The sequence below is a fragment of the Oculina patagonica genome, chromosome 5 (genome assembly GCF_052425735.1).
Source record: "Oculina patagonica isolate OP01 chromosome 5, crgOcupat, whole genome shotgun sequence".
Lineage (NCBI taxonomy): Eukaryota > Metazoa > Cnidaria > Anthozoa > Scleractinia > Oculinidae > Oculina > Oculina patagonica.
In genome coordinates, this window is record NC_135762.1 from 2,521,585 (window position 1) to 2,585,233 (window position 63,649).

Below are 63,649 nucleotides of genomic sequence, written 5' to 3' on the forward strand. Positions count from 1 at the left end.
AGCAAACACGACAATTCTGATAATCATGGTAGAAAAACAGCAACACCAAAATAAACTAGCGGTCTTTTCTTTTCCATATACCTTTTTCAAAATGTAGTAAGTTCACCAAGAAGGATGTTAGAGAAAAGCGGTTTCACATTTTGCCGTTTTATCGTGTGCGTGATGAGCGAGTGTGACGCGACACGAGTAAACCCCGCCCAATAACAAATGTAAAAGTTCCTGTTTGTTCAAATAGGTGTTCAGTGCATTGTTAGCAGTCTATAGTATTATCACACCTTTCGCTGTTAACTGCCACACGTCTTCAAATACTCTTTAAAAAAGTATTCGGTCAGCTTGGAACTTTGTACTACGTATGATGTCGATGCAAGCTTGTTCAAGAATTGTTCGCGCATTTGGTGTCGCGAGTTCGCGACAGTTTCTTGGAAGGCATATTCCTCGTCGAGTTGGCGAGCGAAGCTTGTACCTCAAGCAAGATAAAAGAGCCAGCACGAAGGAAGAACTCGGGATGTTTATCTTTGGTCTCGGTGCTCTTTCAGCTGCTGCTGTTTGGGTAAGAAAGAATTAACACTCCGAACTTTTTCGCCTGCCTGATTTTGATAATTCGATAATTCGAGATATTAGTTTGTCTCATGAAATGCCAAAATGAAAGTGAAAGGGGGGGGTGGAGAAAACGGATGTTTGGGGCTACCTGTTGTCTAAAAAGTAACTTATTTTCTGGTTTACTAAAAAGTCAAACTTAAAACATACTTCTGTACATGGAAATACAGTTGAACTAGGCTTAGATGTTCAGGTGGAACTTGGACGTGATCCAATGCACGCATTTGTTTGTGTTCCAAAAATATCGATATTTGGTCAATGGACAACTTTTGTTCTCTTTTAATCGAAATATATTCGTTTTATACGTTGTCCCAAATTCTCAGTTTTTCGAAAAATTGTGTGTATTGAACAAGGAAGTAAATCGAGATACCTTGAGTTCGTATCCCGTGGTGAGAAACTGAGGCGCTTTGTTTTGCAGAACTTAATTTATGCAAAATCAAATACAGTGGCCATCGGATTGTTTTTCATAGTACTGAGAAGTCAAAGCGTGTCTGCTAAAATCACGTGCCTCGAAATTTGAAATCCATTAAATGACCTAGTATATAAAATTGGGAGTGGGGGCGACTCATTTATGAAAGGGATGTTGATGCTCATCCATAGGGGTGTAAAATAAGGATTTTTTTCTTACTTTAATTTGTGTGTACAGTGCAGAACGCCAATATCTTTACCCATTCCAGCGTACTGTGTCTAGACAAATCAGGCATGAGAAATGGTATCTGACAGGTCTCCTTTAGGGTTTTAATTAAAATTTTTTTCACGAGCATACCCATCCCTTTCTTATGCATAGACTGTCCACAGCCCTCTATTTTTTGTTTTTTTTTCCGTTTGTTCCGGGGGGGGGGAAGGGGGGAAAAAGGGCGCCGGGCGAAAATGGAAAAAGGAAGGGGGGGGGGGGTTTTTTTTTTTGGTTAAAAATGAGGGGGGGGGGAGTCTTATGCATGGAGTTCCCTCCCCAGGAAAACGTCCTCCTTTACCCTGGCTTGGCAAAAAAATGTGTTTATTGATGTCCTGTTTTGTTGTTATAATTGGGGACCATAGCAACAATGTCCAAACTAGGTTTCGAATTAGTGCCCCCTCCCGAAACTGTGTTGGATTCAGCTCTTTCCTAAATGAGGGCACCTTGTGAGAGTGAAAGTATGACTAGTCTTTCTTAAAGGGAGAGGAAAAAAGGCCGAAGGGGGGATGCAAAATATTTTGCCCCTTTGGGAAAAAATTCTTTTGAAAACAAAATGAATCTGTACTTTTTATTTGTTCCTTTCTCTGCAGGGATATAGCGAAGGAGCTTTCTCAATTAACATGACTCCTGCTGAAATGGCAAAGGTAAAACAAAGATGTTAGATACAAGCTAACTTAATAATATCTGGCTTGCATGTGTGTGTGTGTGTGTGTGTGTGGGGGGGGGGGGGTGAGGTCGGCATTTTTTTTCTATGGGGGAGGCTCTTTCCAAAGTTCAACCCTTGCCTTTTCAGAAGTTCCTGAAATGCCCTGGAGAGGGGGAGGGGGTGGGGGTAGGCTTTATAGATTGTGCTAGATAATTGGAGCAAAAGAAGTGGCCGCCACGGCAATTAGCAATTTTTAGCACTTTTGGAGCAAAATAATGAAAATAGTGACCACAGAAAAAATGATTAGTATTGTTCTGCATGCGGCGCAACAATTGTGATTGTTAAGCGGAGGCAACGGGAGATGCGAGAGCTGGCGTACGGCGAACGCCAACACAAATAAATTTACACAACAGTTTTAAAAAACATCATAATTTGTGCGTTATTGCGCACCCATGTATAGAATCACGCTTGTGAGCATATTCGGAAACAGAAGAATTTGGGACGGCATAATTTGCATAATTTGGCAAAATTGAGCACTGCTAGTAGCATAATAGCCACTTAGGAGCACAATCTATAAAAGCCTAGGTGGGGGTTTTTGGGGGCATGAAATCCCATTTCCTTGCCCAAAATTCAACCAACCCATTCCCCAGCCTCTTGTTTCCCAATTTTTCAATTTCCAGTCCCGGTTTGTGATTCCCAGTCCCAGTGACCCAAATATCATTTTCCCCATAAAAATTTGCCCAAATCACAATTCTCATTTTACCCCTTCAGGCCCCTCTTTTCATATGCCATTTTTTTGACAGAAAGGTCACCCTTTCATATACCTTCAAATAGAAAAGGTACCCCTTTCATATTTCTTGCAGAAGGGATACTGCATTTCTTTTCTTAATTTTTCACTTGAAAAACACCTTAAAATACTTCATTTTTTTTTTCACTATTACCTTCTGCATACTCTAACTCTTGAAATGAAAGAGGTACCCCTTTGTATTGCATTTGGGTGAAATTGGAAAATGTCAGCCTATAACCTTTTCAAGTTTGTCTCAGCTTGTATCAAAAATGTCATTTCTATTTGTTTGGAAATAATCCTTGCTTGTTATGTGGCCATAAGTTTCTCAGTGAAATTCTGTTGCGCCTTGAAGCCCTCTTAAACATGAAAATAATTCTGGGAGTTTTATTTCAGATGAAGGAGAGTGAGGAAGGATCCAATGAATGAATTTAAGAAGATGTCACGAAGATCACAGTTGCGTCAAAGATCATTTAGCTTGACTTTTAAAATTCCCTTTTTTAATTTGACTATTTGTAACTCAGCTAGTGACGCTATGTTATTAATATTTCTGAGTTACTTAAAGGATAATTGTACACAATATTATTGAAGGACAGCAGATCACTCTTTGTGCATAATTTAAAGGTGTTTACAGCCATAGATTAAAATAACATATATATGATACAATATGAACTACATTAAGTTGTTAGTGTGCAGGGGAAACAATTTTGAGTTGTATTGACTGGCTGATTTTACATTGTATACCGTATTTCAAAAGACTTGTCAATAAAATGGGCTAATGTTTAGCAGTTTACATGTAATTGTTTGAAAGATTATGTAAATGTTACTCAAGTGACCTAGGATATGTTGGGGAATACGAGGAGAAAGTGAAAGTGTTAAGAATTAATCCATTGGCACCTGTGCTGCCCATGGACAGCAGAGCCGGGGGACTGGGGGAGGGGCTTTAGCCCCCCCCCCCCCAGAATTTCTGAAAAAATAAAGGCTTAGTACTAAGAGAAGAGTTTTTAAGCCCCCACTTCAAGTCACGAGTCAGCCCCTCCCAGTTGGAAAAATGCTCCGCTGTCCCTGTGCCCATGACCACCCTTAACAAGTTGGCCTTTGTTCCACATCTGACGTCATCACCTTGGACCAAAAAATGCAACACTTAAGGCCGTATCAAACTTTTCCTGTTGTTATTGGTTTGGATTTTTTTAGACAATGAAGCTTTTGTTATCCCTCCTTTGGGAATTTTTCTGTTCGGCTTTGTGAACTTAGACTCGGGTTAAGTCGGATCCAGTCGGCAAATTTAATTTTCGATGATGACATTTTGTTTCCCCACTGGGAGCCTACTAGGGAAAACAGACAGACTAACAGGGGGAGAGTAAGTATATGTTGGTACGTCAAAGGTTTGAATAACTTATTGCCATGCGACGTGTTTTTTAGTTGTAATGACTTCGATTAGGACCCTTTGACACGCGCGCACTTCTGTCGGAAGGTTCTTCTGTCCATTCACGTGACAAAACGAGGAAACGTGTTTCCTCAAACATATTTTCATAGTGGCGGATCTAGGCGAGGGGCCCGGGGGGGGGGGGGGGGGCATCTTTTCTTCAGGTCAAACCAAGGCCTGTAGGGCTGAGAAAATTTTTTTCGAGAGCGGGCCCCCTCTTATTCTTGGAGTCTGGATGATCAGGCCCCCCACTTACAGCTACTTACCTGAAGGGCTGGATCCGCCACTGCTTTCGTAATTGTTTCCTCGTTCTGCCATGTTTCCATGTCGCGCGGAAACACATCCCCTTCTTATTCATCAACAATGCACTCGGGCGCATTTACCTTTCATTACATGAAATTTTCGCGACACGTTAATTTCGCGAAAAATTTTTGTAGGGGGTTTTTCGCGATTCCAAAAAAATTGCGAAATTTTTTGTTTTTGGAAAGTGACGCGAACAATAAGTGTCGCGAACATAACATGACGCGAAAATTAAGTGACTCACATTATGTCAATAATTAAGAAAAATAGGTTTAGTGCCACTGAAGGAAGGAATTATCAATCTAAATGGATGTTGTCGTCAATTGACTCAAGAAGAATAACTCACGCACGTACAAGCATAACCTACTTGTAGACATTAACTGCTCTGTTGTAGCTATTGCCGAGATTCAGTCCCACCCTTGCTTTTTTGTTAATTTTGACGTTATTTTTCCATTAATGAAGTCGTTTATATTTAATTCAAGGGCATGTAAAATAATATTGCCAAGGAAATGTAAATTGTGTCATGCTGCAAAAACGCGAAAATAAAGTGATTCAGAAAATACAAAATTTTCGCAAAATCGCGAAATTTAAGTGTCGCGAAATATGCGCACCTCAAAATCGCGAAATTAACGTGTCGCGAAAATTTCATGTAATAAGGTACATTTTCCTTTATAACAAAGCATGATCAAGGCTCGCCTTTCTCCATTCGACCATAAATTCCGGGATTTTCGAAAGGAACGGAAACTTTGTTGTTTTCAGGAAGAAATTTCTAAAACTGGATGATCCTCGCGTAGTTTTCCCTTTTTTCGGGAATTCGAAAATGTTTTCCCCATTGAAAATATTTGTTCGAATAGAAAACGCTTCAGCTTGCAACGGTTCGCTCGCGCAGGAAACAGCTTAGCACACGAGTACAGTGCTGTCCCGTTATGGGAACCGACAGCGCGCGCTTGAAAAAAAAAATGTTAAAATTGGCAAGTTAATTGTGCTGCTCTCTGAGATTCGACCAGAAGCAGATTGACAAGTGCGGAGTTTAGAATGTCTTCTTTTGCGTTGGTGATATTCCCGAGCGACACAAGTAACGTTAATTTTTGTCGTCTTTTGGCTTGCGCTTGCTACAGTTTGAATTTTACAGCAGTGCCTATGCCTGCGTTTTTGCTTGCGTCGCACGGAAATAAATAAATAAATAACAATAATAATAAATAATAATAAATAATTAACTTCTATTGCGCAATTGATAATTGCGATAATTGCGCAAGCAAGCAACGGTTCATCAGCAATTAAAGACCCACACAATGCCTCTGGCGACTTGTAGCAAGTTTTTGCGCCCTTCCTTGAGTCGGATCAGCCCAGTATTAAGGTCTCTACAGTTAAGCAGATGCAGACTTTTCAGCTCCCTTGAGAAGCGGCCGAATCTCGTTTCCAGTCGGTTGAAATCCAGACATGTATCGGATGGAAGTAGCTCACAGGCGAGCCCCGGTGAATGGCCCATAAGTGATAACGCATTGGTTGTCCTTGGTTTTAGTTTGCTTGGAAGTACTTTGTTCTTTGTAAGTATATCTGCTTATATGTTTGGAAATTGATTTCTCTGATAATTAAAACTCCTCCAGAAGGCTTGAAAAGCTCAAAGTTTACAAATTCTAACCGGTGTTGTTTTATTTTTTAAGTAACTAGAGCGTTTGAAGTAGCTAACAGAGCTAAGGCGCCGTGGTTCAGCGTGGTTTAATAAATTATGTCTATGTCTGTCTAGTGTTAAGGTGGTGCCAAACAAGCTGATACAGTTTTGCGGACACAAATATTTTCCCGTTTGCACGCACGCGCAAAATTTGTATCCGAGACACAAAAAATGTTTCTGATTTCTTTCAGAAACATTTTTATCCGCAACAATGTTTCCCCGTTTGTTCGCCCAATAAAACATCTCCATCAGCAACAATGTGTCCGAAGCAATGTATCTTTGTTTGCCACGGCCCCGGTTTTATTTGCCTTCTGCTAATGTCGTATGTTCCTTTCTTATCAATACTCTCTTTTTCTTCGTTGAGCTTCTTTGGACCCCTTCTCTACTGTTGTCCGCAATGCTAATATGGAATTTGGTGATTTCATTTAAGGCTGTGTATAGTGGACTTTTGGATCCCGAAGGTGTCCGATCTAAAATACCTGGAGGTTCTAGGAAACGAGCTGAGGTATTAAAATATCACTTCCGTAAACAAAATTGTGTTATATTTCAACATCCTCCTTCGATTGCACAGTTTATAGCAATACCGGTGTCTGTCATACCGGCTATCAAAAAAACTGAATCACGCTGTGCAACAGAACACAAAAATGAGAGTTAATGAAAACGAATATTAATACAATGTCTCAGTTTTACCTTGTTGCTGCCTAAAGGCAATGTTACACGGGACAACTTGCAACAACGATTTTTCGCGCAACACCGCGTCAACCTTTCGTGGTATATTAAATCGTACAAAATGTGGACATTTTCAGCACGAGACAAAGTCAGTGAGCGCAGCGTCGACTCGCACTGATTTCGCGTATCCGAGCAACGCGCGTCCAGGCCATGTGGAACAGAATTCTTGGAAGGTGTTGGGGTTATACTAGCCAACTTTCTAAATATTCGGGATCTTCCGTTGTGAGTTTTTGACTTGGGTTCAAAAACTTGCAACGTGTTGTCGAGTAAAATGTTGCGCAAAAAATCGTCCCCGGTACCATGTTACATGGTGTCAGTCGATTTCTCGCGCAACATTGATTAGTCGACTGATTAGTCTTTACCATTTTATAATTATAAAATTAATTAATTGTGGTTACAATCATTTTATTTTGATAATTGTTTTATTTATGTTTGCAGGAGGAGGAAGAATGCGACGACTGTGATTGAGAAAAGGAACATTTGACTTACTGTAAACTCTGTTAATATACTGTATGACAGCTTGCGTCTATTGTTCATTTTAGCAAATTATATACACAAAAACAAATATCTGTTACTGAATAAAGTTCACTGATTCAAACGAGCGTCTGGAATGTGCTGTGCTGCGGCCTGTTTTCAGCCTGAGCTCCAGCCCCGCGCCAACCCCGCGCCTCCTCCCGCGCGCTCTGGCGAATTACAAGTCACTTCACATCAGAATGTTTCAAAGAATAGTATTAAAGATCATTTCACTTTTGAATTGACGGGAATGTTAAGAAAATCGTTTGCTCGATAAAAAAGTAAAGAAAAACTCCCTGCTCCATGTTTCTTGAATGTGATTTGCTTGAAACCCGGCCCGTGACTTGACATGCGTTGGCCGCGTTCGATGTCTCTTGCGTGAAGGAAGACGGCGCAAATATAAAAAAACCCAACAGTCTTGTGCACCTATAAAGTGTGATCATCGAAGAGGAAAGTCTCTGAAACCTATGAATTCTCTGAAAATTGAGTAAATAAGGGGAGACGTTTAAAATTGCTAGCGTTGTGGAGGCCAAAACAGGCTCGATCGCTAATCACTGGACTTTCTGAGGCACTGTTGAAAATTCCCTACATGAAGGGTAACATTAGTCATCGCGACTAGGCATGAATAGATTGTGCCCGTAAATTCAGGAAAAGGCACAAAAAAAAGTTGCTCTATAGTTGTTTAAATATCAAAAAGTTGCCACCAAAATTTAGAAAAGTTGCTTGCTCTCTAGAGTCGTTTTGTTTTAGATAAATACTCAAAACGTGTTTGTGTGTTTGTTGCCATTTAAACATTTTCATTAAATATTCTTACAATCATTAAAAGAGGCCAAAAAGCCATTGTTATGCTGTGTGCTGCTCACTAGTATTTTTGGAAAAAAAATAAAAAAAAATAATAAAAAAAAATAAAAAAAATTAAAATTAAAAAATTAAAAAAAATCGGTTTGATAAAACCAGTTTTAATCAAATCCTTCGAAATGAAACGACCTTTTATGGTTTGGATCGATTTTATATCAATTTGTTGCTCAAAAGTTGCCATGGAAGGCAAAAGTTGCCCTAGGTTGCTGGTACTACCAAAAGTTGCTCAAAACGCTAAAAGTTGCTCAAAAGTTGCCGAGCACAATCTATTTACGCCTAATCGCGACTGCGGCGACTCGGAAAAAAACATTCTGTACAATTTTGCTTGTGAACGCTGTGAACGATCAAAAGTTTCGTTTCACAAACGCATAAACCACAAGCAGACCTAGCAGGCGCTTGTGTAGTTTTTGAGCGCACGTGGCGCGAGTCGGCCACGCGAGGGAAAAAGGTAGAAGGCTTTATTGTCTAATTTTTCCCTCGCGTGGCCGTCTCTCGTCTTTTGCGTTTCCAAATACTTGCGAAAAGCTACACAGGCGCCTGCTACGCAGGCTACTAGCTTTGAAAAAGGAAATTCCAGGCTTTAGGCAATAAGAAGGTAGTGAATAAAGAAAACACGCTCTTTGTGTAGCTTTTATGTTTTTTTTTCCTGAAGAATGAACTGATTGACTTGAACTTAGCCAAAACAAACAAACAAATTAATCGAAAATAAAAAAAAATAAGACGGAATCCGCCAGGACTTCGAGTATTATGGACAAAATTGTGTATGTACCAAACTTTATTCAAGCTTATTGTAAACTTCTTTGTTACTGTTTCAAATATCTCATCAAAAGAAATCATTTCTAACAGGGGCGGATCCAGGGTTTTTCAAAGGGGGGTGGCTGTTTATCAATATTTTTGTTTACTGTATTGTTCAATCCCCAGCTTTTCATGTGGTGGGCGTCTCAGGCTTTTAGGAAGTTCTTTAAAAGTGAAAGTGCTAATTTTTTGTTGGGAAAATTTTGAAAAGTTTTAGCCTCTTAGACGTGATTTCCGCGATTCTGAGAAACTTTATACAGCTGTCAATTAAGTTATTAAACCAATCTTTTTCTATGATAATTTGGCAAAATATTCTTTCCTCGGAGAAAAAGTCTAGTTCTTATGAAATGAACAGTGATTGAAATTTAAAGTTGACAGGCCACAAACTTACAGGAAAGAACAGATATGCGTTTTTTTTGCTCACCGACGTGCGTGGAAATTTTTAGCCCTTGGCAAAGCGGCCTGGGGACAACTTTGGCGGCTTTGCTTGCTTGCTCGTAAAACAGGCTGTCGAAAATCTTCTATTTTGGAAAAATGGCCGTCCTTAACTTTAAAAGGCAGCCTGACTATGAAAGGTGGATGAACATTGTCCTTATTTTCTATTTTAATATGTTTATTTTCATTTTTCTGGTAGATCAAGGGGGATGGCTAGCCACCCAATCCACCCCCCCTGGATCCGCCCCTGTCTAACGGCAACAAACATCGAAAACAAATTTAGAAGTTCGACTACACGTGAGATTTTACCTATAGTTTACATGGTTCTTATAAACTTAGCCTGCCAAATACATTCGATTTTTGTCCAACGTATCTTGATTTTCTGACAGATTCCGTCTTATGTGTTTCAGGTGTTTGCAAATCGGCGCGAAATTGGCGCGAAATATTTTCGTCTCCGTAAGCAGCGGTATTGCATCATTGGCGCACACTCAGTCGGGGAATGTCCTTTTCACATGTACTCTTCGATGTACGATGTCTCTGGCGACTTGTAGTAGATTTTTTCGGCCTTGCTTGAGTCGGATTAGACCAGCATTAAGTTCTTCAAGGTTGAGCGGAAGCAGACTGTTCAGCTCCCTTGAGAAACGATCAAATTTTGTCGCCAGCCGGCTATCAGCCAGACATGCATCAGGCGGTAGTAAAGACTTCACATCACTCTTGAGCGAAAACGTGTTGTTGGTGGCAGGCTTTGGTTTGCTTGGAGGTTCACTGGCTTATGTGAGTATCAGTTGGACGATTTATTTCTGCCTTTTCTCTTTCAAACTATAGTATCTGATCTTTAAGTTACCCAATTTAATATGCTCACTTTTTTAATGTTCTTCCGTGAAATGTTATGGGGGAGGGGTAGGAGGGTAGGGGTACGTGTACACCAAATCAATATGTATGCCTTTTTTAAAAATTTTCCTACTATACCCAAAAGTAAAACAGAAGACACCACCGTCCCTTGATCAAGGATAATTGTGAGAATTTATAATCTTAAACACAATATTTGTTGAGAAATCTACCAACATATAAACCAAATACCTATATTCATGCAAATAATTATATTAATTTGTTCACACCATAACTTCTTTGATTGTCTTGATAATTTTGTAGTGCTAATAAAGTAAAAATTATGCTATGTTTCTCCACCCAAAACTGCTTGCTATGATCTCAACTCTCATTTCCCAGACAATAATTAATTTATACTTGCAAATAACAGCCCAAGGCTGTTTAGCAGATTCTTTGGAAAAATCCCACTTACTTATTATGCCAAAATTCGGTAAATTCTAAGTACAAAAATTTGTCTTTATTACCCTCTGTTTTTTATCTATGTTTATCCTACATCACCAATATTGTGGCAGTGACTGTGAGTTTTCTATATTACATTGCTTAGTTGTATAAACTGGAGCTATATACAGAGTGGTATTGGCTGAACACTGTCAATATGATAATAGGATGTTTTATACGTGTAAAATATTTGATTTGTGGAGTTGTAAATATGAAAGAGAAGAATCACCTCTTATTATTTCATTTTTCCAGTTGAAGAGTTATGAAAAGGCTTAGTATGGAATAGTTTTGAATAAATTTTGTTGATCTGTTTAGTTGAAGCACTAAATAACTATATATTTAATTAACAACATCAATATACAAGAAAGTGAAATATTTGGTTATTTCATTCAGGGCGTATTAAGCGGCAGTTTAAGTCCCAATGGTGTTCCATCCTCAAAAACTGCAGTTTCCAAGGAAGAGGCCAAGGTACGTTGTGTGAAATTATAATACATTTCCCAACAGAGTCTTGAGTCTTACAATGTGAAAATTTGTACCAGACCGCTTGGAACAAAATCAAAAGGTTAATAGAAAACAAAGGATGGTGACCTTTTTCATAAAGGACCAATAATTATGTTGAAGAACACAAACAATAGTACTATGACAATTTGCTGCCAAGGAAAGGATCTGTTGAGTGTATGCAGAAAAGAGGAGTCAATAGTGTACAAAATTAATTCAAGTAAAACAGATTTCTATTCTATTCTATTCTATTCTATTCTATTCTATTCTATTCTATTCTATGCTATTCTATTCTACTCTATGCTATTCTATTCTATTCTATTCTATTCTATTCTATTCTTTTCTATTCTATTCTATTCTATTCTATTCTATTCTATTCTATTCTATTCTATGTTATTCTATTCTATTCTATGCTATTCTATTCTATGCTATTCTATTCTATTCTATGCTATTCTATTTTATTCTATTTTATGCTATTCTTTTCTAATCTATGCTATGCTATGCTATGCTATGCTATGCTATGCTATTCTATTCTATTTCTATTTGAGCACTATGTCTTTGTGATCACAGGATCCTTCTGTTGAGGAGAAATCTACAGAAGCTTCTTCGGCAGCGTCAACTGAGGGAGATACCTCTGCTGGTTCTACCCCAGAATCTAGCTCTGCGGGGGAAGAATCAAGTCAGGGTGCTACCACCCAAGAAGGTACAAGGTTTATAAATAGTAGTCCACACAAATAATCAATGTAACTATGTGTAATAAGAGCAACAAATACATTTATCAATACAACCTTCTGATCCATTTGTCTTGTTGTAAGGCCTGTTTGGTTGAAATAATAATTATTGTGTCCATAATGTTCGCTTTATAAACTATATACTATATACAAGGCTAAAAAGAGTTAAAATGGTAAAATTAATATGATAAAACCAAACGTTTTCGGCTGTTTGCCATCATCAGGGTTGAAAAGACCGTCCGCACGCATGCATTTATATCTTATGTAATTCCCGTTGGGAAAAGTTTACTGACATAAGAAATGACTTGTTTGTTCAAACTGGGGCGGAATTGTTGGATCATTAGACCCTCAACGATTCTACGCTTGTGGAATGTCTGTGCTGAAGAGAGAACACGCCAGGTGAAAGAATGCGATGGGTTTTCCCGCAGGTGTTTTGCAGGTTCAGAGGTGTGAGCAGGATTTGAATGTTCCGCAATTCGCACTTCTAAATTTCGCACAGCTCCCTTAAGCTGATGTAGTCCGACCTTTCAACCCACCATTCTATGATCGATATGTTGATGATTGTTTCTCTAAGAAGAAAAAGGGCGAGCCTGATGCTCTACTTGAACGCCTAAATCGCTACCACCCTAACATTGTTTTCACTGTCGAAGAAAACCCTGACCACTTTCTTGATACTGCCTTTAGTTACACCAACAAGTTCAATTGCAGCGTCTTTAAGAAACCGGGGAAATTACCAACACATTGGAAATCTGAGGTCCCTACCAAGTGGAAAAGGAATTGCATCACTGGTGCACTCCATAGAGCCAAACGAATCTCCACCGATTTTGAGAAGGACATTAAAACTTTAGAAACTTCTTTCATCAAAGCAGGTTATCCGAAACGTTTTATCTCGCATACAATCAACAACTTCCTAACCGACTCATCACAAGACGACAACATCATTCCAGATTTTCTATTCGAAGAACGTAAGAAAGTTTTCATCAAGCTCCCGTTTTGCGGCAAAAACGAAAAACTTAGTAAAACGTTTATTGCTAAACTCAACAAGTTTACTAATTTCAACTTCATCTTTGTAATCCTGTGGCAAACAAGGCGCATCAAAAGCCTCTTTAATAACAAAGACAAAAACACTCACAGATCCAAAGTTGTTTACAAAGGAGATTGTTCTTGTGGGGTTGACTACATTGGCGAGACTGTGCGAAATTTAGAAGTGCGAATTGCGGAACATTCAAATCCTGCTCACACCTCTGAACCTGCAAAACACCTGCGGGAAAACCCATCGCATTCTTTCACCTGGCGTGTTCTCTCTTCAGCACAGACATTCCACAAGTGTAGAATCGTTGAGGGTCTAATGATCCAACAATTCCGCCCCAGTTTGAACAAACAAGTCATTTCTTATGTCAGTAAACTTTTCCCAACGGGAATTACATAAGATATAAATGCATGCGTGCGGACGGTCTTTTCAACCCTGATGATGGCAAACAGCCGAAAACGTTTGGTTTTATCATATTAATTTTACCATTTTAACTCTTTTTAGCCTTGTATATAGTATATAATAATTATTGTGTTCCAAGATTGCTGGGCAGGGCTTAAGACTAAGGGTAACCAACTAGCCACAGGCTAGTAGAAATGTAGTTTTGGCCAGTAGGTTCTGGGCTTTCACTAGCCAAAATGGCTAGTGAAAATTTCAGGCCAATTTGATTGGAAGAAAACCATACATCAAAATCGACTACAAGAGAACAGAACTTATTAAAGGCTGTAGACAAGATGAATTTTCCAAACAGTAACCTAAAATTAACCCTTAAGATTATGATAACAGAGCCAGTGAAGAAGACAAAGTGCCTCTGCCCAAACCTAAGTTAGCTTGAGAATTCTGGCTAGTAGAAAATTGGTTTTGGCTAGTGAAATCAAAGCTTTCAGTAGCCAATAGGCTAGGTAGCAAAAACGTTTGTCTTGAGCCCTGGCTGGGGTTCATTATATCTCTAGTAGCCCACCCATAGCCTAAGCAAGTATACTAGGAACTGAGGTGGTGAATATATTTAGGACTAAGTAATCTTATTCAGCTAAGACATGTATATGTTGTGGTTTAAATTTATCTTTGGTTTTAATTTTTTTTAGTTGACCAGTTTGATTTTTTGCCTTCCTTTGCTTCAGATTATGTCAATCATTATGAGACAATAAAAAATGAAAATCAAATCAGTTTGTAAAATTTAAACCAGAGATAAATTTAAACTTCAACATATATATAAAAGGGAAAACACTCCAACACAAAATGTATGCCTTTGTAAGTTGTGGAGAGGGGATGGAAGGGGGTTCCGAAAACTGCACAGAAACACCAGTACGCTACAAAACCGCAAACCATATAGAATTTTACAAATATACTGAAACCACAGTTTCGGCCGGGCCCCCCCCCCCCCCCCCCCGGGAAATGACCAATCGCAGAAGATATGTCTGGATCGTATCATTAGATAAAACAGGTAATGACCTCAAGTATTAACTGGAAGAAGCTACAATTGCAAACCACAGGGCTAGTTTGCATTATAATGACCCCTGTTCGTGTGAGCTGATACGCTGTAAAACAAAACACTTGGCCCGAGCTTGTTTGTCTTGTTGAACTAAAGCAAATTAAAGCAACCCAATGTGAAAAGTTCCTGTGGAAAGGCAAGAGAATGGTATTACGGCAGACAATTTTTTCACCGATTGCCGCAACCTAAAGATTTGTAATAACCATAATACTGCAAGTTAAAATAAAAATTACCGCAAAAACGCACCGAAAATAGTGCAAAACTGCATAACAGCAAACACTTACGCCCCCCTCTGTGTAAGTTTCTTCCATGATAGTGAGCTCCTGGAGCCTGATGTGCAGAGCTTGTAGCAGTGTTAAGATAAAAAGGAGATTGTTCACTGCATAACCAAACAATAATCAAATATTGTTTTGTTTTCATTTTTTTTTATTAGATGCACCACCCCCATTACCAGAAGTTCCAGAGCATGCAACATACATTCTAGTAGGAGCAGGGACTGCATCATTTGCAGCCTACAGGGCCATCAGGAAAGCTGATAAAACTGCAAAGGTACAGTACTTAAACTTCAGGTTTTATGTGAGCACACACTGAAAGTCATAGACCGACGCAGAGGGCAAGTCGCTCTTAGTATATGCTGTAATTAGCCGTATATTAATTATAATAAGTCCCTTTGCGGTGTTTGCAATTCTAGGTATTAATCATCGGAGAAGAAGACTATCCACCTTATATGCGACCTCCACTTTCTAAAGAGCTGTGGTACTGTGATGATGAAGAACTTGTCTCCAATCTCAAGTTTAAGCAGTGGAATGGAAAAGAAAGAGGGTGAGATATTGTTCTGTGACAATGACATACATGTGAAATGACCCTGGGTGTCTCAAATATTTTGTTTGTCTCAAATGGCTGTTTGAAGTAATTTTCTGTAACCCAGGGCTCGAGACTAACTTTTTTGTTAACTAGCCAAGTGGCTAGTGACAGCTTTGACTTCACTAGCCAAAACTTATTTTCTACTAGCCACAATTTTTAAGCACAGTTCTTCTTTTAAGGGGTGGGGTGGGGGGGAGGGTGAAAACAATGTGCGATAATGTTTAAACCTTGAGCCGTAAAATGTTCCTTAAATCTTCATGTTTTTTTCTTACAAAATTGTGCTTTGTTCTTCACCATAAAAATTGTACATGTATATGCGTTTTTGTCAACACATTTTATAATGTCAACAGTGTACTTGTTAGTTATATTTTCTGAGAGACGATTTTAATAAATGCAGTTTCTTGCCACTAATGCCTGATTTTTTCACTAGCCATTTTGGCTAGTGAAAGGCCAAAACGTACTAGCCAAAACTGCATTTTTACTAGCCTTTGGCTAGTTGGCTACCGTTAGTCTCGAGCCCTGGTAACCTGATCTGTTTTTCTCTTTTTTATAGCATCTTTTTTGAGCCTGAAGTGTTTTTCTGTAAACCTGGTGAATTGCCGACTAAAGAGAATGGTGCAGTTGCTCTACTCAAGGGGAAAAAGGTATGGAGGAAATGCTATGTACTGAAAGCTACACATGTACATTGGCTACATGATTGTTTAGAGGGAGGCATGGTGGCCTAATGGTAAGCATGCCAGACTCTGGATTGAGTGGCTATGGTACAGGTCAAAATTAGCTAAAGGTCAAAATTTTAAACCTAGGTTTTTTTTTACCTAGTTTTTTTTTTAAAATTCTAGGTTAATAAGAAGAAAATTAAAATTTAAACACCTCCCCTCCCTTGCTGTCTTTGAACCCCGTCCACGTTCACCATCCTTACTTACCCTCCCCTACCATCTACTGTTATACCACCCCCCAAGTAGTATCATCTAAAATTTTTTTTTCTTTTTACTAACCTGCACTGGATTTGAACTCTTGACCTTCAGATTTGCTGTCCAACCCCTTATCCACTTTGCCACATAGGAAATGTTGGGTGACCCACTATTTTTTTAAAAAAATATATGACTCCAATCCAAACCCTTACCCTAATAATAACCATAAATTTTATCTAGGTTGAAAAAAAAAATAACCTATGTTAAAAAAAATTAACCTGAATTTAAATTTGACCTGTAACAGCTACAGCTGTCAGTCTGAGAATGTTTTTTTTTTCATTTTTTTAGGTGGTAGGGATTAACAGTAAAGAACAGAAAGTCAAGTTAAATGATGGAGCAGAGATTAGATATGACAAGCTGCTGTTAGCTACAGGTGCTTCATTATACAGTCAAAGCTTCCGCAAGCAATCACCTCAGGAACTCAGTCATAACTAGAACTGGTCATTGACAAGAGCGCGCTCTTAAATAAAGCGACCAGACACTGAAACAATAGAGGATGGTCGCTTGGGGAGCTTTTAGCATAAAGCTTTCTACCTCATTTTCAGGGTAGCTCTCTTACTCCAACCTGATTCTCCTTTGAAGAAAGATCAAAAACTGAAATAATTTTATATGCACTGAATTGAGCCGATAGGGTTTTCTGGTAGTACAGTCAGTGTGAGCAGGAATGGCATAGTGGTTAGAGCGCTCGTCTCCCACCAATGTGGCCTGGCATTGTTTCTGACCCAGTGCCATATGTGTGTTGAGTCTATTGTTGGTTCTCGTCCTTGATCCAAGGGGTTTTCTCCGGGTTCTCTGGTTTTCGTCTCCCACAAAACCAACATTTCAAAATTCCAGTTAAACCTGGATAGAGGACTGGGCCCACATGAAAACCAGTTAGAGCTTTTATGGCTTCCTGTCTAAATATAGTTATTTATTTATTTAGCTTAGATTACCATTTGTGCTAGAGTTTTTGCAAGTATGTCTGATAGCCAACTGAAAAAAAAATCATCAAGTTTGCTTGACCTACAGGTGGTGTTCCAAAGAACTTGCCTATTTTCAAAAAAAGCAGCGATGAAGTCAAGAAAAGAACAACACTGTTTAGAAAGGTAAAAAGCATTTATTAGATTCCCTTGGTCATTATATTGTGAACTTTCAGCAGAAGACACAAGGGCATTGGGCCTGCACAGAACTGTAGGTCTCAGAAAAAAACAACAACAAAATAAATCAAAATTGAAGGAGCTTTCAAGACAGACTTGTTTCTTTTTCTGAGATTTAGAGCAAGATACTTTCCTTGATGAACTATTATAATAAGAAGAATATTAAGGTGCCTGAAAAAAATGATAAAACTAGGATTAAAGACATTTAATATGTACTAAATAGGCATGTATATTGTACTAATTTTCTGGCCGTCTTCTCTGGCATAATCTAATTTCTATAGAAGGGGGAAAATTTCCTCCTTTTTATGGTCTTAACCATCTCTGCTAACAGTGAGCAGTCAGCACTGCACTATAAAATAATTAATATTGATATATTCTTTTTCAGATTGTTGATTTCAAGGAGCTTAATAAAGCTGTAAAGGATGCCAAGTCTGTGGTTGTTGTTGGTGGAGGGTTTCTGGGAAGTGAACTGGCCTGTGCACTTGGACACAGAGGTACCACACTTTTTTGTTTGATTACATTTACCTTATTATAGGAAATTAACGCTTGTGTTAATTAAGGTATTTGAAATTGACTTACTTGACTTATGGCCATAAGCCCTAAGTGGGCAAAGGGCCGGACATCTCCTCCGCCATGCTGCACGGTCGCGGGCAGCCACCGCGCCTCGTCCACGAGCGAAACCCAAAGCCGCCTTTCTCTCAGCAGCCGCCAAGTCTCCTTCGGTCTGCCACGACTTCGCAAAAAATTAATGAAATTAACGGGACTTAAATTAACGCGAATTGAAGGAAAAATTACTTCGGATCCCAATTAAGGAAATTAACGCGAAAGAGGGGGTAACATTTCAAAATGAAGGAAATTAACGCGAGAAACATAAAGAAAAAAACACTTGTTGAGACAACAGGTACAAGTTTACTTTAACACAAAGGAAACTGAGCGCCTCGAGCGTTTTTCACAGTTTTAGTGATCCGGCAGATTTCCACCCTGATGAAATAATGTCTTTTCAAGTGTCAAGACATCTAGACTGTATTGAGAAATTGGTTCCAAAATAATGGAAATTAAGGTCATGGAAATTAGCGCTCCACTTAATTAACGGCGCGGAAATTAACGTTAACAAAAATTAACGCGACTTAAATTAACGCGAATTTTTGAAGGTCGCGTTAATTTCATGAAGCGTTAATTTCCTAAATAAGGTAAAATAACTTAAATATTGGTGCATCTTCATTTTATTTTTTGTTATCATACAAATTACATGTACAGTTTTAATCCAAGTCCTTTCTATTTTAATAGTACCATTATTGGGCTGGCCGGCATTGTATACTTTTTCTCAGACATGTATGCATTACTATGCATTCATGCCCTTGCATGTACATGTGGATGTGTGATATATTGTTATGGTTGTGGTGTTTCCAGGCATAAATCATACAGTGTGATACTTATACCTAATCGTACCTTTTTGGTACGCTTCGGCTGCATATCAGGCGAGTTTGGTCGAGCCATGGTTCGTACTTTGGCGAGACTGCAGTCTCGCCAAAATACCCACGGCGAAACCAAACGAGCCCGATATGCAGCCGAAGCGTACCAAAAAGGTACGATTAGGTATTTACCGTACCCAAATTCAGCCAAAAATCCGGTTATATTTATCGCTCTGTTGAAGCCATGCTTGCAAGGTACGTACTGCAAATGTGTTGACTTGGTCTTCAACACTTTTACCAAGTTCTTCTTCTGCCTTTTTTTTCACTCGTTTGTTTTTAGAGTTTCATTCTCTTTGAGAAGTAGTAAAACACTGCGGTGCTTCCCAGCCAGCAGCTCCAATGCTGGATCCAGCTTGGAAGTCGTCAGGAGGAAACCATGGCAGACAGTTTCGGCCCCTACCCTCGACTGTCTTCTGCCATGGCGGGGCCCCTCCCTAAGGAGGCTTCACAAGAGCTGGTGCTGGCTGGGACATGAGTTAAAAAGAAAATAAAAAACTAGCCGAGCCACACTTTGTCATCACGCTTTAGCCAGATAAAGTATGAGGCTTCTCTGCTGCCTGTTGCAGGGCGGCTACCAACGTCCGTCTCTTGTGGTGAATCCAAACCGACCACGCATCAAGTGCCAGTTCTCGACTAACATACCCACGGCAACCTACAGCAAGGTGGTAATATTCTGGATTCCAGCCAGCCTCTTTACAAGCGTCAATTAGTTCCTCGTACCGCCTGTATTTCCGGTCCTCTGCATCTCCAAAGTTCTCTCCCACGGCACTGTTAATTCAAGCAAGATCACTTGTTTGGCATCGTCACTCCACACTACAACATCCGGGCGTTGGCTTGTTGTTACAATGGGGAAAACAAGGGCACTGTCCAAATCAGCCGCCACCTTCCATGTTCCCTGCCACCTCTCGTCCACCACTTGTTTCTTTGGGGATGGTTTTGCGCTCCCTTCTTCCCCTGTGAAACACAACTTTGTTCTGACCTTCCTCACAGGCAACTTCCCTTGATTAATATCAGCTACCTTCGTTTCAATGGCTTCCACGATGACCCTCAGTACCTGGTTGTGTCGCCAGGTATTCGATCTAGACCCATGGGGCAGGCAGACAAGATGTGACGCAGCGTGCCAACTGTCCACATGGCACACCCGACACTTCCAACGTACAAGATGGCTGGAAATGGTAGTGTGTCATACGTTGACTAACTAAGAAGCCAGTCGCGCCGGCCCGCCCACAGCTCTTTCCAGGACAATTCCTCCAATCAGCTCTCCCACCCAAGCATTGTCCTGACTACACTGCACCAAGTGCACGTACCTCTCTCGCGCCGCACCTCGTTCACACTGATCTCTTCTCTCTTCGCGCTACTTTTGCAAAAGGGAGTCGACGTCCCCCATGACTCCACCGAAATGTCCATGCAACTGCTCACGCTTTCTACTTCCCTCTGCATCACTTCTGCCAGTACACTCGGGGCACCGAATGCCCTGTCGAGTACCAACATCATACCGTTCCACCTACCCGCACCAGGATGAAGAGGTAGTTGGCCACCTTCCATACAGTGTTGTTTGGAGTCGAGCCACGATATAAACAGCGCCATGCTGCCAGAGGACACAGTTCGGACACCACAGGGTGCCGCCTGGGCGTGACGAGTGACCCCCGACCACTTCCCAAGTGGGAGAGGCCCTCCCCAGAGCTGCGACGCAGCAAGCCAGGGGCGAGAAGAAGAAGAATGCCCAGTGGGAGGTCAGGCGAACGGCTGCAGTGGGCGGAGTGGTACTGAGATGAGCGAAGAGGGAAGGCGGTAGAAGAGGAGCACACACCAGACGCCGGCCGAGCGCGCCCAAGAGAGCGGGCCACACTAGTGACAGGAGGGAGAGTCACTCGTGGCCACACCGGGATGTGGGGAGCCCGCACTAGGAGCGGCCTAGTTGCAGATGTTAGCCCGCGGGAGAGCACGTCCTATTTTTCCTTCCTCCGACTCACCCCCCCACAATCCCTTTTGCCACCTGCCGACAACAGCCTCTTCATGCCGAGCACACGCCGCTCATCAGCCCCTGCCCCTGCCTTGCGATTGCTCCTCAGGCCACCCCTCCACAACCCGCCAGCCGCCCCAGCGGCTCCACTCCGAAATTTGCGGCCACCTGGCGCACCGCCCCCCGTGGAACTCCACTGTGTTAGGCACTGGGGAGTGGACAGGCGGCGCGCGCGAGCGGATCCCTGCACATGTGAAACGAAGAAGGTCATCGCTCCGCAGCAATACCCACCGTAGTCAGTCCAGTCCAAACAAATCGTGGTCTCCGTGTCATGTTGTCATAGTCCATGTCCGTTCCAAGGTTCAATTTTCAAAATCAAAATTACGCGAAAAATTCGGAAATTCCGACTCCATTATTGTAGTCTGAATGTTTCAGTACTCGTCAGCAAACATCACGCAATTGGCGAGCGCGCTCAAGTTTAGTTTTGGCGGGAAAGTTTTTCTCTTTTTACGACCGCTAAACACCGCTAAATTTAAATTACGAAGTTCTGTTTTATTGGTTAAACCTCTTTTCAATTCATCGTAGAGAAACACTCCTTTACTTCAAAGTGACCGTGATATGGTGGCATATCAGGTCAGTGACTTGATATCGTAGGATATCAGGACAGTAGATTACGATTCTGATTGGCTACTTGAGAATTTGGGTACGGTAATCTTCCATACAAGTACAATGTACTGGTATAATTATTCAAAAACACGACACTGCTCTACAGTCTACACTTCAGACACTGTTGATAAGATTTTTAGCGCTGATTTAAGAGTGCAGGGAACTATTTCATGTCTTGTGTTTCTACAGTTACATTTTTTTATTATTGATGTTTTTTTTGTTAGGCAAGAAGAGTGGAATGAATGTTGTTCAAATATTCCCAGAGGACGGTAACATGGGAAGAGTGCTGCCTAAATATCTGACAGAATGGACAACAAACAAAGTCAGAAAAGGTAAGAAAACTTGTCAGTGATAAAATTTTGATGTTTCTGGAGGGATTCCATCAAAAATTCTGATTGTCTGATTGTTTTGGTGTAATGCTGCAGCAAAGAAAAAAAAACACAACAAAAAAAAAAATCAGTAGTTCACATTTATTTTATAGTTTTTATTACGTATACATTAAGTATTTAATTTAATTTATTTCTCGCCACTTCATACACTCTATCCATGGCAATATATAATACTACATTTTATGTTGAGCACTGTAAATAGAAAAATAACATAAAGAAGTTGACAGCTGTTTTTACTGACTTCTACCAATGTTTGTGATGTTTCAGAGGGTGTAGATGTAATTCCAAATTCTACTGTTGAACATGTATCATTCCGTGGTGGTCGGGTAAATCTCAGGCTCAACAATGGCAATGAGGTGATGTTACTTTACTCTCAACACATTTCTCGTTATATCAAGACTATTTTCACTACAAGGTGACTTTTATTTTGAAATGCGTTGATGAAACCCTAGTCACCATTCAAATGAAAGCTATTGAGCAGTACTTTCATGTAGTAAGGTGGTTTTAACTTGTGAGTCTGTAGATGAAACCCCAGTGTGTGACCATTCAAATGAAAGCTATTGAGCAGTACTTTGTTATGGCACTGTTTAGTATGCTGTGGTGGTTTTAACTTTTGAGTCTGTAGATGAAACCCAAGTGTGTGACCATTCAAATGAAAGCTATTGAGCAGTAGTTTGTCATGGCACTGTTTATTATGTACGGTGGCCTGAAAGGGACATCGACTTCTTTCTTTGCGACTTCTATTCGCGACTTCTCTCGCGCCTCCTATCCGCGACTTCATACGCGACTTCATCGCGACCCGATCCGCGAGTCCTCCGCTGAGCGGACGCGGGCCGCCGCAGTCAGCAACAATATGGCGACGGGCGAGGGGACAGAACGGAGGGGAAAGAACAAGGGACGGCCACACGACCCCGTTCTTACTAGAACATTTCCGTTAAATGTTTAAATTCAGTCTTTCGACCTTATTTGCTTCTGACTTCTCTCTGAGGGTACTGTTTTTATTTGGAGGATTATGTATTGAAGAGAGCCGCAGATTGCATTGTGGCGAGAGTCTAAAGGTATTAGTCCGCGCTGTGTGTTTCCATTTTAGATTTTAAAATGACACCTCTTAATCTGCACTTTGCCACAAGTTGGCACAAGTTGTGCTAGTTTAGTTTTTTGGCTGAATCTATTTGCAAGTTGCTTTAAGTTCTCAAAATGTCAGCTGGAAGGAAGATCTGAAATGTTCTGAATTAAACTACTTGTATTTTGATGCCAGGCCCGGCATTTTTAATCAAAAATGTTGCAAGATGTATTGTCTTGTCACTGATTATCTTGGTCCGGCTACCCAGAGCTGTTTCAGCTTTACTATAAAAAAGCTGAAATTTTTCAGATTATGCTTCTTGCATATTTTGAGCTTGATGTTTAGGATTTTTTACTTCTTTGTTCGTGGCGTTACTTTGGCACCACATGATCTAAGAAGAGCCGCAGACTGGGAAAAATGTAAATTATAAAAAAATGCGCGGAAAAAAAGAAGGCGAAGAAAAAAAGAAGCGGAATAAAAAGAAGCGGAAGGAAAAAAAGCGCGGAGGAAAAACGAAGCGCGGAGAAAAAGAAGCGCGAAAAAAAAAGAAGTCGAGTCCCTCCAGGCCACCGTAATTATGATATACAAAGTGGTTCTAACTTTTTAGTCTGTGGATGAACCCTAGTGTGCTACCATTCAAATGGAAGCTACAGCAGTACTTGAGCAGTACTTTCATGTGGTATGGCTAACTATGCTGTACAAGGTGGTTCTAACTTTTAAGACTGTGGATGAAACCCTAGTGTGTGACCCTTCAAATGAAAGCTAGCGAGAAAAAAGTAAACAAAGTTCGTCTTATATTGCATTTTTGTTGATATCTTACAGATCAAAGCAGATCATGTGATTGTAGCAGTAGGCCTGGACCCTAATGTTGAGCTTGCTAGTGCTGCTGGTCTTGAAGTGGACCCAGTCCTTGGCGGTTACCATGTCAACTCAGAGCTTGAAGCCAAGTCTAATATCTGGGTGGTAAGGAAATGAAATATTGGGTCACGCGTTACCATGACTGCAATCTCATATCTGCTTCCATCCTCGCCATTGTTAGTCATCCTTACTTCTTAACGAAATAGAGCGGTTTTCACTTGAGTGTCCAAGAAAATTAGCGTTTGCATTGGTTTTGCATTACTACGCTTAGTTATTAGTTTAAAACTCTTGCCCCACTTTCTCAGCCAATCAGAAGTCATACCAAAACCAACCGTGACTCGCTTGCACACGTTTTCCCGCGCTTCGTGCGGTCTACATGTATTTGTTTCGAGTTTTGATTGGTTTACCGGATTGTCTGTGTTCTATGTGATTGGCCAGAGTGATTACTTTGGTTTTTCTTTACGACACTCAATTGAAAACTGCTCTAACACATTGTTTGTTTTCAGGCTGGTGATGCTGCTTGCTTTTATGATCCAAATCTCGGCAGACGTCGCGTTGAACACCATGATCACGCTGTGGTCAGCGGCAGATTGGCGGGAGAAAACATGACAGGCGCAAGGAATCCTTATTGGCATCAGTCCATGTTTTGGTTAGTAGCATTTAGGACATGTGCAATGTAGATATTCATTTTGATGCCAGCGAAGGATATTTCTAGGAGTTCCAAACAAGCATGTGTGGTGCTGTGAGCTGTCAATACCTATAGACATTTGTTGATTGTTCTAAAGCCCTGACCAAATGGCAACGCAAATAGACGCAAGTTGAAAAATTGCGTCCACTTGCGTCTCCGTTTGGCCGGGACTTGCGTGCAATTGCGTTGACTTGCGTTCACTTCGGTTGAGATCAAATTTGCACTTAAGTTAACGCAATTTTTTCATCGATTGGCCACCCATCGCAAGTCAACGCATTTTTTGCGGTTTACTTCAAATACTGAATTGCACCTCGTAGTATTGTAAATGACTTTTTGCAAACTTGCGTGCACTTGCGTCCACTTGCGTTACCGTTTGGCCAGTGCTTAGCACTCATAGAAACACTTATTTTGTTGTCACTAGTGGACCTCGTTATCTTGATCTTGTTGGGCTTAGAAAATGGCATTTGTCAATTTTATGCTCTAGAAAAGTTAAAGAAAAGTTAAAACTTGCTAGCAGGGCGAATTTACGAAAGAGCCTAAAAAAGGTCTGACCCAGGCCCTTGTGTTTTTGTTTTTGGGCAAAACACTCATCTTTAATTGCCTAATTCCATGAACCCAGGAGTATAAATGACAGTTGCCGTCCGAAGCACTGTTAGGACAACCTTACATAATGCTACGAACTGGTATCCTATCCAGGGAGAGTATCAGTACTCCTGGCCAGTCTTTGCCCATCATGCTGTGTACCGCTGTTGAAATGCTCGGAGATATTAGCTGTACAAGCCACTCTGAAATCGGATGATGACCCCAGTTGTTCAAAGGGCGGATAACGCTATCCACTAGAGAAATCACTATCCAGTGGATGGCGTAATGATAGTTTGTTTTATCAACACTTATCCGCTGGATAGCGATTTATCCGGTGGATAGTGTTATCCTCCCTTTGAACGACTGGGCCCTAGTTACTTCATGCTACAGAATCCAGACATACTCATGCTTGCAGTGATGAGCCTTAAGACTTGTCTAATAACCTTTGGGTTGCAACTGTTTTACTGTACTTTTTTTGGCAGGAGTGATCTGGGTCCTAATGTTGGATACGAGGCTATCGGGTTGGTAGATTCCATGCTCCCGACCGTGGGAGTATGGGCCAAGGCAACCAAGGCTGACACACCCAAAGCTGTTGTGGAGGCTACAGGGGAGGGAATGCGCTCAGAAACAGAAGGCGAGGTAAACCACCCAGCCGGGCTTAACTCTTGTTAAAACGCCCAAAGAGCGTTCCAAGAGAGGTCCCATGAAAACTGCCATCTGTCAATTTTCTGAACATGGATTCAGACCAAAATTATGTCAAGTTCTTCTGTTCAGTTCTTGCTGCTGTACACTACAAATAAATACGATGGCGAAATACACAACAAAAAGAAACTGTGTGCACGGAAAATGAAGTTTAGGAATAATTTTACTTTTAATAAGCAATTGACAGAGCAACCTTAATAAAGAAAACATTGTCTTTGTTTGTCATATAATCACTGATATTATAAACGTATCATAACACGGAGTTCACAAACTGGTAATTTGTACAGCATCTTTTGCTGGTAGCAAAATACATTTTCAAGTTTGAGTCCATAATCATGTTAAAATAAGAGTGTTGATTGTTTTGTTGGTTTCAATCCAGGGTTCCGAACCTTCTCCAGTCCCTACCGAGCCACCCGCACCAGTCTCCACGGAGACATCAGAAGAGTTTGGCAAAGGTGTCGTGTTTTACATGAAAGGAAAGCGGGTTGTAGGAGTTGTATTGTGGAATGTCTTCAATAGAATGCCAATCGCTAGAAAGGTCAGTTTTCATACTTTATAGTTTTACTGAGTGATGAATTTATTAAGTGTGCAAACAGTATGCTTATTTTATGATTCTTGGTCTGCTTATAAACTGTGTTACATGTAATATACCAAACACGAGTGACAGTGATTCATCGGGATATCCAAACTCCAAGAAGCGAGTTGAAAATACGACGCGCAGCGGAGTATTTTTGATGAAATTCGAGGTGTTTGGATAGTCGTAGACTGTTCACAGTCCTCTATTTTTTCGTCCTTCGCTCTCGCCTCGTTTGCCTTTTTTTTCGTTTGCTTGTTTTGCGTTGAAAAATCGAGAGGCTGTGGACAGTCTAGGATAGCCTATGAAACACTGTCTTCTCAATCAAAACAAAAACTACAGAGTAAACAGAGAAATAAAATCGTAAAAATCTATGCTAATTAAGACTGGGTATCCAAACCTTCTTCACGGTTATGATTTTCTTTGTTTTAACTTGATGAATTCAGTATTAGTTTGAGAAGTATCAGTATTTAACTTTAGCACTTGCCAACGTCTTTTCTACTTGGGGGCTTTCTATGTCCAGTGGTAGAGGCACTGTGTGGAAAAGGTTGATCAACAGGGTGATATCGAGCTTGTCAACCGTGTGATATTATACTTATCAACTGTTATGTGTGTTATAGATTATCAAAGAAGGAAAAGACCAAGATGATCTGAATGAACTCGCCAAGTTGTTCGATATCCACAAGAGCTAACTCGTTCATCCCTGCACTGTTTGTACAGACATTCGTAATTCAAACAGTTGGACATTGTTAAGAAAACAGCTTCAGTGTCGAGACATCACGTCGAGGGGAAAAAGAGATAATTTTATGGTGTGCTATCATGCATCGCTTCTTGTGTGCTACAGACGTTTTCAAGGCCGTATGTCGAGCTTGAAAGAGTCAGTTTTTACGTCGGGCAGTCCTGTTTGAAAATAAAATATGAATCGCGCCTCTGAGGCAAATGTAAAGTACATTCTAATAATAAAAGCGATATTTTTACTTCAATCGTGTGAAGGAATTCTGACAGACTGCTTGTTTTTACTTATCATTTCCCTTCCCTTAAAGGGACTAGGTGACGGTATTTTAGGCAATTCTATTTATTTTCGTTAATTAAGAGCTGTAAACTTCAAATTGGCAGAGCAAAGTCATTTATTGGTAAAATCACGGCCTCTTGACAAACAAGGATGATTTTCGAGCATTGAAAATGCACTTTCATACAAATTGAGATAAACTCGAAAAAAGCCGGGCCGACGTTTTTCAAGTTTGCCTGAACGCAATCCGTTTTAATCTTCTCGAATTTTCCCATCCATGCCTCTTTTTGGCCTTTCTGTATTTTTTATGAGTTATTCTACAGTTTTAAGCCGTTATTGTGATATTTCATTTAATTCTATGACCAGTTGGTCAGTGCCGAAATTGCCTAAAATTGCGTGAAATAGCCCCTTCAAAGAAATGTATGTCGGTAGAAGATTCGGTGTTTGCCGAAATGTTTTGAATGGAACTGGCAGATTAAATGCATCATTTTACGAGAAATTCGGCTAAACTTTCTAGAAGCATTCTTCCTTTACAAAACAACACAGGCAGTCCAGTCCCCCAGTGTTCTCTGTCAGGTAATGTGACACTTCCCGGAACAACGAAGAAACCATTATTGCGCCATACGAGACCACCTCAAAACGAGGGCGCCAATAACAGGGCCGGGCGGAGAATTCAGTCTCCGCGCAGTAACGGAAAACAAAAATCGTCGCTCGCCTTTCAATATTCATCTATTTTTGCTACACTTCTAATCAGTCAAGCATTCAAGTTATTTTCTTCATTCTTACGGTCTAAGCCAATACAAAACACCAGAGATATTTTACAGTATATATTTTATTTTAATTGTTTTTTCATGTCCGATTTGACAATAACAGACAAGTTACCCTTAAAAGCATGCACCCTTACTTTTTTTAACGAATGTAGCATTTCTAGTCAGCAATTAGAGCACTGAGGTCGAATTACAAACGCAGTAAACCCCGGAACATATTTGCTTAAGTCTATAGTTTATTCCACATTTCACCCCCAGGGCTCCCGCCCAAATCACCAAGGGAAAGCCCGGGACGAGGGCCACATTTTAGGGTAACAAAAACTGCATGCATTGCCTTTGTTTAACTCACAGCCCCTCATAAACTGAACCAAACTCTTATCTCTTGAACTTAGCGCAGACCGACACTAATAAGCCTGTTGCTCAGGGGGCGATGACCATTGGTGTTGAACGCCACACCTCTGTAATTCGAATCGGTATACGCTGTTCGGAAGTAGGGCGAGGATGGATCACTGCACCAGCTGCTACAGTGCTTGTAACAGTTACCCGTGTAACCGGAAATGAGGAAGCCGGAATAGAACGGATGATCGCAGATCAACAGCTGGTATGAGTAATTGTTGTTTGCTCCAACACCGTGCCACAACCCGTAGGGACTAGCACCATACCCATAGTTCGCCGCGGCCGTTATGGGCAGGTTGGTAAGTCTCTTGAAGTAGATTTCAGCTCCAGTTTGGTGATCAACGAAGATGATTTCTGTGAACTAAAAAAAATGAACGAAAAATGAAATATGAAAAGTGTGACATTCAACGGGAACTTCTTGTCATCCTGTCAATAAATCAAATTTCATTTAATCCTTGCAATCCTACACTTTTACTTTATCTCGAAACTTCTGGTTTTGTTATTTGTTTTGCTCTCTATGTAGAATCTTTTTATCGAACTAATTAGACTTGCTCGTGGTAGAGGGGAAGAGAGGGGGGGGGCGGGGCAATTAACCTGTATATTTGGCGGCATTTGGCGATATAGCTTGGGAATAAGCTGAATGAAATTTTGCTATTCGGCAAGACAGTGTCCTTTTAATAGACCATTTTCGATTCCGGATGGAGGAACGATCGCATTGGAGCAATGCGGGGAATCCAAAGCAAAATGATGAAGCCCTTAATGATATTCCCCTGCTAAGCCTGGCCCGCAAGCTAGTTCGCCCAATACTGGGATATGAATATGGTCTGTTCTACAAGTGGTACGCTAACTCACGGGGATGTTGTTACAGTTCGTCCTATACCCGTCAGTTCCATAAGGAAACTGAGCGCTGTATGTGACTTCGGTCCTGGGTTTGACTTATTCATCAGTAGTGTAACACATGGTCCATCCTCCATTGTATGACGTCATGTCACAGTAAGCCAGGAATGCATTTGAATGGCTTCCTGTATCTGGGTCCAACCAGTATAACCCATCTACCTGAGACTGTTCTCTGTTCTTGATATCCTTGCAGTCAATGCCTAGAAATTTAATCATTTAAAAGATGTGTGAACCAGCGAAGATTGGATTAAGACTTTTTGTCTTTATCTTCAGGTTCTTCCGATGTGATTCTAAACACCTTTATAAAATAACTCAGATACTACGCGCGCGCTGATTGGTAAAAAACCTATGTACTATTGTACCGGTAAAGTCCCGCTTCTGTGACTAGGGCTTTCCACAAGTTGCTCGGCAACTTTTTGGCAACTTTTCATGTTTCGAGCAACTTTTTCCCCTTCGAGCAACTTTTTTCCTCTCGAGCAACTTGTTGCATATTGAGCAATTTCCAGACCGAAGATCTCCGAAAATTATCCGAGTGTTGTTCAAAGGCCATACGAACGTTTCCGAAGATTTACGAAGTTTGACGAAGATTTTCGAGAAACGTCTGAAGACGTTTCAACTTTCGGCTCATTCTGTATTAAAACATTACAAAAACTCCTCAGCAAACATGACGTCATCATTTTACAAATTTTACCCTTGAGATGTTATTTAGATACTTCTTTTGCTGTGAAATTGCATAAAACAGCTTAGAAATCTTTTTTTTGTTTATAAAGCTAATCATCAAAGGGAAATTAGCATATATTTAAAGAAATTATCTTGATTAGAAGCAGCGTTTTGGATTTTTTGGAGCAACTTTCGAGCAACTTTTATTATCAGAAGCAACTTTTTTGGATTTTCGGAGCAACTTTTGAGCAACTTTTTGAGAAATTACGAGCAACTTTTTGGGAAATCTCGAGCAACTTGTGGAAAGCCCCACTTCTGTCCCGACATGGCCGCACTACGCTCGATTACGCATAAGGACGAAGAATTAACTTTAGTTTAATGTATTCTTTTGGTCTATCTTATGGTTAAAACGGAGGATATGTGATTATCGTAAATGATCATTATGAAAATTTACTGAGGGTGGATCAAAATTGAATTTTTCCGCCCACAACAGTTGAGCAAAGGCACTAGAGAAAAAAACAAAACGCAGAGACAAACACTGACTGAGTGAGAAGTAACAGAATAAACAGGTCTGCTTTCACTGGACTGGAAAAATAGGGATATGGTTACATTCAACATTAACTCGGAAATGTTATTTAAAAGGAAATAGAACTGATCGAATTTGTCGCGATGAACTAGAATTATTTTGATGGCAGAACCTCACACTGAGTTCTTGTACGCGCTTAAATTATATCTTCAGTTTTACGTGCTTTCAGTGCTTTATCTCAAGTCCGTTATTCGGCGAAAACAAAAGAATACGGAATAAATAAATTAAGAACAAATTTCTAAAGAAGTGTTTGTGGAACTAACCTTTATTCTCAATACCTTCGTCAGTCTGTGAAGTTTGCAAACTTGCAAAGTTTTCGTGCAGTCTTTTACCTGCTTTTACTTTCGCGGTGCCCTCCGGCCACAATTTGCTAGATTTCCACGTCAAAGAACTTTAAAATCGTTGAATATATTTCATACCGTGACAGTTTGTCTTTTTCCTTTCCTTTCTTATGACTTTCGTAGCTTTAAAAGAACTTTTAAACGTGTCGCGTCCAATTGTGGCTTTTGTGTGTGGAGCTGAACCTGTGATTTATTCTTTCGGCCGCTGTGATTGGTTTACCGCGTCATTCGATGAACTTGTTGAGAATAAGACATTTGATCACGAAAAATAAAATAGATTCTTATTTCTTTGAAGGACGTTTCCTATAGTTATTTCATAAAAGCAATAAACCACACTTTCTTTGGCTTTACTGGCGTAATAAAGCCACTTGGGATGTTGGGAGAACACTCGAAAAGCTTGTAAATCACTCGCCTGACGGCTCGCGATTTACAAGCTTTTCTCGTATTCTCCCAACATCCCGCGTGGCTTTATTAATTTGATTTTTTTCCATTGTCTTAATTGACTCATCCATTTATATTTACATACACGCGCAATTCGTTGACCATTTTATAATGGGAAATAATTTTTGATTTATTTTGTACATGTACGGTTGTTGTATTTCTGCAATCATGTTTGTTTTTTTATCCGAGAATCAACGTAAATATTCTCATATGGTCTATCGTGAAATCAGTGCTTGTTAAAGCCGAGGGCTCGTGAATTTATGTAGAGCTGACCTGGGTTTTCGCGGGAGTTTTGTGCCGCCATTTCGTCAGGCAGTCGTACCCAGGATTCTCCGTCGCAGAATTCTAAATGCTGGTTCACCATGCGCACCAATCCCCTGTTTGCCTGGCTGCAGTTGGCGGCGCAATCCTGGACACGAAAACACTGCCATAAACAAAGAGACGAAACGTTTCAGGTTAATTTGATTAGACACTTGGATTAGAATAGTAAATTATGATTTTTTTTTTTCTTTTCCCTTTTTTTGAGCCGTTGGCCATAGGAAACCTAGAGCTGTACGGCGAATGAAGATTATATAAATAAAGATTGAATACAAATGAAGATTGACTTTGTTCCCAAAGAAAATGTAGAATTTCGCATGCTGGAGTGCAAATCAGCATTTTTTGTAGTTTTTGGGGTTTACTACCATTTCACTACCATTCATTTTTCCGACCGAAAATTTTTTTGTTATAGATTTTGCAGGTTAACACAATCCCTTGGGCCAAGGTAAATCTCTAAATACTGTTTCCTCCGATCATTTCTGTATTTTTACCAAAATAAATTCAACATACCTGATGTTTCCCAGGATTCATTTCACCGAGCTGAGCGCAAAGCACGCCTCTGTTTGGAAAAATTAGTATACTAGTTTTGTAAATAAAAACTGAATATTACCGAGAGAGTATTCATAATGGCAGAGGTATGTGTACTTACTTTAGAGTTAAAGTTCCCAGGAAAACGACGAAAGGTAACTTCACAAGCATTCTGGTGTTGGTAGATTACTCAATGCTATGTGAGCGACTTTTGTTGTTACACTTGTATTTGATAACCTCTGAACGCTGATTTAAGGGGTATATATCTGCTGCCTAAAAGTAAAACGTAAAAGGATTTTAAAATGAATAAATAAAACTTTCCACTGGTAATCGAAACCTTCTCGATTAATAGCAAGGGTTCAACCTCGATCAACCTGTTTGTTATACATGTTCTTGCACGAAAAACTTTAACTAAAAAAATGTAGTGGTATAAATTATAGATGACACTAAGTATGCAAAGCTGCTCGTTTTCGTCTCATCTGAAAAACGCTTCGGTACCTTCCCGGGGGGGGGGGGGGGGCACTCCCTTATTAGGGCTTAACGGGGACGTGCAGCCCGATAGGGTATGGTTTTCAGGCTTTTTTGTTTTGAACAGGGTATATATTTCACCCCTTTTTGTCTTAAACAGGGTATCTTTGCATGGACCAGTGTCAAACAGGTTAGGCTTATATGCTTGTAGAGGTGTAACAAGCCGAATTCTTCCGTATTGTGACTTGCGTTGACTTCGGCATTGATACTTAGCTTAATTCACGATCACAGCAAAGCCAGTGAGGTGCTTGTTTTTGTCTTAGACGGGGTATTAAAAATTGTCATTCTGTATTCAACAGGGTAGGAAAACCAGAGGTTCGTGTCTTAATTAAACAGAGTCAGGGTTTAGGAGACCGGGCCGCACCTCCCTACCCGAAATTATGTCGAGTACCCCCGGGGGGGGGGGGGTACCTTGCCGAGGCTGGACATGTAAGATGAATCGCTTAATTACAGGGAAATTTTGTTGTTTGTTTATGTGTTTTTTAGGCTAATGAACTATCACGAGAGACTAGTGAGCTACTAGCGGAATCGACTTCAAATCAATATTAAAAGTCTGAGTTTTTAAGAATTCCACAGCCCAAGCAATTAAAGGGGTAGTTTACTGGGTTAAAAACAACAAGAATTGAAAGAAAAGTTTAAGTGGCAATACAAGGAAAAACAGCAAACAGCTGAATAAATTTAGTGAAGAAGACTGAGAAACGTAGTCCTGCACTGAATTATACATGATATGAAGCATGCACTCGAGCACGAGTAAACGTGTCGCACTAAAACCTCCTTGTACTGTATTGATGTTCCGACACGCTCTTCATAACCAAAACAATATATTGTTTCACTTACCTTAAATATCAGAGACGCTCCTTTCGAGAAACAACAAATCTGTGCGATTTTTTACAAAAAAGTACAAAAATTTACGGGATATGACAGAATACAGAATAGTATTGCGACTTTAGGATAACCCCCGCAAAACAGCTCTGTTGGATCGTTTTCTGGGAAATAACCCGATATCAAAGCTCCAGACGTGCGACAATAACGGGTCAAAAAGTCATTCTCGTGACTGAGTCTTGTTCGCTTGCCAAAGATATCAAAACCGAAAGTGCTGCTTTTCCCTGATAAGAGAAGGGCCGATACAGGCTTAGCTTTTGAAAAGAGGGTGGGAGTGGCGGTTAAAGGGAAGGGGGTTCATTACAAAGAAAGCCTTTTGTCTTCAGAAAGCTTTTTGTCTTGCCTTTGGGGGCTTAGCTAAAACTTAAAATTCTAAAGGAGCGAGGGGGGAGGGGGGCTATAAAGAGGTATACTTTAAGAAAAGAGATGGATGAATCGCTCCACTGAGGCAAATGTAGAGTACATTCTAAAAATAAAAGCGATATTTTTACTTCAATTGGGTGAAGTAATTCTGACAGATTACTTGAGGATCACTGGAGTGACCAGTGTAAAACGTATCCAACTGTTGAGTCAAGAAAGGCAAAAATCAAAGGAAACTGTTTCGTCTGTTTAAAGTCAAATCATTTACTGAAAGAATGCAAGGATAGCAAACCATGTTTCCACTGCAAAAGAGTTAAAAATCACCACAGAAGTCTTTGCCCAAGAAGGTTTTCTTCTAATGAGGAAAATAAAACTGAAAGTTCGTTATTGGTTTCTGGCAAACAGGTACTTATGCAGACTGCACTGGCAGATACTGTGAACCTCGAGACTTCAAAGAAGCTGCCTACCCGACTTTTGCTAGATTGTGGAAGCCAGAGAACCTACATATGTGAAGATTTAGTAAATAAACTTCAACTGAAGCCCAGCAATTCTGAAATCCTAACTCTCTTCACGTTTGGCTCAACGAAGCCCAATGAACTTAAAACTACCCTGGTTGAACTTGGTTTGAAATTAAAGAATGGAGAGACAATGAACATTCAAGCAAATGTGGTTCCAGAGATTACTGGAATGATTCAGAGGGCACCTGTCAATTCTGAGTAGTTTGACCCCCTTGTAAGGGGACATGAACTTGCTAACACTCTCCCAAATGAACTAGAGATATCAAGTGTGGAATTGCTGATTGGAAATGACTACTACAGTGATTTGGTTTTGCCAGAAAGGAATAAAGTGAGACCTGGACTGTACTTGCTTGGATCTCATCTGGGTTGGATTCTCTCTGGTCGACTGCCAACTGAAGAAAGTAAAACGTCAGAAATTTCCTCCACCACTATGCGTCCCACCCGAGCAGCAGCTACCCAAGCAAGGCAACTGATACAGAATCTCCTTTCCTCGGAAATCGGAACTTTCTCCTGGGGGAGTGTCGCGGATTTACCGCGATGAACTGGGGCAGAGTAAAAAGGCCAGGTTACCGGAAGAAAGGCCTGGTTACCTGCTCAACTTGTGACTTTTTAGAAAACGTGGTTTACGAACGATTGTGGCCATTTTCGCTTGACACAGTACATTTGGACCATTTGAAGTTCTGTTGTTGGATTCGGCAATATGTGATTATCACATCGGCAATACCAGGACCCTGGAGACATCAACAATGGGAATAAACAAATTTTTCGTGGAAATTACGATGAAGATTATGTGGCAGTGGGAGATACACCTGCTTCCCAGGTTACAAGATGGAGGGATCCAAATACCTTACTTGCACTAGTTTGAGAGAATGGAATCAAGCCAAACCAAAATGTGTATTGCCTTCTTGTGACCCTCCAAAACTCCTGGACAATTCTGAGATCAGAGGTTTAACGAAATCTTCATACAAATAGTCAGACAAAGTATTTTTTAAGTGCAAGACTGGATATTTCACAATAGGAATAGGACTGCTGACGTGTGGCTCAGAAGAATGGACCAGCCGTTCCTTTGCTTGCTTTCCAAAAAGTTGTGGTAACCCGGGTAACCTTCCAAACGGCAAACTGAAGTCCTACAACTTCACATTCAAAAGTAAAGTTTATTTTGAATGCAACCATGGCTACAAGCTTGTCGGAGACAAATACCGTCAATGCCAAGCGAATCAGAGATGGAGTGGAAAAATGCCAACTTGTGAACCAATTGATTGTGGAGTGCTACAAACTCCTGATAAGGCTGAAAAAGTATTTGAAACCCACACAAGAGTGGGTGGTGTCGTCAGATTTAAGTGCAAATTAAGTGCAAAAAGAAAGGCTACGACATCAGTGGCTCCGAGATTCGAACTTGTCAAAATGACGAGTCATGGAGTGGATTTCCAACATCGTGTAAAATTATAAGCTGTGGGAACCCAGGTACTCCTCTTCACGGTAAACAAACTAATGTGAAGAATGGTTATTATTGCCAGGCTTCACAATGCAAGGGAGCAGCATCTTAACATGTACAAGGACAGGAGCTTGGGACAAAGTCAAGCCAAGCTGTACATGCGAAAGAACTAATAAGGAAGCTTTCCGATACTGCAGAAAACAATGCAATCCAGACTTAGGTTGTAGTAGAGACAGGCAATGTGTTTGTGATGGAGACTGTGGTTACAGTTGTGTTTCGAAAGTTGTTGACTGCGGAAAGCCTTTCGTTCTACAAAATGGGAGAGACGAATATTCCTCGACCACATTTTTGTCCACTTTCAGATATCGGTGTAATAAACCTTACAATTTGCTTGGATCCAAGATACGGACTTGTCGTGGTATAAGGAGATGGGATGCATGGTACAGAACCATCATGCAAGATCATCTGCAAGGACCCTGGAGACATCAACAATGGGAATAAACAAACTTTTCGTCGAAATTACGATGAAGATTATGTGGCAGTGGGAGATAGAGCGGAATACACCTGCTTCCCAGGGTTACAAGATGGAGGGATCCAAATACCTTACTTGCACTAGTTTGGGAGAATGGAATCAAACCAAACCAAAATGTGTATTGCCTTCTTGTGACCCTCCAAAACTCCCGGACAATTCTGAGATCAGAGGTTTAACGAAATCTTCATACAAATAGTCAGACAAAGTATTTCTCAAGTGCAAGACTGGATATTTCACAATAGGAATAGGACTGCTGACGTGTGGCTCAGAAGGATGGACCAGCCGTTCCTTTGCTTGCTCTCCAAAAAGTTGTGGTAACCCGGGGAACCTTCCAAACGGCAAACTGAAGTCCTACATCTTCACATTCAAAAGTAAAGTTTATTGCACCTTCATACGTTCGCGACCTCCTTACTCCTTACACTCCACCTCGTCAGCTACGCTCATCTTCAAAAGACCTTCTTTCTATTCCGCATTTCAATTTGAAAACATATGGCGCAAGATCTTTCTCCGTGGCAGCTCCTACACTCTGGAATACTCTACCTTCTGACGTTAAGAACAGCTCCTCAGTATCCCTTTTTAAACATAAACTTAAAACTTTCCTTTTTAAAAAAGCATTTTTATAACTTTTTAGCAACATTTTTTATTAGTCTAAGATTTTAAGCATTTTTTGTAACCTTTTAACTATTTTTATATTAATTTTTTTAATAGTGTTTTTAATGTTTTTAATGTTACTTCTGTAAAGCGCATTTGAACTTTTAGGATATTGGCGCTATATAAATATATTATTATTATTATTATTATTATTTTGAATGCAACCATGGCTACAAGCTTGTCGGAGACAAATACCGTCAATGCCAAGCGAATCAGCGGTGGGGTGGAAAAATGACAACTTGTGAACCAATTGATTGTGGAGTGCTACAAACTCCTGATAAGGCTGAAAAAGTATTTGAAACCCACACAAGAGTGGATGGTGTCGTCATATTTAAGTGCAAAGAGAAAGGCTACGAAATCAGTGGCTCCGAGATTCGAACTTGTCAAAATGACGAGTCATGGAGTAGATTTCCAACATCGTGTAAAATTATAAGCTGTAGGAAGCCAGGTACTCCTCTTCACGGTAAATGTGAAGAATGGTTATTATTGCCAGGCTTCACAATGCAAGGGAGCAGCATCTTAACATTTGCAAGGACAGGAGCTTGGGACAAAGTCAAGCCAAGCTGTACATGCGAAAGAACTAATAAGGAAGCTTTCCGATACTGCAGAAAACAATGCAATCCAGACTCAGGTTGAAGTAGAGACAGGCAATGTGTTTGTGATGGAAACTGTGGTTACAGTTGTGTTCCGAAAGTTGTTGACTGCGGAAAGCCTTTCGTTCTACAAAATGGGAGAGACGAATATTCCTCGACCACATTTTTGTCCACTTTCAGATATCGGTGTAATAAACCTTACACTTTGCTTGGATCCAATATACGGACTTGTCGTGGTATAAGGAGATGGGATGGAACAGAACCATCATGCAAGATCATCTGCAAGGACCCTGGAGACATCAACAATGGGAATAAACAAATTTTTCGTGGAAATTACGATGAAGATTATGTGGCAGTGGGAGATAGAGCGGAATACACCTGCTTCCCAGGGTTACAAGATGGAGGGATCCAAATACCTTACTTGCACTAGTTTGGGAGAATGGAATCAAACCAAACCAAAATGTGTATTGCCTTCTTGTGACCCTCCAAAACTCCCGGACAATTCTGAGATCAGAGGTTTAACGAAATCTTCATACAAATAGTCAGACAAAGTATTTCTCAAGTGCAAGACTGGATATTTCACAATAGGAATAGGACTGCTGACGTGTGGCTCAGAAGGATGGACCAGCCGTTCCTTTGCTTGCTCTCCAAAAAGTTGTGGTAACCCGGGGAACCTTCCAAACGGCAAACTGAAGTCCTACATCTTCACATTCAAAAGTAAAGTTTATTGCACCTTCATACGTTCGCGACCTCCTTACTCCTTACACTCCACCTCGTCAGCTACGCTCATCTTCAAAAGACCTTCTTTCTATTCCGCATTTCAATTTGAAAACATATGGCGCAAGATCTTTCTCCGTGGCAGCTCCTACACTCTGGAATACTCTACCTTCTGACGTTAAGAACAGCTCCTCAGTATCCCTTTTTAAACATAAACTTAAAACTTTCCTTTTTAAAAAAGCATTTTTATAACTTTTTAGCAACATTTTTTATTAGTCTAAGATTTTAAGCATTTTTTGTAACCTTTTAACTATTTTTATATTAATTTTTTTAATAGTGTTTTTAATGTTTTTAATGTTACTTCTGTAAAGCGCATTTGAACTTTTAGGATATTGGCGCTATATAAATATATTATTATTATTATTATTATTATTTTGAATGCAACCATGGCTACAAGCTTGTCGGAGACAAATACCGTCAATGCCAAGCGAATCAGCGGTGGGGTGGAAAAATGACAACTTGTGAACCAATTGATTGTGGAGTGCTACAAACTCCTGATAAGGCTGAAAAAGTATTTGAAACCCACACAAGAGTGGATGGTGTCGTCATATTTAAGTGCAAAGAGAAAGGCTACGAAATCAGTGGCTCCGAGATTCGAACTTGTCAAAATGACGAGTCATGGAGTAGATTTCCAACATCGTGTAAAATTATAAGCTGTAGGAAGCCAGGTACTCCTCTTCACGGTAAATGTGAAGAATGGTTATTATTGCCAGGCTTCACAATGCAAGGGAGCAGCATCTTAACATTTGCAAGGACAGGAGCTTGGGACAAAGTCAAGCCAAGCTGTACATGCGAAAGAACTAATAAGGAAGCTTTCCGATACTGCAGAAAACAATGCAATCCAGACTCAGGTTGAAGTAGAGACAGGCAATGTGTTTGTGATGGAAACTGTGGTTACAGTTGTGTTCCGAAAGTTGTTGACTGCGGAAAGCCTTTCGTTCTACAAAATGGGAGAGACGAATATTCCTCGACCACATTTTTGTCCACTTTCAAATATCGGTGTAATAAACCTTACACTTTGCTTGGATCCAATATACGGACTTGTCGTGGTATAAGGAGATGGGATGGAACAGAACCATCATGCAAGATCATCTGCAAGGACCCTGGAGACATCAACAATGGGAATAAACAAATTTTTCGTGGAAATTACGATGAAGATTATGTGGCAGTGGGAGATAGAGCGGAATACACCTGCTTCCCAGGGTTACAAGATGGAGGGCTCCAAATACCTTACTTGCACTAGTTTGGGAAAATGGAATCAAACCAAACCAAAATGTGTTTTGCCTTCTTGTGACCCTCCAAAACTCCCGGACCATTCTGAGATCAGAGGTTTAACGAAATCTTCATACAAATAGTCAGACAAAGTATTTCTCAAGTGCAAGACTGGATATTTCACAATAGGAATAGGACTGCTGACGTGTGGCTCAGAAGGATGGACCAGCCGTTCCTTTGCTTGCTTTCCAAAGAGTTGTGGTAACCCGGGTAACCATCCAAACAGCAAACTGAAGTCCTACATCTTCACATTCAACAAGTTTATTTTGAATGCAACCATGGCTACAAGCTTGTCGGAGACAAATACCGTCAATGCCAAGCGAATCAGAGATGGGGTGGAAAAATGCCAACTTGTGAACCAATTGATTGTGGAGTGCTACAAACTCCTGATAAGGCTAAAAAAGTATTTGAAACCCACACAAGAGTGGGTGGTGTCGTCAGATTTAAGTGCAAAGAGAAAGGCTACGACATCAGTGGCTCCGAGATTCGAACTTGTCAAAATGACGAGTCATGGAGTGGATTTCCAAAATCGTGTAAAATTATAAGCTGTGGGAACCCAGGTACTCCTCTTCACGGTAAACAAACTAATGTGAAGAAGGGTTATTATTGCCAGGCTTCACAATGCAAGGGAGCAGCATCTTAACGTGTACAAGGAGAGGAGCGTGGGACAAAGTCAAGCCAAGCTGTACATGCGAAAGAACTAATAAGGAAGCTTTCCGATACTGCAGAAAACAATGCAATCCAGACTCAGGTTGAAGTAGAGACAGGAAATGTGTTTGTGATGGAGACTGTGGTTACAGTTGTGTTTCGAAAGTTGTTGACTGCGGAAAGCCTTTCGTTCTACAAAATGGGAGAGACGAATATTCCTCGACCACATTTTTGTCCACTTTCAGATATCGGTGTAATAAACCTTACACTTTGCTTGGATCCAAGATACGGACTTGTCGTGGTATAAGGAGATGGGATGGTACAGAACCATCATGCAAGATCATCTGCAAGGACCCTGGAGACATCAACAATGGGAATAAACAAATTTTTCGTCGACATTACGATGAAGATTATGTGGCAGTGGGAGATAGAGCGGAATACACCTGCTTCCCAGGGTTACAAGATGGAGGGCTCCAAATACCTTACTTGCACTAGTTTGGGAGAATGGAATCAAACCAAACCAAAATGTGTATTGCCTTCTTGTGACCCTCCAAAACTCCCGGACCATTCTGAGATCAGAGGTTTAACGAAATCTTCATACAAATATTCAGACAAAGTAATTCTCAAGTGCAAGACTGGATATTTCACAATAGGAATAGGACTGCTGACGTGTGGCTCAGAAGGATGGACCAACCGTTCCTTTGCTTGCTCTCCAAAAAGTTGTGGTAACCCGGGGAACCTTCCAAACGGCAAACTGAAGTCCTACATCTTCACATTCAAAAGTAAAGTTTATTGCACCTTCATACGTTCGCGACCTCCTTACTCCTTACACTCCACCTCGTCAGCTACGCTCATCTTCAAAAGACCTTCTTTCTATTCCGCATTTCAATTTGAAAACATATGGCGCAAGATTTTTCTCCGTGGAAGCTCCTACACTCTGAAACACTCTACCTTCTGACATTAAGAACAGCTCCTCAGTATCCCTTTTTAAACATAAACTTAAAACTTTCCTTTTTAAAAAAGCATTTTATAACTTTTTAGCAACATTTTTTATTAGTCTAAGATTTTTAGCATTTTTTGTAAGCTTTTAACTATTTTTATATTTATTTTTTTTAATAGTGTTTTTAATAGTTTTAACGTTACTTCTGTAAAGCGCTTTTGAACTTTTAGGATATTGGCGCTATATAAATATATTATTATTATTATTATTTTGAATGCAACCATGGCTACAAGCTTGTCGGAGACAAATACCGTCAATGCCCAGCGAATCAGAGATGGGGTGGAAAAATGCCAACTTGTGAACCAATTGATTGTGGAGTGCTACAAACTCCTGATAAGGCCTGAAAAAGTATTTGAAACCCACACAAGAGTGGGTGGTGTCGTCAGATTTAAGTGCAAAGAGAAAGGCTACGAAATCAGTGGCTCAGAGATTCGAACTTGTCAAAATGACGAGTCATGGAGTGGATTTCCAACATCGTGTAAAATTATAAGCTGTGGGAACCCAGGTACTCCTCTTCACGGTAAACAAACTAATGTGAAGAATGGTTATTATTGCCAGGCTTCACAACGCAAGGGAGCAGCATCTTAACATGTACAAGGACAGGAGCTTGGGACAAAGTCAAGCCAAGCTGTACATGCGAAAGAACTAATAAGGAAGCTTTCCGATACTGCAGAAAACAATGCAATCCAGACTTAGGTTGTAGTAGAGACAGGCAATGTGTTTGTGATGGAGACTGTGGTTACAGTTGTGTTTCGAAAGTTGTTGACTGCGGAAAGCCTTTCGTTCTACAAAATGGGAGAGACGAATATTCCTCGACCACATTTTTGTCCACTTTCAGATATCGGTGTAATAAATCTTACACTTTGCTTGGATCCAAGATACGGACTTGTCGTGGTATAAGGAGATGGGATGGTACAGAACTATCATGCAAGATCATCTGCAAGGACCCTGGAGACATCAACAATGGGAAAAAATAAATTTTTCGTGGAAATTACGATGAAGATTATGTGGCAGTGGGAGATAGAGCGGAATACACCTGCTTCCCAGGGTTACAAGATGGAGGGCTCCAAATACCTTACTTGCACTAGTTTGGGAGAATGGAATCAAACCAAACCAAAACGTGTATTGCCTTCTTGTGACCCTCCAAAACTCCCGGACAATTCTGAGATCAGAGGTTTAACGAAATCTTCATACAAATATTCAGACAAAGTATTTCTCAAGTGCAAGACTGGATATTTCACAATAGGAATAGGACTGCTGACGTGTGGCTCAGAAGGATGGACCAGCCGTTCCTTTGCTTGCTCTCCAAAAAGTTATTGTAACCCGGGGAACCTTCCAAACGGCAAACTGAAGTCCTACATCTTCACATTCAAAAGTAAAGTTTATTGCACCTTCATACGTTCGCGACCTCCTTACTCCTTACACTCCACCTCGTCAGCTACGCTCATCTTCAAAAGACCTTCTTTCTATTCCGCATTTCAATTTGAAAACATATGGCGCAAGATCTTTCTCCGTGGCAGCTCCTACACTCTGGAATACTCTACCTTCTGACATTAAGAACAGCTCCTCAGAATCCCTTTTTAAACATAAACTTAAAACTTTCCTTTTTAAAAAAGCATTTTTATAACTTTTTAGCAACATTTTTTATTAGTCTAAGATTGTAAGCATTTTTTGTAACCTTTTAACTATTTTTATTTCTGTAAAGCGCTTTTGAACTTTTAGGATATTGGCGCTATATAAATATATTATTATTATTATTATTATTATTATTATTTTGAATGCAACCATGGCTACAAGCTTGTCGGAGACAAATACCGTCAATGCCAAGCGAATCAGAGATGAGGTGGAAAAATGCCAACTTGTGAACCAATTGATTGTGGAGTGCTACAAACTCCTGATAAGGCCTGAAAAAGTATTTGAAACCCACACAAGAGTGGGTGGTGTCGTCAGATTTAAGTGCAAAGAGAAAGGCTACGAAATCAGTGGCTCAGAGATTCGAACTTGTCAAAATGACGATTCATGGAGTGGACATCCAAAATCGTGTAAAATTATAAGCTGTAGGAAGCCAGGTACTCCTCTTCACGGTAAACAAACTAATGTGAAGAATGGTTATTATTGCCAGGCTTCACAATGCAAGGGAGCAGCATCTTAACATGTACAAGGACAGGAGCTTGGGACAAAGTCAAGCCAAGCTGTACATGCGAAAAAACTAATAAGGAAGCTTTCCGATACTGCAGAAAACAATGCAATCCAGACTTAGGTTGTAGTAGAGACAGGCAATGTGTTTGTGATGGAGACTGTGGTTACAGTTGTGTTTCGAAAGTTGCTGACTGCGGAAAGCCTTTCGTTCTACAAAATGGGAGAGACGAATATTCCTCGACCACATTTTTGTCCACTTTCAGATATCGGTGTAATAAACCTTACACTTTGCTTGGATCCAAGATACGGACTTGTCGTGGTATAAGGAGATGGGATGGTACAGAACCATCATGCAAGATCATCTGCAAGGACCCTGGAGACATCAACAATGGGAGTAAACAAATTTTTAGTCGAAATTACGATGAAGATTATGTGGCAGTGGGAGATAGAGCGGAATACACCTACTTCCCAGGGTTACAAGATGGAGGGCTCCAAATACCTTACTTGCACTAGTTTGGGAGAATGGAATCAAACCAAACCAAAACGTGTATTGCCTTCTTGTGACCCTCCAAAACTCCCGGACAATTCTGAGATCAGAGGTTTAACGAAATCTTCATACAAATATTCAGACAAAGTATTTCTCAAGTGCAAGACTGGATATTTCACAATAGGAATAGGACTGCTGACGTGTGGCTCAGAAGGATGGACCAGCCGTTCCTTTGCTTGCTCTCCAAAAAGTTGTGGTAACCCGGGGAACCTTCCAAACGGCAAACTGAAGTCCTACATCTTCACATTCAAAAGTAAAGTTTATTGCACCTTCATACGTTCGCGACCTCCTTACTCCTTACACTCCACCTCGTCAGCTACGCTCATCTTCAAAAGACCTTCTTTCTATTCTATTAGCGCCTTCTTATTTATCGTCCCTTATTTCTCTTAGGCTCCCCTCCAAATATAATCTCAGGAATTCTAGCGATAACCTTTTACTTAGCTATCCACGTTTTAAATCAAAAGCCACACTAGGTGACCGTTCTTTTACCTGTGCTGCGCCGAAACTTTGGAACGCGCTTCCATTTGATATAAGAAGTGCCAGCACTGTTACTATTTTTAAAGCTAAGCTAAAAACACACCTTTTTCGTCGTTCATTTTTATCATAGTTGTTTTTAAATTATATTTTACTTTTAATAATTGTAATTTTAGCTTTTTAAAATCATTGTAAGTTTACCTTTAATTGTAGCTTTAGCTTTTTAAATTCATTGTAAGTTTACTCTTAATTGTAATTTTAGTTTTTAGCTTTTTTATTCCGTTTTTAATCTTGTAATGCGCATTTGAACATTTTATATATGAAATTTGCGCACTATAAATGTTATTATTATTATTATTATTATTCCGCATTTCAATTTGAAAACATATGGCGCAAGATCTTTCTCCGTGGCAGCTCCTACACTCTGGAATACTCTACCTTCTGACATTAAGAACAGTTCCTCAGAATCCCTTTTTAAACATAAACTTAAAACTTTCCTTTTTAAAAAAGCATTTTTATAACTTTTTAGCAACATTTTTTATTAGTCTAAGATTGTAAGCATTTTTTGTAACCTTTTAACTATTTTTATTTCTGTAAAGCGCTTTTGAACTTTTAGGATATTGGCGCTATATAAATATATTATTATTATATAAATATATTATTATTATTATTATTATTATTATTATTATTAATCGCCGCAAAGAAAGGGGAGGATTACGCAACAACGGTGTCTTGGATCAGATCAAAAGTCTCATTTGCGATCCTCCGATCCGCCTTAATCTGCCTAAGGGGATCAAGAACTGTAAAGAGAAACAGGAACATTGAAATTTATGATATGGACTTTCAAGTAGAGAATTCTCGTACTGCAATTTAGATCGAATATTTTTTTTTTAATATATAGTTCTTCTTTTATTATTGCTCTCGAAGTCGCTTTTACTATTTTTCTACATTTTTAAAGACACTGTTTTTTATTATTATGTAAATAATATGTTTATATATAAAGTTCTTATTCGAACAATCAATTATTTTTAAAAAATTATTATTATTATTATTATTATTATTATTATTTTGAATGCAACCATGGCTACAAGCTTGTCGGAGACAAATACCGTCAATGCCAAGCGAATCAGAGATGGGGTGGAAAAATGCCAACTTGTGAACCAATTGATTGTGGAGTGCTACAAACTCCTGATAAGGCTGAAAAAGTATTTGAAACCCACACAAGAGTGGTTGGTGTCGTCAGATTTAAGTGCAAAGAGAAAGGCTACGAAATCAGTGGCTCAGAGATTCGAACTTGTCAATGCAAAATGACGATTCATGGAGTGGATTTCCAAAATCGTGTAAAATTATAAGCTGTAGGAAGCCAGGTACTCCTCTTCACGGTAAACAAACTAATGTGAAGAATGGTTTTTATTGCCAGGCTTCACAATGCAAGGGAGCAGCATCTTAACATGTACAAGGACAGGAGCTTGGGACAAAGTCAAGCCAAGCTGTACATGCGAAAGAACTAATAAGGAAGCTTTCCGATACTGCAGAAAACAATGCAATCCAGACTTAGGTTGAAGTAGAGACAGGCAATGTGTTTGTGATGGAGACTGTGGTTACAGTTGTGTTTCGAAAGTTGTTGACTGCGGAAAGCCTTTCGTTCTACAAAATGGGAGAGACGAATATTCCTCGACCACATTTTTGTCCACTTTCAGATATCGGTGTAATAAATCTTACACTTTGCTTGGATCCAAGATACGGACTTGTCGTGGTATAAGGAGATGGGATGGTACAGAACCATCATGCAAGATCATCTGCAAGGACTCTGGAGACATCAACAATGGGAATAAATAAATTTTTAGTCGAAATTACGATGAAGATTATGTGGCAGTGGGAGATAGAGCGGAATACACCTGCTTCCCAGGGTTACAAGATGGAGGGCTCCAAATACCTTACTTGCACTAGTTTGGGAGAATGGAATCAAACCAAACCAAAACGTGTATTGCCTTCTTGTGACCCTCCAAAACTCCCGGACAATTCTGAGATCAGAGGTTTAACGAAATCTTCATACAAATATTCAGACAAAGTATTTCTCAAGTACAAGACTGGATATTTCACAATAGGAATAGGACTGCTGACGTGTGGCTCAGAAGGATGGACCAGCCGTTCCTTTGCTTGCTCTCCAAAAAGTTGTGGTAACCCGGGGAACCTTCCAAACGGCAAACTGAAGTCCTACATCTTCACATTCAAAAGTAAAGTTTATTGCACCTTCATACGTTCGCGACCTCCTTACTCCTTACACTCCACCTCGTCAGCTACGCTCATCTTCAAAAGACCTTCTTTCTATTCCGCATTTCAATTTGAAAACATATGGCGCAAGATCTTTCTCCGTGGCAGCTCCTACACTCTGGAATACTCTACCTTCTGACATTAAGAACAGTTCCTCAGAATCCCTTTTTAAACATAAACTTAAAACTTTCCTTTTTAAAAAAGCATTTTTATAACTTTTTAGCAACATTTTTTATTAGTCTAAGATTGTAAGCATTTTTTGTAACCTTTTAACTATTTTTATTTCTGTAAAGCGCTTTTGAACTTTTAGGATATTGGCGCTATATAAATATATTATTATTATATAAATATATTATTATTATTATTATTATTATTATTATTAATCGCCGCAAAGAAAGGGGAGGATTACGCAACAACGGTGTCTTGGATCAGATCAAAAGTCTCATTTGCGATCCTCCGATCCGCCTTAATCTGCCTAAGGGGATCAAGAACTGTAAAGAGAAACAGGAACATTGACATTTATGATATGGACTTTCAAGTAGAGAATTCTCGTACTGCAATTTAGATCGAATATTTTTTTTTAATATATAGTTCTTCTTTTATTATTGCTCTCGAAGTCGCTTTTACTATTTTTCTACATTTTTAAAGACACTGTTTTTTATTATTATGTAAATAATATGTTTATATATAAAGTTCTTATTCGAATAATCAATTATTTTTAAAAAATTATTATTATTATTATTATTATTATTATTATTATTATTTTGAATGCAACCATGGCTACAAGCTTGTCGGAGACAAATACCGTCAATGCCAAGCGAATCAGAGATGGGGTGGAAAAATGCCAACTTGTGAACCAATTGATTGTGGAGTGCTACAAACTCCTGATAAGGCTGAAAAAGTATTTGAAACCCACACAAGAGTGGTTGGTGTCGTCAGATTTAAGTGCAAAGAGAAAGGCTACGAAATCAGTGGCTCAGAGATTCGAACTTGTCAATGCAAAATGACGATTCATGGAGTGGATTTCCAAAATCGTGTAAAATTATAAGCTGTAGGAAGCCAGGTACTCCTCTTCACGGTAAACAAACTAATGTGAAGAATGGTTTTTATTGCCAGGCTTCACAATGCAAGGGAGCAGCATCTTAACATGTACAAGGACAGGAGCTTGGGACAAAGTCAAGCCAAGCTGTACATGCGAAAGAACTAATAAGGAAGCTTTCCGATACTGCAGAAAACAATGCAATCCAGACTTAGGTTGAAGTAGAGACAGGCAATGTGTTTGTGATGGAGACTGTGGTTACAGTTGTGTTTCGAAAGTTGTTGACTGCGGAAAGCCTTTCGTTCTACAAAATGGGAGAGACGAATATTCCTCGACCACATTTTTGTCCACTTTCAGATATCGGTGTAATAAATCTTACACTTTGCTTGGATCCAAGATACGGACTTGTCGTGGTATAAGGAGATGGGATGGTACAGAACCATCATGCAAGATCATCTGCAAGGACTCTGGAGACATCAACAATGGGAATAAATAAATTTTTAGTCGAAATTACGATGAAGATTATGTGGCAGTGGGAGATAGAGCGGAATACACCTGCTTCCCAGGGTTACAAGATGGAGGGCTCCAAATACCTTACTTGCACTAGTTTGGGAGAATGGAATCAAACCAAACCAAAACGTGTATTGCCTTCTTGTGACCCTCCAAAACTCCCGGACAATTCTGAGATCAGAGGTTTAACGAAATCTTCATACAAATATTCAGACAAAGTATTTCTCAAGTACAAGACTGGATATTTCACAATAGGAATAGGACTGCTGACGTGTGGCTCAGAAGGATGGACCAGCCGTTCCTTTGCTTGCTCTCCAAAAAGTTGTGGTAACCCGGGGAACCTTCCAAACGGCAAACTGAAGTCCTACATCTTCACATTCAAAAGTAAAGTTTATTGCACCTTCATACGTTCGCGACCTCCTTACTCCTTACACTCCACCTCGTCAGCTACGCTCATCTTCAAAAGACCTTCTTTCTATTCCGCATTTCAATTTGAAAACATATGGCGCAAGATCTTTCTCCGTGGCAGCTCCTACACTCTGGAATACTCTACCTTCTGACATTAAGAACAGTTCCTCAGAATCCCTTTTTAAACATAAACTTAAAACTTTCCTTTTTAAAAAAGCATTTTTATAACTTTTTAGCAACATTTTTTATTAGTCTAAGATTGTAAGCATTTTTTGTAACCTTTTAACTATTTTTATTTCTGTAAAGCGCTTTTGAACTTTTAGGATATTGGCGCTATATAAATATATTATTATTATATAAATATATTATTATTATTATTATTATTATTATTATTATTATTAATCGCCGCAAAGAAAGGGGAGGATTACGCAACAACGGTGTCTTGGATCAGATCAAAAGTCTCATTTGCGATCCTCCGATCCGCCTTAATCTGCCTAAGGGGATCAAGAACTGTAAAGAGAAACAGGAACATTGACATTTATGATATGGACTTTCAAGTAGAGAATTCTCGTACTGCAATTTAGATCGAATATTTTTTTTTAATATATAGTTCTTCTTTTATTATTGCTCTCGAAGTCGCTTTTACTATTTTTCTACATTTTTAAAGACACTGTTTTTTATTATTATGTAAATAATATGTTTATATATAAAGTTCTTATTCGAATAATCAATTATTTTTAAAAAATTATTATTATTATTATTATTATTATTATTATTATTATTTTGAATGCAACCATGGCTACAAGCTTGTCGGAGACAAATACCGTCAATGCCAAGCGAATCAGAGATGGGGTGGAAAAATGCCAACTTGTGAACCAATTGATTGTGGAGTGCTACAAACTCCTGATAAGGCTGAAAAAGTATTTGAAACCCACACAAGAGTGGTTGGTGTCGTCAGATTTAAGTGCAAAGAGAAAGGCTACGAAATCAGTGGCTCAGAGATTCGAACTTGTCAATGCAAAATGACGATTCATGGAGTGGATTTCCAAAATCGTGTAAAATTATAAGCTGTAGGAAGCCAGGTACTCCTCTTCACGGTAAACAAACTAATGTGAAGAATGGTTTTTATTGCCAGGCTTCACAATGCAAGGGAGCAGCATCTTAACATGTACAAGGACAGGAGCTTGGGACAAAGTCAAGCCAAGCTGTACATGCGAAAGAACTAATAAGGAAGCTTTCCGATACTGCAGAAAACAATGCAATCCAGACTTAGGTTGAAGTAGAGACAGGCAATGTGTTTGTGATGGAGACTGTGGTTACAGTTGTGTTTCGAAAGTTGTTGACTGCGGAAAGCCTTTCGTTCTACAAAATGGGAGAGACGAATATTCCTCGACCACATTTTTGTCCACTTTCAGATATCGGTGTAATAAATCTTACACTTTGCTTGGATCCAAGATACGGACTTGTCGTGGTATAAGGAGATGGGATGGTACAGAACTATCATGCAAGATCATCTGCAAGGACCCTGGAGACATCAACAATGGGAATAAATAAATTTTTAGTCGAAATTACGATGAAGATTATGTGGCAGTGGGAGATAGAGCGGAATACACCTGCTTCCCAGGGTTACAAGATGGAGGGCTCCAAATACCTTACTTGCACTAGTTTGGGAGAATGGAATCAAACCAAACCAAAACGTGTATTGCCTTCTTGTGACCCTCCAAAACTTCCGGACAATTCTGAGATCAGAGGTTTAACGAAATCTTCATACAAATATTCAGACAAAGTATTTCTCAAGTGCAAGACTGGATATTTCACAATAGGAATAGGACTGCTGACGTGTGGCTCAGAAGGATGGACCAGCCGTTCCTTTGCTTGCTCTCCAAAAAGTTGTGGTAACCCGGGGAACCTTCCAAACGGCAAACTGAAGTCCTACATCTTCACATTCAAAAGTAAAGTTTATTGCACCTTCATACGTTCGCGACCTCCTTACTCCTTACACTCCACCTCGTCAGCTACGCTCATCTTCAAAAGACCTTCTTTCTATTCCGCATTTCAATTTGAAAACATATGGCGCAAGATCTTTCTCCGTGGCAGCTCCTACACTCTGGAATACTCTACCTTCTGACATTAAGAACAGCTCCTCAGAATCCCTTTTTAAACATAAACTTAAAACTTTCCTTTTTAAAAAAGCATTTTTATAACTTTTTAGCAACATTTTTTATTAGTCTAAGATTGTAAGCATTTTTTGTAACCTTTTAACTATTTTTATTTCTGTAAAGCGCTTTTGAACTTTTAGGATATTGGCGCTATATAAATATATTATTATTATTATTATTATTATTATTATTATTATTATTATTTTGAATGCAACCATGGCTACAAGCTTGTCGGAGACAAATACCGTCAATGCCAAGCGAATCAGAGATGGGGTGGAAAAATGCCAACTTGTGAACCAATTGATTGTGGAGTGCTACAAACTCCTGATAAGGCTGAAAAAGTATTTGAAACCCACACAAGAGTGGTTGGTGTCGTCAGATTTAAGTGCAAGGAGAAAGGCTACGAAATCAGTGGCTCAGAGATTCGAACTTGTCAAAATGACGAGTCATGGAGTGGATTTCCAACAACGTGTAAAATTATAAGCTGTGGGAACCCAGGTACTCCTCTTCACGGTAAATGTGAAGAATGGTTATAACTTTGGTGGTTCAGTGGAATTTATTTTCAAAGATAAGTACACACTATCAGTAGAAAGAAGCAAGATTTTCTGCGAAGACACCAAAGATTGGAGTTTACCTATTCCACGATGCTGGGCTCCATGTTCTGATCCCGGCATGCTAGGCAATGGAAGGAGAACCGGTGACGACTTTAGACATGGTAAATCAGTGACCTTTAAATGCAAGGTCGATTATGAACTGAAAGGAAAGGCAACTATCAGCTGTAACAATGGAATATGTTCAGACGACATTCCACAGTGCACAGCTCCATGTCCTGATCCCGGTACACCAGATAATGGAATCAGAATGGGGGATGACTTTAAACATGGTAAATCAGTAACCTTTAAAGGCCTTCGAAACACTCATTGAAGCACGAGCAGTAAAGCCTTTTGAAAGACTCCACTATTTAGGAAAATACGTCAAAGGAAAGGCGAAACAGGTCGTGGCTAGCTTCCTGTTCCTTGATTCTGAGGACGCCTACGAAAAGGCGAAAGAAATGCTTCCCACATGGTTTGGAGACCCATTTGTTGTCGTGTCTAGCTGCCGAAGTAAGCTTGACTCCTGGTCTACTATCCACCCTAACGATGGCCCTGGAATGAGAAAATTTGCGAATTACTTGGTTCAGTGTGAACAACTTATGAAGAGCAACGGGAGTCTGCGAGTTCTCGACGACGACCAAGAGAACAGAAAACTAGCATCGAAACTGCCAAGGTGGGCCAGCAATCGATGGCGCCGAGCTGCCTTCAACTGGAAGGAAGAGAAGGGGACCTTTCCCCCTTTTTCTGAGTTTGTAAAGTTTGTGGTAAGAGAAGCCGACATAGCCTGCGACCCAACCTTGTCTTCACCGCCGCCAAGCAACAACAACCTCTACGAAAGGAAAAGATCTGAAAGGCGGAGATAATTTCAAGGAATACCTTATGGGGTCAACACTTTTATGACAAGCTCAGCGTGGAAAATTCCGGAAAGTAAAGAAACCTCGGATAGCAAGAAGTGTGCACTCTGCAACAAGGCACATAACATTGACGTATGTTACGAGTTTGTGAGCAAACCGATAAGTGAAAGGAAGGCTTTCGCTTCAACAAAGGGGCTTTGCTTTGGCTGTCTGGAGTATGGTCATCTATCAAAGGACTGCCCAAAAGGAAGCACGTGCAACGTCTGTAAAAGATCGCATCCAACCTCACTTCATGGCGATTTTAAAAGGCGGGAGGGAGAACAAGGCGACACCAGCACAGCTAAAGATCCAAGTAAGCCGCCCTCATCAGATAATCCTGCAGCCTGTTTTGCAAGCACGCAGAACCAAAATCAAGCACATTCGATTATTGTTCCAGTCTGGCTTCACCATCCCAATGATCCAAGCAACGAATGCCTCGTGTATGCGCTCCTAGACGATCAGTCCAATACCACGTTCCTTCACTTACTGTGCTGTTGATCTGTTTGGACCCTTCCATATCAAGGAAGGTCGAAAGGAGCTTAAGCGTTACGGAGTTATCTTCACGTGTATGTCCTCACGTGCCATTCACCTGTCAGATCCGAACAGTACGTAATGTGCTTGCTGTCCTGTTAGATCAATGCGGTACGCAACTGGACGACGAATCCCTCCGAACCTTTATGACGGAAGCAGAAGCAGTTGTTAACAGCCGACCCCTGACAGTTGAAGGACTGAGCTCGGTAGTTTTGCCACCGCCTGGAGTGTTTCAACGAGCCGACGTCTACCTTCCCAAACGATGACGCCGAGTCCAGTATTAAGCGAATGAATTCTGGTCACGCTGGAAGAAAGAATATCTGCAATCGCTTCAAGAACGACAGAAGTGGACACGCCCTCGCCGCAATCTTGCAGTTAATGATGTTGTGATCATAAAGGACGACAACCTTCCACGGAATATTTTGCAGATTGCCCGAGTGGAAAGCGTTTACCCTGATGCTGATGGCTATGTGCGAAAGGTCAAGCTAGCAGTCGGAGATGCGTCTCTTAGTAACAAGGGCCAAAGAACCAAGCCGGTCAGCTACCTAGAATGACCTTGCCAGAAGTTGGTACTGCTGGTACCGAATGAAGAAGCAGACGAAGAGTGAACGAAGTGCAGTGTGAGAACCGGGGATTCCCCACCGAGGAGCCTTAGTGCTTGATTGAACTGAACTCGTTTTGTTTTCTGTTAAGAACGTATAATTGACATTGTTTGATTTGAACGCTTTGATTCTTAAATTGATTAATCAATTTAGGGGAGCGTGCGTCACGCAATCTATTGTCTTCAAGTAGGTTAATATTAGCGACGCTTTAGGTAGATCGGATTTCATTACCTCGTACGCGCTCACAAACTAGGCAACAACAAACCGCGCGCAAACAATCCAATACCGATATCTGTGTTTGTCCAGATAGGCCACTAAAATCAACCATAATGGATGAAGACCAAAAGAAGGATTTGGAAAAGCTTTTGAAAGATTTTGCACAAACCTTGAAGGGCGATATAGAAAAGGATTCAGAAACGCACAAAACTCAATTGGCTTCGTTACAATCCAAGTTTGATAAAAAAAAATCGCCTTTTCATAATTTAAAGCCAGACACTTTCGATGGCAATCCGGTTGCGGACGCATTAGAATGGTTAAGCAATTTTCAGCGTATTGCTAAACTTAATAATTGGACAGCTGATTTGCAACTAAACGCCTTTCCCTTATATTTACAGGGGATTGCGCACGCGTGGTTTCTTTCTTTGCCTCCCGAAGTTGCAAATGATTTAAAAGCGCTTTTTGATGCTTTTCAGGAACGTTTTGGTTCAGGTCCACAAGAGTGGATTTTAAGTCAGCAATTAAGTGCGCGCAAGCACAACAAGGGCGAGGCTATTGACGATTATATCGCAGATATCACGCGCCTTTGTAAGCGACTTAAACTTTCTGATAATGAAACAATGCGCTATTTCATCGAAGGCCTTCAGGGTGACCTTCAGGCATATGTGTCGCTAAGTAGACCAAAAAACTTTCGTGACGCAGAATCATTGGCGCGCATGAAAGACATTGTCAATAAGCGCCAGGGCTTTTCAGATACACAATCTGTCTTAGAACAAATGCAAACAATGTTTAGCAAGTTAGTAGACAAATCAGCCGCTAATAATAAGGTCATCGCTGCTGCGGCGCCAGGATCAGATCCTGAAGCACATGATAGGAAATATGATGAGTTGACTAGGCAAATTAAACAACTTCAAAAACAACAACAGCAGCAAGAGCAACAATTCCATGCCACTTATGCCATGGCTGCTTATGATCAGCCACCTGGGACTTGGTATCCCTTTCCCCCTACTAATTGGCAGGGAGATACCAACCAGCAACTAGCACAGTTACAGAACCAAGTTACACGTTTAAAGCATGAGTTTCGGCGGTATCACAATCCGCGCCATTCTGAATTTCGCTCATATGGGCGACATTACAGAAACAGCGAAAGTAACTATCACGGCAGGGAACAATTTCCATCTGCTTACCAACCGCGCACTTGTCTACTGGCATTGGAGGCACCGCCTCGTTTCAGAAACCAGTCTAACCAGTTAAACGCTTAAGGACTCTTGTTGGTACCCCAAGAGTCCCTGTAAGCAAGAGAAACTTTTGTAAATATAATACAGCCAATTTTAGGAGAGCAAAATCTTGTACATATGGGAAAGAAAACGTAATGCACAATCATATTAGTCAGTGGAAAGCAAAAGCAATGTTTTCTTCATAAGGGTTTTTCTTTTAAGCGTTCAACTTTAAGGCGTAACAACTTTGCTCATCGCACAGGTGTAAATAGTGTTTTTGATTGTCGCGGTAAACCGCCTATTGTCATTAATCATAAGAATAGCTCAGATGTAAGATCTACTGATTCGCCTATTTTGGATAATAAGGTTTTCGCGAGACCGACATTACCAGCTAGTAATAGCGTGTCAAATGAACGAAATTTCACCGATCTGACTAATCCAATATGTAGTTTATGTACATATTTGTCCACGACAATCAAGATATGTTTGTTGATAAAACAATTCCAACGTTGGACATTAGTGAACATACCAGACCAAAACATTTTGAAACGAATGCATATGCAAAAGCGCGCGAATACTCTCTAGAAGTTCTAAGAAGTGACAGAATGAGTGATAACAAAATGTCAATTTGTACCGATGGAAACATTAATGCTAATGTGACCATTGATGAAAATAATAGTACCCACGTGGATGAACTAATTATAAAAAGAAACCAAGAATGCATTTATGATGCAATTGCGGCAAATCAAACACAGAATTTAGAGGAGAAAACAGAAAGTTTTAATGACACGCTATTCGATAATATAATAGATTCACAAATTAGTAAGTTGCCAGAACACTACTGTTCTGATGAAGTTATGCATTCTCCTAAGTTGCCAGAACACAATAGTTCTGATGAAATTACAAATGAACAAAATTCGAATTTTAGTAGGTTACCAGAACAACTTGGTTCTGATGAAAATATAAACTCACAAAAGTTACATAAGTTACCGGAACTACGTTGTTCTGATGAAATTACCAATTATCCAAATCCAAATTCGTCTTATCTAGCAGACGAAATTCATTCTAAAGAGTACACAAATTTTCTCAGTAGACCAGCCCCACAAGGAGCTGACGAAACTATTACTTCTTCTTTCCCGATCAACAATGTTTGGGAGAATAACAATGTAAGAGAACCAAAATTTATTACAAATCACAGTGATCATGATATTTATACTAGACCCATACTAGCATGTATAATTCGTTCACTCAGGCTCCGGATAAATATGTGCTCAACCCTGATCAAGTTGCGCATACATTATATCCAAATTCAACTTCCATTCAACAGAAATTAGATGCAGTAGATGCATGTTTAATTTCGGGTGACACAATAAGCTCATTGGACACAGACGCTTTTTCGTATTCACTCAAAAATCCGACTGACCTTAAGTTTCTCTCCCTGCCCTGCCTGGCCAAGCAAGTCAGAAAGAGTCAATGAATGATACAGCGGGAAAGATACAGCAATTGGACAATTCAATGCAAGGCGAAGTAACAGACATAGCGCTTTCTGATTATTGCGTATCTCAGCCTAAGAGCCCCTGAGTTTTACTAGATTGTCTACATATGAGGAAGCATTGACTTTTCCAAGTTTAAGCGAATATTTGGGAGATAATCCTATGACAGAGAAAATAGCGAAAGTTCTGAATTTTCAAGCATATCATTATCCAAAAGAACCTATTACTAACGTTTCAGACAATTCGGTACAGAACAGTTCTGATTTTCGTGTGAGTCAATTTAAAAAACCTGTTAATTAACAATGACAGCCTTTTTCTCCAGGCGAATTTACAACCCAAACTAGACGGTCAGTCACACACACCACCTTACACATTTTTAATGCCCAAGCTTCGCAAACCTCCTGATGAATTGCTATTTTCACCTTGTATTGATAGGATGAATCACTGATTAACTGGCCTTGTTTTCTTCCTTTCTTATTTCAGCAAATTCAGAGATGAAAAAAAAAAAAAAAAAAATGAATAAACGATTCGCAGACAGAACAAAGAGAACTAAGAGCAACAACCTGAACAGGCAAAAACACAAACACTATACTCACTAGTTAGAGTTGTTGTGGCTAAGAACAGTACTTATCGCTATACCTTAGCACAGGACTGTTCGAATTTAGATGATTATTTCATCTCGGAGAAAAGAGTTACTTTCTTCAAAACAACGCATGTTGACAATACATGATTTTACAACCGGCTCCATGCATACACTACACATCAGTGACTCCCTTAACAATTTATCGTCTTAAGAATTGTCCTGAGTGCATAAATTTACTTGTACCTCTGTTTACACAGACTTCATTTCATGGCTTAGAAAACACAACTACCACATTTTACGCTTGCTTAAAACTCACTTAATCCTACACCACCTCTGACCTTTGACCATTTAACGTTGCAGTCTTTGAATATAAGGAACATTTATCTACTCGATGGACCATACGCTAACAAAGTGCCCTCGCCTCGTAAACGCTTATCACAACTACGTTTTGTTCGTACAACGCACTTAACCAATTATCTAACTTGTTTTGCCTTTGCAATGGCTATACTCAATGCTGTTATGATTTTTCTTTCCCACTGCACGGGTTTTTCGCAAGCAATCGCGCCAAACTGTCCGCAAAATTCCATTTCAAGAAGAATCAATTTGTCTTGCATTCGCAAGCAGCGCTAGAGGAATTGATTGTTCCTTCTGACCGCACGAATTTATTACCAATAGTGCGAGCGATCATGAGACTTCAGATCTGCAGTTAGCCTCGGCACCAGCATTACAAATTAAACAATTAAAACCAATTGCTTTTTCTTGCTCTAAGTGCAGCAAGCTACTTCCTTCTAAGCGAAATTGATCTCGTCTCACTTTTCATGATTTAAATTGTGTTTTTTGTTTGTTTGGTTTCTGAATTTATTCGATCACCCTTCTCGGCTCGTTATTTTAACAGAAAATTTTTTGTTTTTATGCATCATAACTGGTACAAATTCACTTACCACATTCTGTCCTTTGCACTTCGTCCGTCATTACAACTTTTCTCTGCAAAATCTAGTATAAAACTACCTTTCCGCAGCTTCCCTAAACACAAGCTGAGCTGTATGCAAATTTTATATTCACAAGAACAATATGTCCTTAGTTACCATTGTCTCTGTCCACAATACAAGTGGCGTTTTCTTTTAGATGTTTTTTTAGCGCATACCCCAGGCTCAGCTATCATCACCGTCATTTCTGTCAGTCGTTCGCTTTATGATTATTTAATGAAATGTATTTATTCGGTTAGGCGAAGAGCTCACTCGTCTTTATTTAGATTAATTGTGCTTTTACATTCAGGAGGATCGCGGTTCACATTCGGACCAACTTCGTTGCGAATCGCCTTAGTTGGGTGTCGGTGCGACGCATTCCTGGTGCGCTCCTATCCACTTAGAGCTGAACCGGTTCGTGTCTTTCGATAGGGGTGTATCAGCTGCGTCGGTCGGGCGCCTTCGTCCGGAGTTTTGGACCGCGGTTCTCTTGATTCTCTTCCTAAATCAAGTAAGATTGTTACCTGAATTTGTCTAATAGAAGAACTCGTGCGCATCGCAGAGCAGCACGCTTAGAGGCTTTCCTACGCACAAAATGTTTTGTTTGTGTAGACGACCCTTCCGCGGGGATACCGTCTTCTAGATTGCCATGTTGCAGAAAGTTCATACATGAGTCCTGTATTCTACAATGTTTTGAGCATGCTTTCAATCGTATGTAAGAACACCACACAGTTGCTCGTAGGGTATGGAGAACGGACTCAACCGTAATTGAGGAATGTAAATAACGTACTTTTACGTATATATACCTTATATTTATCATAATTTTTTTTTTGTGTGTGTGCGAATTTTTCTAAGTGGTCCACCACCGAGCGGTGTCTCAACAGAGTAAGTGGTGTTCTTCCCTTCTATCTAAGGGCAGCACACCCCTTTTGCTGGTGAAATACAAAAGCGGTTATTTATGTTCTAGGTGGGAACACGTCCACAACTACGCATGTTGATAGTAATGTATAAGTGTTTGATGATATACTACTCCCTCTTCATTTTTCATTTTCTTCTAATTCTTTACGCAACCCGTACGCAACAGGAGTTGCTATATCTAAGCGTGAAGGAATGTTAAATCATAAAAAGTCGAGGTTTTTGAACGGTTGTTTTGCATTACAATTTTAAATTTTCACGTAATAAATTTATTTCTTTTTCTTTTTCTTTTTATCATCAAACACTTATTTCATCTTTGATTACGGTATCAATTATATACTGATTTTTGGGAATGTTTGAATTGAGTGCAATTTTGGTTGAATCGAAGTTATCTTTCTTATCTAGTGTGTGTTTTTTATAACGAGAGTCAAGGTTTCTTGTGAGATACTTGCCGGAAAACAGTTTTGTTTGACTATTGCACGACAAAGTAAATTCATAATATTTACTCATTCCTAGGTAACCTACCGTAATGATTCGATTTAGCGCCCGGGGCGCTTATTTACTTTTGGCACCTCAAGGGAGGGCGCTTATTCGAGTCAGGGCGCTTATTCGGGACAGGGCGCTTATTTAATTTTTTGAGAAACGACCAAATGTTTGAAACAAAACTTTAAGAAATATTAAGATAACTAACAAAAACAGAAACTGTAACAGTAACAAATTGTTGAAATTTAAGTTACAGTGAAACCCCGATATAACGACATGCCAAGGGGGCAGTAAAATTATATCGTTATATCGAGGAATCGTTATATCGGGGTTCCATCCCATACATTTCACTATTGCCGGGACATAACATAATCATCGTTATATCGTTATATCGAAGATCGTTATATCGGGGTTCCACTGTACTTTTGAAAGAATTGTTCCTTTTTGCAGTTAATATATACATGTACGTACGATACGGTGAATGTTCATAAGTTTATCTTTTCGACGTCGATCACTTCAGTAGAGGCAGTTATCCACAATAGAGGCGCTTATTAGAATAGGGGCGCTTATAACGGTTTATAAGAATGGGGACGCTTATTAGAACGGGGGCGCTAATTGGAATAGGGGCGCTTATTGACAAAACCACATTCGAAGGGGGGCGCTTATTCGGAAGGGGGCGCTTATTTGAAGGAGGGCGCTAAATTGAATCATTACGGTACACTATCAACCATTGTTTTAAGAACAAAAGACATACTTATTCAGTTTGCTTATTTATGATTAAATAGATCTTGACCTTTTTGACCTTAGATTGGTCAACCACGGATTCTTTCCTGGAATAACTTGTTTTCTGACCTTAAGTTGTTTTATACACTTGTATTCGGTGATATTTTTCTAGCAGGAAACCTTGACCTTATTTTCCCACGTTCTGTTAGTGACAAAGAACCTTTTTAACTATTGTACAATGTTTATTCACCTTTTTGTACATCCTTGTTTGAACAACCATGTACGCAAATATTCTTTTAAATTCGGCTTGTACAAACGGCTGCCCTGAACTCGTAAACAACTTAGTATTCATTTATGGAAAGGGGTCGGACTGTAGTTACCAAATAACACGCCCCTTCTTCTTCGAGTTTAGTGGAAAAGTTGTTGTTGAACTTTGTACACGAATAAAACTATTTTCAGCTCTAACTGTACAACTGTACAACTTGTAACTGTTTTTGTTGTAGAAAAACAATGTTTGTAATTTTTATATAGGTCGCGCTGTCTTATTTTGGCCAGTTCACGTTCAGTTGGTAACGAAATTTTGGACAGAAAAGCGTTTTCGACATCGCAATTAGCTCGAAGGTTTTTATGCTAATACCTGAAACGCGCAGTCGTACTTCAACGAAAACTAACTGCGCAAGTCATTACGTAAGCTTAGATACATCAAATTTGACGTTTTGACACAGATTGACAGCTAGAAATCTGGCCACTTTAAAAGAGAGCGAGCTGCTTTACACACGAGAGAATTGAGAACAACATTGTCAGTAAAGGTTCACGCCTGAGTGTAGTGATTATTAAAAGAAGTTGAATCAAGACGAAGTTGACCGTCATTCCTGTTTAAAAGTTGGAACTGCTAGTCCCCCTTAACCCGCTTTTAACAACTGGTAATATCGCGCCTGGACTACTGTAATAGTATCCTTTATGGTCTGCCAAAACAGAAACTGGATAAACTTCAAAGAATTCAAAACACTGCCGCACGTCTTATCACTGGAACTAAACACTACGATCACATTAAACCTGCCCTTCGAGAACTACACTGGCTACCTGTTGAATCACGTGTTATATTTAAACTTCTACTCATCACTTTTAAAATTATTCATGGACTCTGCCCGGAGTACTTGTCGCCCCTCCTACAACAATATCGCCCGCAACGGAACTTACGCTCATCTTCTAAACTACTTTTTACTGTCCCGCGTAGAAGAAGAATGAAATACACCAGGTTATTACAAACTCATAATACAAAATACTAACCGAAAGAGAAAAATTATATTGTTGAGTTTTAGAACGGATCTGAAAAGCAGAAGTGTCCGATCAACAAGTCAGTAGATGGACCTGCCTGTAAAGTTTCCGTTGTCGTTGTTGTGCATATAACGCTGCTGTATACTGCAACTTAAATTGAGCGAGAAAAGCAGTTTTTAACTTTTCTTAATGGATGAATGAAGCTCTAAAATCTCTTTGGAGTGTCTTGTCTTGTGGTCGCTTGTAAAGTTTTAATTAGTGCAATTGTAAGATGTATCAGAATAACAGCTTTACTTCGCCAATTTAAAGAATAGCGTGCTTTCATTTGATATCTACTATTTTATCTTGTGAGTTTTGGAAAGTAGTTGAAAATCATTTCTGTTTACCAAGCGTAGGAAAATGGTGCAGGTTTCAACAGGATATTTACTGTTCAAACTGTATTTATGGAGATTACCGTCGTGGAATATAGCAGATATAGCTTTCATATCTTCGTAACAAGTATACCTAATGGTAAAAATGTTGCCGAAAGGGAGGACGATGTAAATATCAGTTGTTCGATCTGTAAGCATTGTTCTTATCCTTGTGTAGACCACCGTTTTTAAATTTTGCCGTGGGAATTGATTGTATCGGGGTTAAAGAGGGATTGTAATCTAAGCAATTAGTTGGCGGTTCGGAATTAAATGTCAAAGATAATCTTGCACACATAGCACATGTCGTTTGAACAAAAGGTTTGAATCGTTTGAATCGTTAGTCGATTGAATACCCAACCATTTTAAAGTTATGACCAGTTATCAAACGGCAGCGTAGCTCTGTGTAGAAGTTTAAGTCTCCCTTTAAAAGGGAGATTTGATAACGATTTTGTGCAAGTTAAACACTACTACATTGTTTATTGACCAAAATCAAATTTCTCCTCACAATATCAATACTAAATCAGGAGAATAGGTTATAAGAATTAACAAAATCATCACCACTCGCATGTCATTATCGCACAACAGGCTAAGCGGTCACGAATAAACACCCAAAGCGATACTTCATATAGCGTGACGAAAAGCACATGGAAGTCATAGTATAAGTATACAGTAGAATGAATGCTTAGTGAACCAAAGTGCAATACAGCGTTTTTCCACAGCTAAGTATCTGTCTGTCATCTTTTTCTGCTGTTATTGGAGTCCTTTAACTGTTCAACGGCCAGAGTGCTGAAGTGTACTTTGAATTTAATTTTTTATGTTACATACACGCTTTTCAATTTTTGATATCTTTGCAAGCAAAAATAGACGTGAAAAGCGATCTCTTTTTTAAATAAACTCTGAAAAGTGACACGAGACACTAAGCCCAGAGGGCTTTTGATTGTTTAAATTGCATATTTGCTTAGTTGCTTTAGGAATTACTTACTGTAAGTTGCGGAAACAGTTCCGTTCTTACCTGACAATTAGTTTGTTTTGAGCTGCTTTAAGATTCAGCCTACACGCGTCAAGGGATCGCATGAGTTAACTAAACGCGTGCACAGAATCAGGTTTTTACACTCGAATTTTAGTGAGTCAATATTAGGACTGCCCCCAAAAAGGGGCGGGTACATCAGATGTCATTTTAAGTTTTTAACATGAGTGATGGTGTGCCATCAGCTCGGATTAACATCTCAAGAGATAAGTTTTTTCCTCTTGCCAGCCTTTCATCTAATCAGGCAAGTTATTATTTCAAATTTTTTGGGATATTTTGAATACTCTTGACGGACTCGCGTTGGTTCTGGGTAATTTTATTTTTACATCCCATTCCATTTTCTGTCTACAAGTCTCGGGTAAGTGCTTAACGTTTCGTACAATGGCTCCAACTCGTGTTCTTATCCTTGGGCATTCGTTTATTTACCGCTTTAAGTCCTTTCTAATTGCGAAGTATAGTCTCGGTTTTGTGAATCACCTTCAACTAGGTGATGATGTAGAAATAAGATGGCACGGGATTGGGGGAAGAACGGTCGGAAAAACTCTTACATACGACCTCGGGGTTGTTGGGTCGTTTGCTCCCGACATTGTTATTC

At 39.9% G+C, this 63,649-nt stretch overlaps 2 protein-coding genes, 1 long non-coding RNA gene and 6 pseudogenes across 4 annotated transcripts; 8 read left to right on the top strand and 1 right to left on the bottom strand.

The window, feature by feature from the left end:
- The first annotated feature begins 224 nt into the window (after positions 1–224).
- On the top strand, positions 225–3,503 carry LOC144654658 (uncharacterized). The gene is made up of 3 exons (XR_013570964.1): positions 225–550; positions 1,864–1,917; positions 3,100–3,503. It is a non-coding gene; the product is annotated as an uncharacterized LOC144654658 (long non-coding RNA).
- A 2,178-nt stretch (positions 3,504–5,681) lies between these two features.
- LOC144654758 (uncharacterized) lies at positions 5,682–7,424 on the top strand. Its single transcript, XM_078514993.1, has 3 exons — positions 5,682–5,976; positions 6,532–6,606; positions 7,269–7,424. Exons 1-3 carry the CDS (start codon positions 5,722–5,724, stop codon positions 7,296–7,298), a joined length of 360 nt encoding a protein of 119 aa, XP_078371119.1. The 5' UTR covers positions 5,682–5,721; the 3' UTR covers positions 7,299–7,424.
- Positions 7,425–9,933: 2,509 nt separating this feature from the next.
- On the top strand, positions 9,934–27,419 carry LOC144654701 (apoptosis-inducing factor 1, mitochondrial-like). Its single transcript, XM_078514918.1, has 16 exons — positions 9,934–10,205; positions 11,151–11,225; positions 11,826–11,958; positions 14,942–15,057; positions 15,200–15,330; positions 15,926–16,016; positions 16,632–16,710; positions 17,346–17,428; positions 17,865–17,973; positions 21,805–21,912; positions 22,237–22,325; positions 23,855–23,995; positions 24,397–24,539; positions 25,643–25,799; positions 26,242–26,400; positions 27,057–27,419. The coding sequence occupies exons 1-16, from the start codon at positions 9,963–9,965 to the stop codon at positions 27,126–27,128; spliced, it is 1,929 nt and encodes a 642-aa protein (XP_078371044.1). The 5' UTR covers positions 9,934–9,962; the 3' UTR covers positions 27,129–27,419.
- A 1,097-nt stretch (positions 27,420–28,516) lies between these two features.
- LOC144654743 (uncharacterized) lies at positions 28,517–58,288 on the bottom strand (annotated as a pseudogene). The gene is made up of 6 exons (XR_013570973.1): positions 58,195–58,288; positions 32,501–32,652; positions 32,362–32,410; positions 31,807–31,957; positions 29,461–29,705; positions 28,517–28,969 (listed from the first exon to the last, which is right to left on the bottom strand). The product of XR_013570973.1 is annotated as an uncharacterized LOC144654743 (transcript).
- Positions 35,839–38,886, top strand: LOC144654173 (CUB and sushi domain-containing protein 3-like; annotated as a pseudogene).
- On the top strand, positions 39,107–42,163 carry LOC144654175 (CUB and sushi domain-containing protein 3-like; annotated as a pseudogene).
- Positions 43,362–44,651, top strand: LOC144654176 (protein lev-9-like; annotated as a pseudogene).
- Positions 45,816–49,970, top strand: LOC144654177 (sushi, von Willebrand factor type A, EGF and pentraxin domain-containing protein 1-like; annotated as a pseudogene).
- On the top strand, positions 49,982–53,342 carry LOC144654179 (CUB and sushi domain-containing protein 3-like; annotated as a pseudogene).
- Positions 58,289–63,649: the final 5,361 nt, after the last annotated feature.

What these genes read in the sequence shown, in the direction of transcription:
- LOC144654758 (XM_078514993.1), top strand. Translation starts at nt 5,722, where the DNA reads ATGCCTCTGGCGACTTGTAGCAAGTTTTTGCGCCCTTCCTTGAGTCGG. An exon ending in TTGGAAGTACTTTGTTCTTT is followed by an intron (nt 5,977 to 6,531) that starts GTAAGTATATCT and finishes ATTTCATTTAAG; the next exon opens with GCTGTGTATAGTGGACTTTT. An exon ending in GTTCTAGGAAACGAGCTGAG is followed by an intron (nt 6,607 to 7,268) that starts GTATTAAAATAT and finishes TTATGTTTGCAG; the next exon opens with GAGGAGGAAGAATGCGACGA.
- LOC144654701 (XM_078514918.1), top strand. Translation starts at nt 9,963, where the DNA reads ATGTCTCTGGCGACTTGTAGTAGATTTTTTCGGCCTTGCTTGAGTCGG. An exon ending in ATATGACAAGCTGCTGTTAG is followed by an intron (nt 16,711 to 17,345) that starts CTACAGGTGCTT and finishes AGTTTGCTTGAC; the next exon opens with CTACAGGTGGTGTTCCAAAG. An exon ending in GGCTCAACAATGGCAATGAG is followed by an intron (nt 22,326 to 23,854) that starts GTGATGTTACTT and finishes GATATCTTACAG; the next exon opens with ATCAAAGCAGATCATGTGAT.